The sequence below is a fragment of the Haliotis rufescens genome, unplaced genomic scaffold (genome assembly GCF_023055435.1).
Source record: "Haliotis rufescens isolate VD_foot unplaced genomic scaffold, xgHalRufe1.0.p SCAF_6, whole genome shotgun sequence".
Lineage (NCBI taxonomy): Eukaryota > Metazoa > Mollusca > Gastropoda > Lepetellida > Haliotidae > Haliotis > Haliotis rufescens.
This window is the reverse complement of record NW_025964334.1, coordinates 30,160,537-30,213,858: the sequence shown is the minus strand read 5'-3', so window position 1 is coordinate 30,213,858 and position 53,322 is coordinate 30,160,537. Positions and strand designations below refer to the sequence as shown.

At 38.3% G+C, this 53,322-nt stretch overlaps 1 protein-coding gene across 1 annotated transcript; it reads right to left on the bottom strand.

Moving 5' to 3' along the window:
* Nucleotides 1–23,440: 23,440 nt before the first annotated feature.
* LOC124141028 (kiSS-1 receptor-like) lies at nucleotides 23,441–30,446 on the bottom strand. Its single transcript, XM_046508884.2, has 3 exons — nucleotides 29,674–30,446; nucleotides 27,978–28,098; nucleotides 23,441–24,695 (listed from the first exon to the last, which is right to left on the bottom strand). The coding sequence occupies exons 1-3, from the start codon at nucleotides 30,020–30,022 to the stop codon at nucleotides 24,074–24,076; spliced, it is 1,092 nt and encodes a 363-aa protein (XP_046364840.2). The 5' UTR covers nucleotides 30,023–30,446; the 3' UTR covers nucleotides 23,441–24,073.
* Between the last annotated feature and the right edge of the window lie 22,876 nt (nucleotides 30,447–53,322).

The window sequence follows — 53,322 nt, the reverse complement described above, 5'->3', positions numbered from 1 at the left end:
GTATGATGCTGTGACCCCACAGATATGTAGATAGGATGGAGGGAGTATGATGCCATGCCCCAAGGATATGTAGATAGGATGGAGGGAGTATGATGTCATGATCCCACAGATAGGTAGATAGGATGGAGGGAGCATGATGCCATGACCCAACAGATAGGTAGATAGGAGGGAGGGAGTATGATGCCATGCCCCAAGGATATGTAGATATGATGGAGGGAGTATGATGCCATGCCCCAAGGATATGTAGATATGATGGAGGGAGTATGGTGTCATGATCCCACAGATATGTAGAAAGGATGGAGGGAGCATGATGCCATGATCCCACAGAAAGTTAGATAGGATGGGGGAAGTATGATGCCATTATCCAAGAAGATGTAGATAGGATGGGGGGAAGTATGATGCCATGATCCCACAGATAGGTAGATATGATGGAGGGAGTATGATGCCATGATCCCACATATAGGTAGTGAGGATGGGGGAAGTATGATGCCATGCCCTAAGGATATATAGATAGGATGGAAGGAGTAAAATGCCGTGATCTCACAGATAGGTGAATAGGATGGAGGGAATGTGGTTATCTGAGATATGAGGTCCATTAATAATGTATTCATCAGGTGAATGCTCATGGCGTTGCCTTATTATTGCCCCTGTCTTTTGGGTACTCATTCACTGCAGGGTTGAACAGAGCCATATATTAACGGTAAAATTGGCTTCACACATTGTATAGTCGTTGGAAATCGGGCCCGTGCCTTCGGAGTGACGAGCGAACGCTTTAACTACTAGGCCACCATGTCTTGCATGCATGACACTTCAGCCTGTGTACGACTGCTGACGACAAGGTCAGTTCTCCGTAATAATCCAGTCCCGACAATCAGATTGCTTTTCCCAAATGGACCATTTTGAACAACTGTGCACCGTTACCCACCTCGCATCCACATTCTTGCTGCGTATATTTTTAGCAGAGCCATGGGATTCACCTAAAATCATGATAGCAACCAATCCTTCAATTTACATACTTTTCGTCCATTCCGTCTCTGTTGCCAATTTTTCGAGAATGTTGGTTTGCTTGATTTACTTAAGAAGCGTCAACGTATGCGCAATAATGCAACAGCAGCCCCTTCCAGTCTACCAGCCAATCAGGAAACTGTAGTTCGTTAGTTGGCGGGACATAAACGCAATAAAACACTGCTTCGTTAGGCAATCAAATGCCATTGAACCACTTGCAATTTATTTATTCCATAATATAAGATAGCTACGCGATAAATCACAAAGAACAATGAAGAACAAAGCATGGTTTATTTCACAATGAAACATTGTTCTATCATGATGTCATTTCTGGAGTTTTGAATACGCGCTCGCAACTTGATGGCGTCATATATTGGACGACGTTATTTTTTAGGGGGAAGTGTCTAGTGAGTTGTTTCCCATAGATTTAGCTCGGGTGCGCAAATGAACGCAGTTGCCGAACGATCGCATCCAAAAGGGGGGAGAGATGTAACAATCGGTATGAGGAGAAAAGGTACTACAGATAATCGACGTGTGAAGTTTGTGAGAATATCCGGGACATACCAAACTTAACCCACCTGTTCATAAAATGATCTTGTCCGACATTGACGAGGTCGAGTTCTATTCAGGGTGTCATCATTATTGAAATTAAGGTAACTATTTTTATCGTTATTTATCGTACAATAAAACACTGGAAGGAAAATAAATCATTCGGGGCTGCGCCCCTCATGGTTTATTCTCCCTGCAAGGTTCAATGCATCCCTCATGGTTTATTTCCCCTGTAATGTTTTATTGTACGATAAACAGCTCCCACTCGACTTTTATTTCTTTAGTGATCAATATTTAAACTTTATGATGGCGGCCTATATATGATGATTATGGACAAATCAGTAATGAAGCGTGAGCAACATGGGGGTACGACGACCGAGCCTGACCGTCCTATCTATTTTAGTCGCCCATTACGACACACAATGATATGCTGTTCTAAACCGGGTCCCCGCGCGGGGTTGGAGAAGGGGCAAATGTAAAACAACTCTTCTGGGAATAAAACCCTATTCCTGGAAATAATATCTTATGGTTTAAGAAGCAACTTAATTTTCCACGTATTTTGTTGTTATTTTATTTAATATTTCAGCTATACCATGATCGAGCCTGGGTAAGGAAAACTACGACGAAAAACGGTTTCTCTGAACCAGAACAATTTGGACGTAATCATTGACTTAGGTGTGGTCTCCCGCTGACTGACCTGTCTGATGATTTCTTGTTTATAGTCGTGATGTGATTTGGGTGAAATAATCCTTTGACCACAAAGGGTTTTGACACAGCTTCTAAAGGATGTCTTAACACTTGAACAAAAATGGAAAAGATGTGAAATGAAAACTCATTTCAAACTTTCACAATGACTACTTTACTGAACATATTTTAAAACTAAGGAATCGGTTAAATTGCGTCGTCTGTGATTGGATTTAATTGGATTTCTTTCGATTGTCTTGTATTGCTTTCGATTGCCTTTTATGTCATTTAAGTGAAAAAAGTGTATGTTGTCTCCATTATTATAACCAAATTGTGAAAGATGTTAATTCTCGTTGTAAATAACTTGGACACCTCATTTGTCACATACCTTAAAATCACAAATGCCACGGTTGAGTTCTCCTACTATCCAATGCTGCCATCAATCTGGTAAAATGGATTAGTCCTGATCATATCCCATTTGTCAGACATCTCATGAGAACAAAACACTTTAGAAATTTGTACTTTATAAAATTTGTGAAGTATTCACCTTGGTGTGATCTTTGGTATTGAGTATATTATCAATCTCTATATTAGCAAACTTTAGAATAACCAGGCTGCAACATACAGCAGAACTAGTTCTGAGATTTACATTTATGCAGCCATGATATTTGATGACTTTTGATTTCTTATGTTCAAATCTTCTTGTAAATTAATATCGTGCAAACTTCGCTGTTGAGTATGCTTTATAAACGTTAATTAACACAGGTTACAATAATTTACAAATACATTCATTAACTCAATTTGTGATTAAAGCATGTGTCAATATTGACACTTTTGCTATAATCGCCCAATCTTGTTCTTTCTGTCGTAGAGGCGATGTTGAAAACGTACCTGGAACGTACCTTTCTGCGATATAACAAAGTCGACATTCTGAAAACCTGCCATGTCTGTGACAAATTCAGATATCTGTCTATATATGCACAATTCAGCAAATCACGAACATTGTGAACAGTCAATATTCTCGAAGGAAGCTGTGGTGACAACTTATACATTTAAGTTGTTTTCCTGATCAAATGATTCATTTGTTAAATCTATACAGGTAGAATGTAAAACAATAGATAATCCTATTGTACCCGAGTAGATTAATTATTTTACCCATTGACTTCAAACGTCTTTATTTATTTGATCTTATTAGGACTGGTCCATTACCACAACAGGTAAATGTCCATGGTTTCGACAAGCTTTCTCTACTCCACTGTCTAACAATTGGGGCATCTACCATTTCACTTTCATATAACGGGCACCACTTTGCTATTGCTGGGATTATTGTCTTACCTAAATGTGACCGTCTGGGAGGTTTCTACGTGTTTTGTGTTTTGTTGATGCGTTCTGACACAAAATAATGTGTTTCTCTGATATCGTACATTTCTCAACGATGAGTCTATGATGCTTTTGTGAAGATCATTTATCGAAATCTGTTTTATTATGTAGAGTTGTGTTACCTGAAGGTTTTGATTTGAGTAAGTGAGTAAGCAAACAATAATAAAGGGGGCACTCGATCCTCAAAGTAAATGACGAACACCTTGCAAGGTTTATTCCGCGACCGTCACTTGTGATCATAACGTTACACTCAGATTTGTATTTGGTTCATTGGTGTGTTTTCTTCAATATGTATTTTACACATACTTTGAATATTTTATTAACGGCATTTCGTAACGTACACGTACTGATATCATTATTGGAAACAGTCAATGGACCATGTTACTGTGATTTGAAAAATCTGATTGACCACTAATATTAATTGTTGGTAGAAATACATTATGTCTTTTAAAAAATTAGCTATTATTAATGTATTGACATGACATTCGAGAGCACGCGTTGTTTAACACACAAATGAATATGACATATAATGTATAGTTCCTGTCATTTCGAGAAATTGGTAAACCGATATGGTTTCTTTGACTGCAAATGTCAAGGAACGACCACGCAATCAATGCGCCATGGTATCCTTTTCAGATAATTTTTCAGAAGACTCACCTCTACTGTGTATGTAGGCTGTGCGATACTCATAATAGATTGGTGTTGTTTCAACTCGCTTTTTACTCATTTATTTCTCCTGGATTTAGGTAGGTGTTTCATTACCAACCTAATGGTGGAAAGCTAATTTGTCCAGATTTGTGATTGTTATATCACCTTAAATGAAAGATACAAATACACATTATTTTGTGGAGCAGTTTAAAGACATTTAAAGAGGTGAGGTGAGGTGTGGTGAGGTGAGGAGTGGCGAGGTGAGGTAATTACTTTCGAGTCAGAAAACACACGATCGAAGGGAATAACAAATTTCACTAATTCAACATATACTCTACGAAAAGAGTAGGGGTCATTAAATATATGGAGGATATTATATGAGTGTTCATGTCATTCTATGTTTACGATACGAGTGTCTGAATTCCTGGCGAGAGCGAGTGAAATACAGGAATTTAGGCACGAGTGTCGTAAACAGTATGACATTAACACGAATATAATGTTCTATTTATTACCGATGTAAGATGTCTACATACAGCGACGAATTTAAGTGTTTTCCTATAAGGACAGCAAGTCGCAACAGCAGCGAAACCACTAATTGTCTTCAACTATGACATCGTTTCTAGTGTGACGTCATTCCGACCTCACGTCCCAATAAAATTCGAATGCCGTTCGGATGACGGAAACAATACACTGTTGTTTCGTGACGTGATATGACCCTAGGGCACATATGATTTTTAAGAACCCCGATACGTTTGCCCTCGTAGGTAATAAAAATGTTTACATTAAGTATTTGAACAAAGATAAGTGTTGATGATAAACATCCCATGCAAGAACGTTTATGTCTGTAAAACGTAATACCACAACACATGCTATAGTTTGCACGTGCCGCACGTAGTAGCTAATGCAGTGGCCAATACGTTCAAGGGTTTACAGTCTGTGATTAGCAGACTATGGAACTGATACCAACAAACTCAAAATGTTGACGATCGATCCCGTTCTGGGCGTCCCAGGTCAACGACAAGAGTACAGGATTGATCCGAAACCAGGCTGCAAACTTTCAATAGGCACCCAAGTCAGACGATAAGAAATCGTCTACATGCATCTCATCTCCAAGCGCGACGTCACGCATATGTTCTGGTGCCCCTTACAAATCATCATATGGCCAACAGGCATCAATGGTGTACAGACCGTCGAAACTGGGGTAATCGTCGCTTGTCACGTTTCATGCATTCAGATGTGTTCCTATTCACTTTGTACTTTCATGACCTCATGACATATTTGGCGGTGGTTCGGTTATGGTGTGCGGTTGCATCACTATGACGGACCGAAACGCACTCCATATTGTGCAAGGAAGGGTCACCGGACAATACTATGGGGGAAACATACTGACAACCATTGTTGTCCCGTTTGCAAGCACTTGGGTCGATGTGTTGTCTTTCAGAACGACAACGTCCGTGCTCACAATGCACGTATCGTCAGTGTTCACCTCCAGCAGCATAACATTCATAGACTGCCATGACCAGCGATGAGCCCAGACCTTTTCCCCATTGAACACGTTCTGTGACAAGAGCGGGAGACGAGTGCGTCAACGTCATATGCTGAACTTGGCCATGTCAAATTTTACTTATAGATAAATGTGTATTTAATCTTGAGAAAGACATTCTTATTTGCTGTGTATATGTCAATCCACCGGGATCAAGCTTGTTTAATAAGAAACAAATCAAGTGTGGTTTGACATTATTCTTCAACTCACTTATAGAAGTTTTTGGGTCATTAAACAGAGATATACACATCCTCATAGGCGGGGATTTCAACGCCCGGACAGGGACACTGTCTGATCATATTGATGATGATATCGCCGAGGTCTTAGGTGACGAGAATATGTCAATTCTGTCCGATAGTATCAACATAGGTAGAATGTCATGTATACCATTGTAAACAATGCCGGAAAATATCTTGTAAATATGTGAGCCGCTCTAGACATGTCTATTCTAAATGGTCGCTGTGATACGGATTTAGGTATAGGTGATTATACTTACATCGGCCACTCAGGCTCCAGTGTAATTGACTACATTATTGTATCCAACAGTCTATTCTTCCACTGTAACACATTTAATATTATGTCGAGGGCAGAATCATCACACATTCACTATCTTGTTCATTTCAAGCACGTGATCAGGAGACTCCCGTTGAAACAGCACGTGCACGTGCTCCTCGTGAAAACTACTACTATGTGTGGGACATGGCGAAACTACAACAGTTCAGGGGAAATCTAGTATTGCCACATATGGTTGATTATTTTGAACAATGTACTCTGTTACTACCAGATAATATAGATGGTGCTATTAACTCATTCACGGACGCCATTTGTACAGCTGCTCAGTGCATGAAAAGGACTTGTAAGTCTCGCGACAGTCGCCCACAACCCTGGTTTGACACCGAGTGTCAGTACTACAGATGAGAGAGAGAGAGAGAGAGAGAGGTGTCTCAGAATATATAGACATCTAAAGAATGATAGCGCCTTATTTAATATTTAAAATCAAGAAATACTTATACAAGTTTATTGCTTGATAAAAAGAAAAGTTATAATGAATATATGCGTAATAAGGTTTTATCTAGTCTTCCAAATAGTAAATGTTTCTGGTCTACCATACGAAGATTATCTCAGAGTGTGGCAACTCGTGTACCTAACATATCACTAGAACAATGGATCGATCATTTTAAAGATGTGTTTGACAATCCAACAGATGAAGATATGGTCACCGATACGATTATTAATGATAGTCATGATGATATGAGTTGCTGTATTCTTGACTCCCCCATTTCACAAGAGGAGGTGCTATGTGCTATTAACTCTTTGAAATTTGATAAATCCGCAGGAAATGACAACCTCATTTCGGGTTTTTAAAAATATGCGAATAATGAAATAGAAACCATACATACATTGACATGCAAGCGATTTCTAGGTGTCAAATCGTCAACACCAAACAACATGGTTCGAGGCGAATGTGGGCGGTATCCATTCTATTTTTATGCATACAAAAGAGTTATTGGTTTTTGGATAAGTTTATTGAGTATGTCCGGTTGTCGCTTTCCAAAGAAATGTTATTATATGATGCTTCAGGCAGAAAGTAATGGTGAAATTAATTGGGTCTCAAAATGTAAATCTTTCAGTTTGGGTTTTGGCTCTGTATGGGAAAACCAGTGTATAAGCCATCCTCATTCGTTTTTGACAGAATTTATGTCGCGTCTGAAATGTAGTTATGAACAGGATTGGCATAGCCTTCTGGAAAAGGGTAGTTAATCTTTCTCTTATTCTCTATTCAAGGTATCGTTTGGTACAGAGCTGTATCTTAACTGTGTGACCATCAGTAAATTGAGAGTGGCACTTGCTTGGTTTAGATGTTTTTTTTTGCACCAGCTGTGTGTTGAAACTGGGAGATACGCTAATATCCAACGTAACGGAAGACTATGTTGTGTTTGTAATGCTGGGTATGTTGAGGACGAGTATAATCTTTTGTTAGTTTGGTCCGGTTATAACAAGCTACGAGTGGATCACTTACCACAGAAACATTGTGAATATCCGACCAAACAAAAATTTAATATCATTATGTCTACAGCTGATTGTAAATCAATTGAATGTCCAGCTATCTATATCTATCAAGCCATGTCACTTCGTTGTACATTATTGTCACAGCAATAGCTGTGTACATCACGTCCATACAAATGTAATTATGGGCCGATGGCCTACACTTACGAAATAAACCGAATTGAACTTGGCCAGGCTCTGATGAGTGGGACAGACTTTCTCTTAAATCGCCTTTGGGAGACTCAAACGCAGTGTGCCTCGTCCAGTGAATGAATGTTTGACAAATCGTGGTGATATGACACACTACTGTTCCAAAAACGTCAACTTTGAAATTTCCTATCTTACCCCTATTGTACAAGATCGCTGGCGTTCATAACATCTACTGTCATACTTCACGGCTGGTTGTAATATGTTCCCAATTCGTTCATAATTATCAAACAACTATCACAAGGAACTAACATCTTTCACAGTTTTGGAAATCTTAAGTTATATCAGAGGATCCCCTCATTTATATATTCCGACCGACCAGGTGTGGTATTTTAAACCATAATTTTGATATGCATAATTATAATGAGTTGCTGCTTTCATCTGGAAATAGAGTTCTCTTGTGAAGAAAATGGACAAAAGGTTATTGCAGCTTATCCAATAACAACGAGTACTGATACAATTGATAACACTATTCTGGGCTTAACTCAAGTTTTCATTACAAATTGTGTGAGTGGCTGGTGCTGCTGGTGGAGCAGAGCCTGCCTACCCTTTTTAGCGAACACCTGGGTCATCACCAGTTTCAGTGATCCATTCTAAAAATACCATGTTTTCCGCCTCGGAGGGAAATATATTTCTGAGAGGGAGAATATATCCCTTATACCCCGCTTTGAAGGGAAAAGCCGCATTTTTTCCCCCCGAGTCAATGAAAGTCACGTGACATAGCACACGTTAATCTCAGCTCAATCGAATAGCTGTTTTCGATCAATTTTGAATTTGTCTTAATTCTTTTACAATAGCAGATTAAAACATATCGATAAGATAAATATTATAAGTTGTCGCAGTATCGCTCGGGGTACATGATTCCTTATTATATGAACTTACCATTAAGACGCTTGTGTCAAAACGTTTCTTCCTTGAGAGTCCGTGGATAATGTCTCTAAGTCCAGTTTCTCCGTGCGTCTTGCCTTCCACCGAGAAGACATGCAAGAGTGTAACAGCCACCATCAACCAGATATGCCACGTTGCCATTGTATCCAGAAGAGAAGACAAGCTTTGGCTTCACGTCCAAATCATGCATTGTACTAGCATCATAAAGTTGCAGTCGACTTTATGAACATACCAGAATGTCGTGGGCGGTGGTGCAAATGATGACCTCGCTAAGGCTGTGCGCTACGGGAGTTCTAAGATGACACATTAGCATCACAGGTGTCCAGCGTATCACCAGCGAAACGGTTCTTTTGAACAATTAATGTCTCTTCTGAACCTCTTGAACTGCCACCTAATTAGAAGTTGACTCTTTTGAGGACGGTGGTCTCTCTTGGGACACCATCAAAGCTTGCATAGAGGTATATTGAACATGACGGGTGATTGAAGAAATGTGTATGATTAATAACAGGGCAATAAAAGTCTCTGTAGCTGGAAATGGGTAATGTTGAAGAATGACTGAATGGCACCATACCAATCGTCAGTTTACTAACATTCGTTAAGATAATGAAAGTAAAGGAGTTCATTATAGAAGTTAAAGAATTATATTACAAATAACTATTAAACTATTATGTTTAATCACTTTATGATGTTTGCATATGTGAGTTAGAAGATTATCTCAATTTCTTTGTTTCTAGGTGTTTCATACCTTTTTCTTAATTCTATTTGTTAAAATGATAATGGATAATATGAAGAATAGAATACAAGAATATCGGAATTAAGGGTTGTCTGTGCCTCATTAATGAATGTTTTCAGATTGGAGACTTTTGTTCCTTCTCTTTGGAAAGATTTTCCGTAATTCCTTGTTATCCTTTGGTGAGTTTTTATTAAATATAACTATAAAACGTTAACGTTTCGATTATCTGCCGAAACAGATTCCATAGGAGAAAATAGTAGTGAAGATTATACAAATGGACCACTGGTACATAACATCATCAGTATGTAGCCCGATACCGTTCTCATCTTGAATCGTTAGTTCAACTTATTTCGTGAGCATTTGAAACGCGGATGCCGTTGATGTCTCATACGTGGGAGAAAGTATGCTACATTTTACATGTTTTTTAGTCTCAGGTTTATAAGCGTGAGATTTGTTTTTCGCTGATTTAACAATATTCCAACAATATTTCAATCACCATATGGGCATTCCGGCTTAGAATATTTCCAGACACGATAATATACAGGCCGCCATCGTATAACTGGAAAATTGGTGGGTGCGGCATTAAAGAACAGACAATATCCCAGCCAATTCAATGCGGCGTTACACAAGAAAAGGGTTTCAGACATTGTACCCAAGTTGGGAATACAGCTGACGCTCAACAAGCTTTGCTACCTGACAGACCCTAATTTAAACAGACCTCTACTCTACGTCAAGGTATCAATACATAAATACATTAATGCCATAGAGACTTAAACAGACCTCTTCTCTACGTCAAGGTATCAATACATAAATACATTAATGCCATAGAGACATATTCCGTTACACTTTAAGCAAAAACTTATCAAGAAATGAGAGCAAAAAGGCTGTGATGAAACACTGAAGTCTCTCAGGAATCTTTCAGTGAACACATTGCATAATTCATGTTGAAGCGCCTGTGCAATCGTCGTGTGATGCCAGCGTTGTCTTGCTCGTCGTGCGGAAACATCTTCATGAAACTCAAACTTGTAACACTATAGTATTATAGATGAGTCAAGATCAGATGGGGCTCAGACACGTGGGGCAGTATTCTGAATGGAGATCTCCCGTGGCGATGTGAGGCGTGTCTGTTTTAGTCTGACCCTGGTCAGACAGATCGATGCAACGTTGTCAGCCTACGGGTGCATTTCAGGTTCTCGTCGACGATCACGCTCCACACTCGTACGGCATCTGATTTGTTCACAAATGATACCGTAGAGCAAACATTCTTACTCATTTCGAGAACACCTGGTGTCATATCTGATTTTCAGTGAGCCATGCATTTAATTTTGTACAACTCTGTTGCTGTTTACGCCCAGAGGAATCTGTTTCGGCAGATAATCGATCCGTATATTCCTCTGTCGTTCTGTATCCAGCTCTTTATGATTGGTAGATCAAAAGCTTAAAAGTTCGAAAACGCACACCAAACAATGTAAAACTTTAAGTATTTAAGTTGGATCAGATCAAATTATTTTGTCGTGATATTTTGATGGAACGCGATGACAAGGTGAGTGTGTAGGGTGCATCGCCGCTTTCAGCAGTATTTCACTTATAGTGAGTGAGTGAGTGAGTGAGTGAGTGAGTGAGTGAGTTTGGTTTTAACTTTAACAATATTCCAGTTATATCGCGGCGTGTCATCTTAATGTGGGAGGAAAGCCCGAAGTGATGCAGGTCTCAGACGTTTACCACTTCGGTGAAACCCACGAGCACGGGTATGGTGCTGACAAACCTAGAAACATAATCGGGGCGAACCGGGATTCGAACCCACAATCATAGGTTTCTGGCATACCCAAGGTACGCAACTCTGCACAGCGAATCGCGGCGCCTTAGACGACTGGGCCACCCGTGCCCCCCTATTTCACTTATATAAGGTATGTCAGCTGAATGTGCATGGGAAGCCCGTGTTGCAAGGTTTACACATGTTAACCGCTTTAGAGAAATACAAGCAACATAAACCTTTCAATAATGATAAAATATAACTGCTAAAAGCAGAGTCCGTTGTATGATTCGTACTACGTCACAGGCAGATGTTTATATATCACTATCAAATAGTGATGATACCAGGTGTTAGCGAAAAGGTGAGCGAATCCTTCCCTACCGGTGGCACCCGATATACGATAACCTTTTGATAGTGATTCATAAACCAATGCTCATGATACAACCAATAGAAACAAGCTAAAACGACAGATATTCGATGGCTCATCAATTAATCAGTTTTAGTGAATTTTCCGTCGAAATTTCGTATATGACCATATAAGTAAGATACAACTAATCGCAGTGGCAACTTGTGACCATTAAGGAATTCATCATGTTTTCCATGGTGAAAAAAGAAATTTACAAAGCACATATTGCTGTTCATTTAATACAGGCAGCCATCCTACAGATGCAATCCAAATAAACAAAGGTAGATGGTGTATCACCGTGAATTAATATGAATACTTGGGATTTAAATTCATTTTCCAACCATTAAAAATATTTGTCAATCGTTTCGTTTTTTACAAATATGTCCATGAATAAATTGCCATTGACATGAAACAGTTTAAATTTAATTTCATGAAAATTCTGTTGGACATTAATGCAAATGTTTGTTTCTGTTTGAACTATTTCATAAGCTTTGGCATTAAGGGTAATAAAAGTGTATTTTCAACCTGCTTTCTGTATGTTTGGGGCGTATAGATGCCATCTATTTCCTGAACGAGTATTGTGGAGACCGATACTCTAATCAGGGAGGGTCTTGGATTCAAACTTGCGATCATAAGATTATGGCACGCATAAATCTACAAACGAAAGCGAAATGCAACAGGGTGACCATAGACCCCTCCACAGCAAGGCCGCGTAACGACCCACGATACCATACGTGAAAATTAGGCTCTTGCCCTGATGAGGAGTTGAACTCTATCCCAGATGGGAAAGATTAGTGACCCAGTAAGATATTCAGTAAACGTGTGCCAATTCAAATGATAATGTCATGAGAACCCTTCTGCTTAAATGTTTATTTGTTTTACCGAATTACTCGATACATGCCCTCACGATACGAAACATTTATCACACGATATCGCAATTCACGGAAATCTTCGATGAATTGCTAAAACTTTCATAAAATACTATCTTCTGAAAAGGGCAAATTTCAATTGCATCATAAAATATATTAAATAAAATATAATTCCACATGGTGTCATGCATAGAGTTATCCCGCGTTGACAAAGACGTTGACAAGACGGTTAGCCTTGACCTGGCCTAATGTATATAGCCCTAAATGTGTACGCAAGACCATAAACTGCTGAAAAATACACCGCAAAAAGCCTCGTAAAACCTCATGGCGTTTCTAATCAGGAGTGAAATAATTTCCTCTTGTTTACCGGTAACATTTATCACACATTTATCACACGATATCGCAATTCACGGAAATCTTCGATGAATTGCTAAAACTTTCATAAAATACTATCTTCTGAAAAGGGCAAATTTCAATTGCATCATAAAATATATTAAATAAAATATAATTCCACATGGTGTCATGCATAGAGTTATCCCGCGTTGACAAAGACGTTGACAAGACGGTTAGCCTTGACCTGGCCTAATGTATATAGCCCTAAATGTGTACGCAAGACCATAAACTGCTGAAAAATACACCGCAAAAAGCCTCGTAAAACCTCATGGCGTTTCTAATCAGGAGTGAAATAATTTCCTCTTGTTTACCGGTAACCTCGGAATCGTACGCCATCAATCAACCTAATTGTAAAATGGAAGGGAACCTTCGGTTGTCCTGATAAAATCGTTTTTTCATTTTCTTATCAGCCTATTGATAGCCAGCTCTGTGCGTTGTGAGTTCGAAGGTACAACATACGAAAACCTGCGATACCTACAGCGTCGGTCATGCCTAGTGCAAATACTGTCTGGAAAGAGGCAAATTGTCCATTATCTTGCAATCGTCCTGCGTTAAACATGAAGGCAGTTTGAACATAAAGGTGTTTGACTCGAAAAGAATACCGATTCGATACCGCAAACAGATAAATCGATTTGCATTAGAATTGGAATGATTACTTGGGCGGAACATGCGAACATGTGATGTCATTACTGATTTTCAGTGATCCATCCATATAATTTCCTCCGCCATTTAGCCTTTTAAGCCAAATGGATTCTGTTTCAATATTCGAGAATAATTATTCACTGTCGTTGACGTTACGTATATTGAATAGAACACAAGCACAATGTATTGTTTGTCCTGCATCATGACTGGAATATCTCAGAATGCATTTAGAGTAACTGATACAAATAGGCATGTCCAGCAAGATATATTCCACAGTCATGCCATTAGGAAGTCAGCATTAGAAAACAAATTATAGTAGAGAAATGCATTTTGTAATAAAAGATTTCATGGACTATACGTCAGTTCTTTTTCGTTTGATAAATAAGAACTAAATGAGTTAAGCATGTCAAATTATCATGTAGCTCTCTTCAACTCTCAGTGGTGTGTGATATATAAGTACACACAAAGCACATTTCTTGGCAAAATTCTGAAGCATGGGGATGTTATCCTAATACGGAGCCCAAATGACCTTGAAATAGGTTGAATGTACACCGGATTCTTAGAGGAATCATATTTCTTAAAATGGTGACATTTGACATTCCAGTCCCGATCCTCAGTGTCAAAAACGTCAGGAAACACAAGCTATAAACAGATTTAAGTAAGATAAAAACTGTTAAATGTCTAGAAGAATGTAAAATATTTTAGGCAAAGGATATTAAACTATTACCGGAACGAAAACCCCTATGAGTAAGACTGTACGAATCTCGAGCATTCAGTCACCCTCTGGACGATATACACACCAGTAAATAACTACCTATTGCTTAATATATGTAATGCGATGAACATACTATAGTTCACGGTGTATTCAGCAGTAGAAGAGCGGGTATGATTTATTAGCTCAAGAGAACGCTTAAGCGTCTTTTAACCTGGGGACTATCTCAAAATGATACTCTCTTGTTTCTTGATATAACTCACGATGACACGACATTTAGAAGTTGAGCTGGTGGAACGTATCGGCTAATTGAGCAAGAAGAACGGCATTTATGATAAGAACGATTATTAAATGAAACCTTACCATGTCAGGTAGATTAAATGGTGAATGTCTTGACATATTTTTTGAATGTTTGCTTATTGCATAGTGACTTAGCGGCTGTCTCTCTTCCCCATTGAATTCGTAAACTAATTAAACGGCTATAGTCGACAGCCGACAATGGTGTCGTATATCCACAGGGATGCATCTGACATTTCATTGTTCTCGAGTGTTAGGTTTTGCACATAGTATTACATCTCAGCGTCACTAGAACCTCGCTTTATAACGGATAACATCTACACAGTGACGTTGTGTCTCGCAAAGCTCATTTAGCAAATATTCAAGATACTTATTAAAGTATCACTTTCATGCTTTTGAAGCAGTTTCTATTTTAGTGTTCTCAAAGCGAACACGTGAAACACATTCGTTAAGAATTATTAAACTATTTTACTATTTTAAAGACAAGACAGGGAATAAGAATAGATACATGTTTTATGGTGGCTAAGAATGACACAAACAGGAAATGGTTAATCGACGGCGATGTATTTCATATGGGTATCATAGTTTTCGTCGACTGTAAAGATAATTTGTTTTATACATTTTGAGTAAAGAAAAAATGAGTTGAAAATAACACGAACAAACCTTCACACAATGTCCCCATGTGGGGAATCGAGTACCCCACCGCCACAATATGCAGAGGAGAGACTAGCTTAATGGACTCAGTGTACACTTCATCACGTAGGCAAACGTAAGTTAGGTCCATATTTTCCATATCATGGATGTTGTTTCAATTTATGGTAGTGTGGTAATCTACTTGATAAAAAAGGGGCTTGTGTGATTTAGAATAGTGCGAACAATAAATTTGTGGTATTGTGTTAATGTAATTTCTAAAACCGAACGTCGTAATTTATAGTAGTGTGAAAGTATCATTGCACGTCGTAATGTTATTTATGGTGTTGTGCTGACATAATTTATTCGTGTGGTTATTAAGTTAATGGTCGTGTGGTTATGTTATTTCTAGATTACGATAATTGGATTACTGATCTGTGAAATGATAACAGGCAACCGAATGGTAATAAACTGCGTACATGTCATTTCTTTAAACTCACATTATCTGCTGAAAACAATGTTAGTGTTATTCTTGATAGATAGCATCGTAGTAGGTTTAGTAAGTTTCGATGCAGCACTTTGTGTATATTCATGTTCGTAAGTGATTCATGCGAAAGGTAAAGATGTGTGACGAAATCTTCAAAGCACATGTTAGGTGTATACAAATATGTCAGTGTCTGATAAGGGCATTATGTAAAACCTGGGATGTGGTGTGGTGTGGTGGAGTGGAGTTGGTTGTGGTGAGGTCTGGGTGTCTTTTGTTGGGGTCCTGGGCTGGGATCACTTGTACCATCAGTTGAACATTGTTAACAAAATGGAGACTTGGGGGATCTTTCACAAGTGATAAGATCAGGCCAACTGAAGGAGAGTCCGGGGTTCAAGACCCATTATGGCAACAATCACAGATGCTAGATTTTTTTCAGCAGAGGACCTTTTCATTTATAAGGTAACCACTGAGAAAGACTAAAATGTCTTTATCTTTTCACAGACATTCAATAAAATGATTCAAGCATAGTAGCGCATGGCAAAAATGATGACATAGGTTGTATGAAGTGTAATTTATCTTAAGGAAATAAAAGATACTTTACATATAATGACAATACATTTGATATGAGTGATACATTTTGATAAAGTTATAATAATATTAAGCTAGAAAATATTTTAGTTGCAGTCTTCATCAAAGTGTTAATTTATGACAATAGAATAATGTGGCATTTAATTAAACCAGATATATATATATATCAAACCATTACATTTCACGTAGAAGCCTCGGTGTCTGAGAGCGTCAGATCGCTGACTTTGTGTGCTGGCGATTAGGTGCCTCACTCTGGCAGTGTGGGTTCGAATCCCGGATGGGACTCAACCCAAACAAGTACTAGCATATAAACCATATTGTTTATTAACTATAGAGTAAGTAGTAGAATGGCATGCACAGTAGCATAAACCCTATTGTTTATAAACTATAGAGTAAGAAGTAGAATGGCATGCACAGCAGCATAAACCATATTGTTTATAAACTATAGTGAGTGAGTAGTAGAATGGCATGCACAGCAGCATCTGTCATTTAAGAAGCACATTTTAACATATTTCCTTTATCATTTTTTATTTTAAACGAAGTTCAGTGATTTGTTTAAGTGATACTAACTTCTTGACATCATAAACATATTTTTGCCAGATACAGTTTGCCTATGTGTAAAGTGTCTTTCCTGTTTGGGGATTTCTATAACAAGCAAATTACATCGTAATTGTCACTTTAAAAAGTTACTTGATAGGACAATTTGAAGGAAAAGAAGAACTACGCCAATTAAGTATAACATCCAATAACATCACACAGCTGAAACATCAGCCTAAACTAAAGAAGGCATGTCTCTGTGACATAATACATGAACACTATTATAAGCCAAACAACAATACGTCAATTGATAAGATGATAAATATTTATGAAATGCAGAAAACAACAGATGCAATATTTAAGTGAAAGAACATTACGATTCATACATACACATGTACAGATACATATGAAAAGTGAAATTTAAGATCCACCATCACAGTAATCTAAACGACAGATCAATATCAACTCATGTAAAATAATTACAGTTATAGTTAAATATAATTAGAATAAACGTTGAAGGTCGATGCCGGTCGAAGTGGGTTGGTATATATACTGTTTTGAGTGTATGTGACAAGAAGGCGTGTTCCAGATAACATCTTCATATAAGGCAGTGAAGGGAGCCAGTGTGAATGCCGGTGGCTTCCAGTCCCTCTTATTTTGTTTGGTCTCCCCCGATACCTCTTATATTACTGTATTGGTAACCACTGATTACCTCATAACATTATGATTTTATAGTATAACATGTCGATAGATATACTTTCACATTTCATTCATTAGTGTACTACAATAAAATTGTATAGCAAATAATATAATCTGCTATGTTATCATTTGGCTCAGTGCTTGTCTCAGCATTCCTTGAAACATTGTGAAAACAAGCTGTTACACTTGCAGGTCTCTAAGGAAATGATGTTTATTTTAAATCACAATTCCTAGTTTATGTAAATATAAAAACACGTTGTCCCAGTAACGATACTCGCATCCGTAATGATTATTACTTATTACTACTGATTATAAGGATATAATAACCACTCATCCATGGACTAATACATCCTTGGAGCAAGGCTAAGAGGCAGAGAAGTTGGTAGAAAACACATTTTTCCAAGACAGGCAAGAGTTTTAAGTAAACGAAATTAACATCACTCATGTTACTGTAATCTAGCTACAACTGCCAAGTTGGTATAAACAAATGTCCCAATTTGCTATGGTCCAAAATGAACTTAATCCAAACAATAATCCAAACGTCATTAATACATCAGTAAAAATATTAACTAAAAGAACTTAATGATAAAACAAATGTCATAGCTTTTCAAGGGGATTCCACATTAAGGTTTGCTTAATGATTCCAACATACAAATAAGATTAAAGTGCACAGTTGAATTCAATTTTGTCATGCAATTATGTCTTGTTGTGTTTTTCCAAATGCATACATGGCAGGTAAAACCTGCTTGTATGTTGGTGTATATATCGGGTTCCGAGAACCATGCAAAGGTATGTCGAATACAATAGTTATTACATTTCAACAAATTATCTTCTGGTACATGTGCAGTTTATCAATATGCATTGTCTTGTTTGTTCCTCAATGTTTGTGGAATCATACTCACTTAGATCGAGTCATGAATTGAAAACAAAATTCTGTCATTTCATTTTTTCAGAATTTGATGGCAAAAAATAAAATTTATTTATCAAAACAACATAATCCAGTAAAGGTACATTACAGCTATATTAAATCCTAAAGGCATAAATTAGTTACGGACTTTTAAGAAGCTGTCATTGCTTTTGCATTCATTACACTATTTCAGTTAGCCAAATAGTCAAAGCCTATTATAACCCTTGACTTTTATGGTGACAGCTCTAATAGCCAGTGACAAATATCTCGCTATATCCTACACAGCGATATGTACGTGTGCGCGTAAATCACCTCTTCATTCTCAGCATCAGACAGAAAACATATGCTGTGAACCCAAACAAGTCCAAGACCCGAGCCCATAACCCCAGCCCAGAACCCCAACTCAAGGCCCCAGGTCCCAGGTTTGACAGTATGCCTCTGATAAGATATGACGATGTGTGAAGTGTGTAATTGGGACAGGTGTCTGTGTCTGATAAGATAATGCTATGAATACATGACACTTTTTGTGGATAGCAACTTTCTTTTAAATCTTTGTCTCGACGTTTCAGAGATACTTTTTCTACAGGTGGAATGAAGGAGAAAGAAGTAGCTCTGAAACGTCGTGACAAAGAATAAAAGAAGTTGCTGTTTATAGATAGTGTCATGTATTCGTGTTCTTCCAACTTCTTACTTATTATCAAAGACATGAAGATAATGATAGTTTGTGACTAATATCTGTGTGCACTTGTGGAGTCTGCGCATGTGTGTATGTGTCTGATAGGATGATGTGTGGCAGAGTTTAGGGAATACTTGTGATATGTGTGTCAGTGTCTGATACGATGTGATGGTGTGTGGCGGAATTTAGGGAATACTTGTGGGATGTGTGTCAGTGTCTGGTACGATGTGATGCTGTGTGGCGGAGTTAAGGGAAAACTTGTGAGATGTGTGTCAGTGTCTGATACGATGTGATGATGTGTGGTGGAATTCAGGGAATACTTGTGAGATGTGTGTCAGTGTCTGGTACGATGTGATGGTGTGTGGCGGAGTTTAGAGAATACTTGTGAAATGTGTGTCAGTGTCTGGTACGATGTGATGGTGTGTGGCGGAGTTTAGGGAATACTGGTGATATGTGTGTCAGTGTCTGATACGATGTGATGGTGTGTGGCGGAGTTTAGAGAATACTTGTGAAATGTGTGTCAGTGTCTGACACGATGTGATGGTGTGTGGCGGAGTTTAGGGAATACTGGTGTAATGTGTGTCAGTGTCTGGTACGATGCGATGGTGTGTAGCGGAGTTTAGGGAATACTTGTGAGATGTGTGTCAGTGTCTGATACGATGTGATGGTGTGTGGCGGAGTTAAGGGAATACTTATGATGATGTGTGACAGTGTCTGACACGATGTGATGGTGTGTGGCGGAGTGTAGGGAATACTTGTGAGATGTGTGTCAGTGTCTGATACGATGTGATGGTGTGTGGCGGAGTGTAGGGAATACTTGTGATATGTGTGTCAGTGTCTGATAGGATGATGTGTGGCAGAGTTTAGGGAATACTTGTGATATGTGTGTCAGTGTCTGATACGATGTGATGGTGTGTGTCGGAATTTAGGGAATACTTGTGGGATGTGTGTCAGTGTCTGGTACGATGTGATGATGTGTGGCGGAATTTAGGGAATACTTGTGGGATGTGTGTCAGTGTCTGGTACGATGTGATGGTGTGTGGCGGAGTTTAGGGAATACTTATGAGATGTGTGTCAGTGTCTGATACGATGTGATGATGTGTGGCGGAATTTAGGGAATACTTGTGAGATGTGTGTCAGTGTCTGGTACGATGTGATGGTGTGTGGCGGAGTTTAGATAATACTTGTGAAATGTGTGTCAGTGTCTGGTACGATGTGATGGTGTGTGGCGGAGTTTAGGGAATACTGGTGATATGTGTGTCAGTGTCCGATACGATGTGATGGTGTGTGGCGGAGTTTAGAGAATACTTGTGAAATGTGTGTCAGTGTCTGATACGATGTGATGGTGTGTGGCGGAGTTTAGGGAATACTGGTGATATGTGTGTCAGTGTCTGATACAATGTGATGGTGTGTGGCGGAGTTTAGAGAATACTTGTGAAATGTGTGTCAGTGTCTGATACGATGTGATGGTTTGTGGCGGAGTGTAGGGAATACTTGTGATATGTGTGTCAGTGTCTGATACGATGTGATGATGTGTGGCGGAGTTAAGGGAATACTTGTGATGATGTGTGTCAGAGTCTGACACGATGTGATGGTGTGTGGCGGAGTGTAGGGAATACTTGTGAGATGTGTGTCAGTGTCTGATACGATGTGATGGTTTGTGGCGGAGTGTAGGGAATACTTGTGATATGTGTGTCAGTGTCTGATACGATGTGATGGTGTGTGGCGGAGTTTAGGGAATACTTTCGAGATGTGTGTCAGTATTTGGTACGATGGTGTGTGTGTTGGGGTTTAGGGAGTTCTGGGAGATGTGATAGACAGTGTCTGTACCAGGCGCTTTTTCTTAACTACACATACGGCGTTGGATGCCGTTTCGTAAGTCAAATTGATGACGATACAGAGCTCTTCTCTGAATCTCTAAAGCACTTCAGTCGTTTGGGTGTACCTATGATAACAAATACACAAACACTTATAACACCAAATATATACATTCATGCATGTGTACCTTCACGTCCTTAATAACCAAGCGAATGCGTAGTCAAGTAGATGCTCAGAGAAAGTAATATAGCGCGAGGATCCCTCAAACTAGATCAAAGATACTAATGTATGGTCCTTATGTTATCACGAATCTTTATAAGCTTCTAACGATGTGATTCATATCTGAATCCAATCAGGCATATTTAGTTTGATATTCTATCAGACGTTTTGATTACTTTTGTTTCATATTTCGTTCTATAGTCCGCGCGATTATTAGACGTGTGGTATTACTTTCGTTTTGAAAATAGCTACTTCATATAAAGAATCCATTTTGACATTAAGACATATAACAGATGTCTGACTCCACAGTTTGGTATGATCTCGGATTCGTTGTAGACACATAGATCATCACCCTTCAATTGAAAAAGTTAACAGTTTAGTAGACAGAAATATGTCTTTGAGACAATTAAGTATGCTCTTCAGGCAGCGTTTGAGTGGCAAAGAGACGCAACTTTGAACAGTATTCCAGTTATATCACCGCGTGTCAGCTTAATGTGGGAAAAAAGACTGAAGTGATGCAGGTCTCAGACGTTTACCACTTTGGCGAAACCCACAAGGACGGTTATGATGCTGACAAATTAATGATCACAATCAGAGCTAACCTACGATTCGAACTATTGATCATTGATTCATTACACGCTTAATTGAAATAACTTTGCATAACAAATTGCGGATCCTTAGACAACCGAGCGTTAGAAGAAATATGAAAACGTACAACAACTTTATGGGTAACAACTTCTGGTTTAATTGCAGCTTAAGAACGGTGTACGAATCTACATGGAGTCGCTATTGCAGTATACCAGAGATGTTGTACGTTTTCTTATTTACTCAACAACTTATAGATTGCCAATCAAACACTCAGAGAAAATGTTGGTACTTAAATTAAAGGCAGGCATGTGGCTTATATAACCCCTCTAAACAAGATATAGTAAAGTAATACCCTAAAGCATTTATCATTGCCTTTGTCAAAGGATCAGCGTGTGTGTAATTGCATTCTCGGCTCCCTGGGGAGTCTATAACCAAAGCTGCCTGTTTTGCACGGGAAAAGGTTTGTTTTCACATCACCATCTCACCCAACCGGGATACAAAGGAACGTTTCCAATGAAACAATCGAAATAAACTTTAGAAACTTGCATTCTTTACCGTTTATTTTACAACTCAAATACATACATCTATATAACAACATTATCATAACATTACCCATCGGTATTCTTAACAGAGTACATAGCATACGAATGTACACGCTTGTCAACTTTTTTTAACGACTACAACGTAATAAAGATGTGCAAGAACTGAAATCTTCAAACAAGGAGGAACTATCAAAGTTCAACAAGAAGATTCTTCTGAAAGTTCGCGTGATCTTGCAGATTTATTTACATCGGTGTTGTTATATTTTCTAATACCCTTGGCAACTGTTGAGTAGCATGCAACACACATTTAACAGGAAGCAATAGTCTGTATTTTCTTCACACATTATAAGGTTTCAATGTTTCAATGTCCACCTACTGCTCGACCTCAAGGGCTAATTGCTTTCTTCTGCCGGAGATACATAGTCACACTGGAACAATAATTCAAAACATGAAAGCACAACATCTGTAACAAATATGTTTCATTATGCTTAATGTCCGTCTGGAAGTATAGAGAATCACAATAAAAAATTTCCGTCCACATTATAAAGGCAAAGCTGTTTGCCCTCCAAAACATTTTTTAAACAAAAGCTGCACCACGAACACTACTTCAGACAAAGATCTGTCTGATGGTCATCACATTTTAATATATGTGCTTATCGAAATGCCATTTTTAAAATGGCACTTCAACGGAAGACAAAAACACAATCGAAAACAATACGACCTTAACAATAGAGACACAAAATGCATTAAACTCTCATGGAGACAAGTATATCATGTTCTAGAGATCATTCCCCAGCTGATTTGGTCTTTAATTTGCAGATATTCGTTATTACGTGAAGTTATATCAAAAATAAATTTTACTTATTACAATATAAGTAAAAAAACTTCAAAGTCCACTTAATTGTTCTCACAACATGTTACCAAATGGTATTCTACATTTCAGTTGTCAAAAGATTCCTTATTTTTAAGTTAAAAATAACATAATTTTCTATTCTTTTGTAATCGACTTCAGTGCCGTCGTCATTCGCCAAATAAATTCACACATAAATTACATCCAAGCAACAACATGTACAAATTATGCAATATTTATTATATGGGTGATGCAACTGCACAAGTTGAAACTGTGGAGCTATATACAGACATGGGATTACTATCAACAAAGGGATACATTGTCATATTATCAAGAAACACATATTCCTGCATTATACCCGACAGCTGAGGGCAATGTTTATATAATATTTACACTATAAAACGAAAATAAGCCCCGAAGTACTTCTTTTATAATAAATATTGCCTGTGCATGAACTGTTGGCATATATTATCTGTAGGAGACATTCGGTTTATCAGCAAGAAGTATTTACGGTGTAATTGGGGGTATATTTAGCTAGTGATTATCATTCTTGGCTGGCGAAATGATATCTGTTCCTAATGGCGTGTGTGAGGCTTTTTAGTCTTATCTCAAAGCACTGGCGAAGAAGTGTAGTTGTGCGAGAAAACTCTATACGCTTATCATTGAAGTTTTGTGTCCAACTCCAACGCAGGGGACATAAATCATAGCCTTAACTAGTCAGTAATCGTATTCACGTCGCGCACGCATGTCTGCCGGCATTTCAACGGCAATAAAGTTTCATAACAGAGTGGTTTTCTGTTCTGGGGATTCACTGCAAACAGACATTAAAGCGTCCTCCGTCTTAAGGTCAGTTTTAGAGCAGCACGACTCTCCAACAACGAGTATGTCGTCTTCTTCCGAGACAGCATGGTTTTGGCCATGTCTTTGAACATACAAATACAATAGGGGGGTGATTAACATGCAGACATAAGAGCAACCGTAAGCCAATACATCTCTATGCTGAAAGGCAATTCTGCCATCTGCAAAGTCTTCGCAGAAATTTATGATGTGCGTAGGAAGCCAACCAATCAACATGGCAGATGAAATCCCAGCCAACACTTTGGCAACATTTAGACGTTGAACGACGTTTTGTCCACGTAACGCCTGCTTTCGAAGGTCTCTCAACACACGAATGTAACAGACAAACTGGACCATTAGCGGCACACAGAAGAGGGCGAGGAACATGACAGTAGTGTCCACGCGGCGGTAGATCAAGGGTTCAAGCTTTCGGGAACAGAACCGACGCTCGTCCACGATGTGCCACAGACTAATCACGTTGTAGAGAAATACACGAGGAACCATGGCAACACATGCCAACATCCACAATGAAACTGTTATCCCCTTAGTGATGCGGTCGTTCCTGCAAATGAAATAAAAGGTTTCTTTAATTATAAATAGTTATTATTGTAGATATAAGACCAATCGAAAATGCGTTGGTGATGACAGCAGATGTTCGTAATATTGTGATATGTGTCTGTTGAAAAATACTCCAGCACCACTTTTTTCATACCTTCACGTATTTGAACATATCTACATATAGCATTGGCCTCACTTTGGTAAACCTACAGGATTCCTCTGATACCTGATGAAAGCTGGTTTATATCACTGTTCATCCAGCTGGTCGGGAAGGACTGTTGCGGAGAAGCAGAGGAAGCAGATAAACGATTGGTCAAATAACTCTTGTCATGGAATAATTACAAAATATGTAAGCCATGACATGATCGATTTCGAATTGTGTATTTCAATATAAATATGTCACTTTGTAAACAAAAAGAAATGTGCTTCGTCAGAAAATAAATACATAATTTACAAAACTGCTACTGTATATATAGCTGGCGTTGCTTAATTATATGCGTGCGTATAACTCACTCTCTCTCACTATATAATATATATAGGCAAAACATTTGTGTTCAGGTTTATCTTACTGTGAATGTTTGGTGGCACACAACTAAAAGTTCCATTTTTAAAAGTATTTTGAGGATTGGAAGAATATTTAGACTTAACTAGCTAAAGATGGACTTGAAGGCTTTATACTATTTTTTTTTTTTTTTGGGGGGGGGGGGGGGGGGGGGTCACAAAATTTCAATGTCATATTCAAATTCTCTCTGGCATGTTTGTTGTTCTTTGTACTGGTTATGTTCAAATTTCTGGCTATTTTCATCTCCCACTTGAGACGCTAGTTTGTTAACTGAGTACATGTATTTTTACACAGTTAGGAAATTGATAAGTCAGGTGACAAGCTTGTAGATAGCGTCAAAATGGAATCTGTTGAAATATGAGCATAAATGTCTGCAGGTGTTCGCAATACTGCAATAGTTTCTGTTGATGTATACATAGAGTTGGAGTGGAGTAACTGAAAGTGCTATGTTATATAGTCAGGTGAAGTCATTTATATTCATATATGAATACTTGTGTAAACTCTTAAAATAAAATAGGAGATATTCGGAAATAACTTAATATTTCCAAAACTGTAGGGGATATTAGTTGTGTGGTGATAATGAACGAATACTGGTACTGAAGTATGACAGTAGATGTTATGACCGCCGACAACAAGGGTAAGATGGGAAACTTCAAAGTTGACGTTTTGGATCAGTATTGCGTAATACCGCCACGATTTTTAAAACAATCATTCACTGCGTATGAGTCGTTCAATGGCTATTTGAGGGAGTCTGTCCCATTCCCCTTGTAACGTGTTCGGCGGCCTATGACGTTGACGCACATGTCTCCCTTTCATGTCCTAGATGTGATCAATTGCGGAAAGGCCGGGGCTCATTACTGGACATGGCCTTCTATGTATGTTGTGCTGCTGGGGATGAGCATTGACGATTCGTGCATGGTGAACACGGGCGGTGTCGTCCTGAAAAGAAAACGTCGACAGAAACGTCTGGCAAACGGGACAACAAAGGGTGCCAGTATGTTTTCCGGATGGTACTAGTCCAGTGACGCTTCCTTGCACAATCTGGAGTGCTCAGTCATTTTGATGCCACCCCACACCACAGCCGATTCACCAAATTTGTCATGAGGTCTCACGTTTCGATTGGTTTGAAGACCACCTCCGTCGTCTAGTGGTAGAGAGCACAAGGTCCGGGGTTCGCGTTATACCAAAAGACGTCGGCTTTAAGGGGTTAAACGAGGTCTGTTTGGCTGGGAGTCGGTATACTGTGTATGAAGGGGCTATTCATGTTAAACTGCGGCATGGTATCACAGTGGGCTATATAAGTGCAATAATCTTGATTCACCTCACACCACATTGGTTTGACGTTCATTTCAACGCCAAAAGGGAATCGGGACTCAACTGAAAACATGACACGTGACCAGTGACGAATACCCTTTTCGACGTTGATACATCATTGACGTCTGCTGTCTGTATGACGATTTGTTAGGTGCGCCGCAACACGTGGCCGTCGAGCATGGAGATGAGCTGCATGTATACACGAATCGTCTGCCGCGTAATTCGTACGCGAGTAGCTCGATGAAAGTTTGCAGCTATTTGATAAGCCGTTTAAGCTCAATTTCCTAGAGCCTGGTTTCGGATCAATCAATCCCGTACTCTTGTCGATGACCTGGAACGCCCTGAACGGAGTCGATCGTCAACATTTTGGGTGTGTTGGTACATGTTCCATGGTCTGCTTATCACAGACTTAGACACATTGAACATATTTGCTCCTGCATGATAGTTTCTGTCAGTTTCCGGCATGCCAGTAGCCATTCGACGCTCCGTTAGTTCATACACAAACAATGCATTTTATCAAGTAAATCACAACTGTACAAAACGCTGAATTGATAAGATTGTCAGAAATAATGGTCCACGGAGATTAATCAACCTTCCTTAAAAGTGTCAAACCAGGAAAGACACCCTACGCACATTCGTGGCGCCACTATGCGAGTCACATGGAAAAGATAGGTTGTGTTTTTGGTGTAATGTTTTACAAACATAAGCGCTCATGCGTGGGATGTTTCGTATCTTCGTTCTAATGCTTAATAGTAACACTAATATTACATATATATGCACACGCACACACACGCACACGCACGCACACACACACACACACACACACACACACACACACACACACACACACACACACACACACACACACACACACGTTCATTTGCATTTAAAATAACTATGGTTTCTAAAGTTGGGAATCTACATTCTGAATGAATGTGATGTTAAATGTATCACAAATGAACACGTTTAATTGTCGTCATGTCGTTTAATCAACCTTAAGGAAAAATACACAATAGCAAGCGTAGAATAAAAATTTGAAACATCATAACTGATATTGTACGTTTGTAATTACAACCATTATCAAGGAAATTTATACTACAATCACCCAAAGTTATAAAATTAGTTGCTGGGAAGTATCACACGTACGTCATCATTTGTTTTGTAGCGTGATAACTAATAATTTAGTCAAGAAATTATATTCATCATTTACGTTGTTTTTTTCTCCATGCAAATATGTTCTACGTAAAATAGGAAATAATTAGGTGAATATCGTGTCTGATATGTGTCGTGTGAAATATGTGTCTAATATATTATTTTATGTAAAATGACCTGTCAAAATTTACTGTTTTCTACATAGAGAAGAAATGACCTTTCACAATGTGTCATAACTCTGTGTGTGACAACGCATACCTCTTTAGTGTTTTATCACCGTGAGCAGTACTGGAGTCCAAGGTGTGATGCAGACAAGCCACTGTGACAGACAAGGTGGCCGCTGCCACGCATACTGTCATGCCATAGTTGATAGATTTACCTGTAAGACAGAAAGCATTGAATAATAACAACGCATTTACAACAAAAGTTATTTTCCCTTCTAATATGCATATATCAACGGAAATAAATATACATGTCGGAAAACAAAGACAGGGCAGAATTAACAACTTTCTATGAAACGACTGATTTATCTTGAGTTTGAGAAGCCGTGTTCGTGAAATTATGTTTTCTGTTTTTCCCGCACGAAGATATATGATAAAGAAAATAATAAGGACCCAGCAATATTTTTCTATGAATCAGTCTACATTATTAACGCTCAAATGCACTAAAGAAGCCACACCAACTCAGATAAAACTCTTGAAAGAGATTTTTCTCGATTGTTAAAACATATATCAAATATAAATACATGTTAAATATGTTTTAGTTTCCGTGTGCGATTTGCAAAAGGTGAAACATGTCCCAGATTTATGATCATAGTTGCAGTCATATTTCGGCGCAGTTTAAAAACTCACTTTAAAGTATGTTAAATGAGATTGCAATTTCAACGAAATTTCAATTGGACTTTGAAATACGAACACTGGTTTTGGATTTCTGAGGTTTGCACATGGCATGAAAACAGAGAGACACTTCTAAAAGCTTATGTTAAAACTTTGATGATTAAAAAATATAAAGATGCCAGATAATGATGCAATTATGTGTAATTATGTTTTAACACGAAAGAAATATTAAACCATGAAAAGTATTTAACCCCCCCAGAATGTACAGATAATTAGTTTTCGCTTGGTTTTATTGAATATTTCTTAGACCATAGACGGTTTGAAAGGTAATCTTCATAAATCAAGATTTTTCAGGTTCTTGCAGATATATCATGGCGTTATAAACATAGCAGTCTCGCAACATAAACTCATTATTACATACAACTACAATACATTATTTATTACTCATGTCTTAAACAGTTTAATGCATCAAATGTGTATTTCAAAGTATGCGGAATCTCGCTGCGATACAAATAAAAGCGACAAAATCCTTTCCATTTTCATAAATAAGAGTCGATTGTACGATTTCGACTATTTCGTGAGCATGTGTTAATGAATCACTGTCAAATAATGATGATTATAACATTAGCATCATAAACATGTGACACCGTTGCATCATCTTCGTGCGGCATGGCCTGAAAGGGCCATCTTCTGTACCGTCATTTTAAAAGAACACTTTTATCCTTATTGTGATACACATTTTTCGTCTTGGTATTTAGATGACATCGTTTGAATGAATTAAGCACTATTTTCTACTGATCTGAAATTAACTGCCGTTGTTGGAGACTGATTTTAATAAAAGTATAGATTGCCTGTAATGCTATCATAATTGATATCAGCTCAGCGGCACTTATGTAATCACTTTCCATAACCGATAATCATTGTTAAGTAAATTCATTATTTTGTTAAAGGGAAAATAATATGTATACACTAAGAAAATTAAAATTAGTTTTATTTCTCCAGATGCGAGTGTGAAAAGAAATATGAGTGAGAACAAAAGTTAAAGTGCTTACAGTTTTTTTCACTACATTCTTGAAATGATATATACATGCATTTGATAATAGTGTTAGGACACTTACATGCAAAGCCTCCGAATACCCAATCCGTTATTCCATATGCAATAGCAATGAATGGGACAAAAACAGATAAAAATACGATGTTTCCTATGAAGTGGCTAGCCAAATATGTGTCACTTGCACTTGAAAGATTCCTTCTTCTATAGATAGAAGTCAAAGCAGCGGAATTTGTAATGACTCCTCCAGTGACTATAAGAAAGTACAGTACGGGAACAATGATGGTTTCAGGTGAAAGGTCAACAGGAGGCACATCACCATCGTCATCAAAATAATAACCATCCACATCTGTCAAATTTTCAATGGAAATATTTGGAAGAAGAAAGATCCCACTGTAATCAAGGAAGGTCTCCATGCTCCCAGTGTACCACTTTGTCAAAAATTGCACACTATTTCAGCATTGTAAAAGTTCAACCAAATATCCAGAAAAACGTCCACATGATCTTCAAGTGTCTTTCACTACTGTGAACATGTTGTCAGTCCACATCACCTTGCCCTTGGATACGTATGATGTAAGGAACAATAAGGAATGCCTGTCCGGATTTTTTGGCTGTTCTCTTAGCAGCGATTGGTCCGTCACATGAATGAGAAGGATTATATACCCCCTCATTAACTTGAATACCTACAACATCCAATGAATTCAGGTCTCAGTGTTTATTTACAACCGAAAGGAATGTGCTTCCGACATAAGATCCAGTAAACACACACACAGATGTGACTCCCCCTTGCCTTCTGTCGGAGATTCACCTATGAACCGTGGTGCCAATGAGCTAAGGTCACTGCCCGATTCGGGTGACCCGAAATTCCTCTGCGTGCCATGTAAACCTGTTCTCGCCTGGGCTATGTAACATTTCTCCTATAACTGCTGTCTCTGACATACGTCGCGTATTGTGCAATTTAAAGTTGTACTTAATAAGACAAACTTTAAACATTAATATGCAATGTCGTCAGAAGATGAATTTATAGGGACATGAAGCCTAGATAAGATCTTCTCATCTTCCATGGAGAAACTTAAATGCGTGTTATTTATTACATACGTTTATCCACTCTTCATCTAGATTAGATAAATATAGTAGCAAGCAACTGATGATAAAAATACGTAAAAGTGTCTCACTTCTAAACCTAAGTCATTAATCTTCCAGGTTTTTCTTTTACTAAAGGTAAATGATAAACACCTGCAATGCAACTAAGATATAACTTAACAATAATTGCATCTTACACAAAACAAACGGTGTTAAAAGGCAAAAACAAATTTTAAGACACATATGATAAGTGGAAACAATGTTTAAACCTTTTAAAATAAATGTACAGTAAGTGTATAAATCGACGCAATTTGTCTATTAACCTCATGTATAGATTTATCTGTTCCTAAATGTGCTTAATGGAACAATAGTTTTGATCAATTTACAATATTAACATCAAGAGGTCAGATTTACTACTAAAGCCTGGTGCATGAAATAGGACTGGCGATGTCCATGATGTATTCTACGCCCGCGGTCGTTTTTAACGCAGTGATCCGCAAAAACATTACCAGTCCAGCGAGATTACTAGGAACACAGATTGTATTAAAGAGTGCGATACACGGTTGAAAACGTAACTCGGAATGTTAAGTGTCTATACAAGTAGGAATGTAACACGCATTAAATGCTCAAGTGAAGTATGTTCTCAATATAACTAAGTAGATGTGACACCCTTGCAAGCTCCGATGACACTTTAGGAGAGCAATAACGATTATCTTAGCTGTGCTTCGTAGAGAAGACCGGCAGAGGGGGTTTATACCTATTTAGAAGGCTAAACATACATCTATAAGGAATGCTTGCAACTACAGGAATGCTTAACAACAAACTGTTTGACAATACCAACTCGTATCAGATGACAAGAAAGTGTAAATATCGTTTATCTGGTATTTGTTTTTGCTGTGATGATACAGTAGAATGTTAATGTTTGAGATGAAAAAGCATTCTTCTTAAATTTGTGTTCGCGTTTCCGAACAAAAACAGTGATAAATCGCAAAGAACAATGGGGAACGAAGCGTGGTTTATTTCACTATAACATATTGTTTTATCATGAAGTCCTTTCTGGAGATTCGAACATGCGCTGGCAACTTTATGAAGTCGTAAATTTGGACGACGTTATTTTTGAGAGGATAGTGTCTAATGAGTAGTAGCTAATAGATGTAGCTGGGCAGCGCAGATGAACGCAATGGCCGAACGATCGCACCCATATGTGGGAGAGATGTGACAATCGGTATGAGGAGAAAAGGTACAGATAATCGACGTGTAGCTTGTGAGAATATGCGGGAAAGACTATATTTAACACATGCACACACCTCTGTTCATAAATTGGACTTTTCCGACATTGCCGCGGTCAGATTCTATTGAAGGTGTCATCATTATTTATATACGGGTAAATATTGTTTAAGCGTGTACTTTTTACAACATACTTAAAGAGGCCGTACGTTATGTTGATATCTCATATAAGAAATAAACGACTCGCGCCCCTCATGGTTTATTCTCCCTGCAGTGTTTTATTGTAAGATAAACAACTCCAACTCGTCGTTCATGTCTTAAATGGAAGTATGATATGACTGTTTGATAACTGATTCGTTATTACCACATGTATGTATGCTGCTGATGTTTGATACATGATACGTTATCTGCATATGTAAGTACGATACGGACGTTTGATTTTTTATACCTCATCTGCATATGTAAGAATGGCGTACGTAGATCTTTGATGCTTGATACGTTATCTGCACATGTAAGTATGATGTGGAAATTTGATGCTTGATGCATTATCTGCATATGAAAGTGTGATACAGACGTTGGATGTTTTATACCTCATCTACATGTGTAAGTATAGCGTACATGGATCTTTGATGCTTGATACGTTACCTGCATATGTAAGTATGAAGTGGACGTTTGATGCTTGATACCTCATCTGCATATTTAAGGATGACGTACATATACCTTTGATGATTGATACGTTATCTGCATATGGCAGTATGATGTGGAAGTTTGATGTTTGATGCATTATCTGCATATGTATGATGTTTTATATCTTTATATGTAAATGTGACAGAATAAGTTTTCTGCATTTGTAAGTATGATATTGATGTTTGCTTTCAACTACATTATAACCATGTGTCTTTGAATCATGACTAAAACATGTAACCGCAACAGGTTCATTGACAACTTCCGAAATCTCTCCCGTCACGTTTATCGTGTCGCCCATTGTGACATCTTGTACTTGATGTAAATGTATTACGACGCGCTGTCATTGTGAGTAACTTACTGAGGTAGTTATTTAAAGACCTTTCTCATCAAATGGTGATATTATAGGAATACATGCGTTGTGTCAGATGTTTCTGAAGAACAGGTTGTGCGTAGATACGCTCATGTCGCCTCGCTTTTTGAGGAACTATTTTATTCCGCGATACAGCTGGTTGGTGTATGGTTGTCAGTGTAAACATAAAGTCACACGTACAAAATAAAATTGTGTATAGGTTTAGGCCTACATTCTTTGAGGTGCGAAATTGTGACAAATATTTTTGAGAATTGACTTTCACTTTGTGTGAGCTCATTAGTGTATGAACGCCCTAACCCTATGAAGGTTCATAGTCCAATGAACTCACACAAAGTGAAAGTCTATTCCTAAATAAAACACTGCAAAGAGTATATACCACGCTGCCTATAGGTCATGTGACCAACACTTTGACCAGTTCTGTAGCACATGTACATCAAACCCTGTTTTACCTCCACAAAGGGGAACTGATCCGTGGATGAAAAGTGTGGCAAAAATATTGATTTCATACCTAACAAAGTTTGTGAAAGCAGGGGTTAATAAGGGCACGGAATTAGACACTGGACGTTTGAAAAAAAGAGATTTTATAATAGTAAACATTTATATTTACCATGTTTGGCTAATAAACTGTTGGGAATAACAAGATATAAAATCATTATTTTCACTTCATATGTAAGCTGAGAATGAATGTTATACTCGACAATGTGAGTGAGAGAGCTGTCGGCTTTTCAGCTCAATTTTTGAAGAAAGCCCGAAGTGATGTAGGTCATGACGCCAAACCTATGAGCACGGAGATGTCGCTGACAAACCTAAATAATTAATCAGGGCGAATCTGATATTCGAACCTGGGATCATAGGTTTCTGGTGCGCCTAAGGGACGCAATTCTGCACCGCGAATTTCGACGCAGTAGACAAGTGTGCCACCCGTCCCCTTCGTGACTATGTACTCTGAAGACTGAAGACAGATTCATAAAAAATGTATATATGATACCTTGTCTGTTTATGAACGTATTGTATAGTTATATGGTGGTTATACCACAATATTCGTCAAGTAATGTCATCTGGGTTGCATGGCAAAACAATCTTCATTAAACGCCTCTCCTAAATGGCGCTTTGAACAGTTTTTCATTTTCAGAAAATCCTATTTGCATACGGCAAATCTGGGATTCGAATAGGCTGTTCCCAGCATCCAGGGGAAGCAACACTGCATTTTGACTAGTGGTGCCTCAGGCTAGACTGTGACCTGCGTCCTAAGATTGATAATTTTAAATGTAAGTGTATGATTACGTTGATATTTTGAATTGTTAAGAAATAAATCCTTATAGTGTAGGCTGTGGCGTAGCCTAGTGGTTATTGTTCGTCAACCGGGTTCGATTACCCACATAGGGAAAATGTTTATAAAACATACCAACTGTTTGTTGTACTTAACAACACTATCGTCATGCCATATTTGCTAGAATATGAGAATTAATACGCGTGTATACTCTGTCCACAACATAGTTACAGTAAAACAGTTTGAATAGAGGAGGCTGGAAGCACAATTAGGTGTTGCTATGACGTCCTTTAATGTTTTTGACTTGGGTTTTAACACTGAAAAAGATTGTGTGATCTTCAGATCCCGAATCTACTGAGCGTTCGCAAAGAGTGTTCACGATTTCTCTTGACATTTGTAGTATCTCGCGTAGGGCTGAGTGCACACATGTCTCACATGTCTGGTAATTAACACAACGAAGTTGTTTCTGACCTGTCTCGCCGATGAAGATACATATCTGTTCTTTAATGCTTGTCGTGTCGTTACATTTCCACGAAGAAACATTCAGATACTAGATACCTACTTAATACTCAAATAAAAATAAAATCAATTTTTTCATTGTACATGGATTTGTAATCTCTGATAAACGAAATTATTTATAGAGGAGGTATGTGAGTCATATGACTTGAATACACCCAAGTGTCATACATTTAGTCCCTTACTCACAATCAATCCTTGTAACAAAGATCATTCAGAACAAGTATCTCTTTTATGTGAAACCTTAGGCAAAATTACGTTTTCCAGTTTTTTCTGAAACAAAAATGCAACCCTTTTTATATGTCAGGTTGGTGAGACCCTTACTTTACTCTTCACTATAGAATTCACGTTAACGCCGTGAAATGGACAGAGTTGCGATCGATTTTTGATATACTTAGCCAATGTATTTTCGACATACGTTTCTCACGTGTTGGATAAAAGCTTTGAAGTTTTTTGAAGGACCAAGGAAGTTCCCCGTGTACTAAAACCCATACTTTGACCTTGAAATCCCTCGACATAAGTGCATTTAGATTCACATTGACTTAACTGATTAGCATATCGTGATCAGCCCAAACCATCCTGTCTGGGAAAGTTGCATAATCTGACGTCATTTGAAAATTACAATGTTTTGGGTCGATTGGGATGGGTACTTTGTTCCTTGTGTGCATGATAAATGTCATTACTTTTTCTAAATGGCACATCTGTCATACATATAAAATGTGAATTTAAATTGGATTTCATTTTATTATATGGAAAAGTTGATGAAGAAAACGTGCACAAATGGGCGTCAAATGACCTTAAATGCGTTACTTTAAGCCGGATCTTCATTGTCATTTTAACTGCATCAGGATATTTACCTAAAAACACATGTGCGAATCATAGAATAATATGAGGGTAAATACGTCAAAACATCCTTCCCTTTCTTCTCAAAGTCATTGAGTAAGTATGGCGTTTATAGCAATGATCCAGCAATATCATGGCAGGAGACACCAGAAATAAGCTTCACACATTGTACACATGCGGGGAATCGAACCCGGGCCTTTGGACCGACGTGCGAACGCTTTAACCACCTGACTACTCCCCCTTCCCCCTCAAGAAGTTTAGCTCAAGTAATCTGTGTGTATTTCACGCAAATATCCCTTTCAGAGTCGCACAATGACGTGCCTCTTTAAAATCCCTCTTAAAAACTCGTCTGTGAGCGTGGAATTATTTTTATTTCCCAAAGGATATCATTCTCTGACATTTTAAGAAAACATTAATGTTAATAAGGTATCGGAGAGGCTTGTCTTGCGATAAAAGGATCCAGTGATATTAAGCTACTTTTCCCCCCAAAGTTTTCGAAGTGTCAGTCACTGTGGCAACCAGTGATCGGTAGATGTCATATCCATGGAATATGAAGCTGATAAAACTGACAATTGAAAACTCAACGCTTAACACTGCTATTAATAGAAGTTGAACATAAACCGTCAACGTCAGATAATAATCAGTCTCGATTGTCCGCAGAAACAGGTTCCATTGGGCTAAAAAAGCAAAATAGAGTGAAAACTATATAAATGGATGACTGAATATCTTGATAAAACAAATGTTTCGTATAAATGAGTTTTATATGTCATATTGTAAACTTAAATTGACGAAATAAATCGATTCAATACTAAATGTTCCCATAAGTTGACATTAAGGCCATGAACATTCTGGGTTGTTGTGAAGCAACTACGAATGAATACTTTAAAACTTTAGAAAAAAACCATGTCATACGTGCCTGTAATTCGTGACTTTATTACAGTTTTGCTGCTGTTGAAGATTCATCCACATCGTCAGTTGGGTTGTGGTTAAATGTTGGTTGAATGTTAGTCGAATGTTAGATAATGTTAGATGAATTGCATATTGTCATATCTGAGCTTAACTATGATGCATTGCATTGAAGGATGTTTTTGCTAATTCTTGTCCCACTTTAATACCCCCTATCTCTCTCCTCTCTCTCTCTCTCTCTCTCTCTCTCTCTCTCTCTCTCTCTCTCTCTCTCTCGCTCTCTCTCTCTCTCACAAACACACACACGTACCCACACCAACCAACCAACCAACCAACCAACCAACGATCCTGTAATGCTTGGATCCCTTTGGTGTTGAAGGTTCTTTCTCATAGTGTAAAAAGTCCCCCACAACAGAAATGACGCGATCACTATTTGCATAATGCTTGTCAGAAGGTTTTTTATCTTTAGGTTTGGGAAGAGGTCGAAATCTGACGGTGCCAAATCTGGTGAATACGGAGGAGGTTTAATGGGTTCAAAGCCGCAGCCATTCATTCCAGCAATAGTTTAACACGACGTTTAGTCTTGACATTCTCACGCAGTGCCTAACTCATCCATGGTAACAAATCGCTCAACAAAATCACCTGGGTATCCTTCAAAACGACGTCGATTCTCACGAGAGATGATGAACCTGGAGCATGTCTGATCAGGAGTTAGAAACCTTGGAAGACAGCGTGCTGAAACCTTTGCCATGCCCAGTTTATTCTTCAGAATGATCTCAACTCTCTCATGAGAGATGCCTGCGGTATTGACTATGTGACGTGTGGTGAGACGTCGATTATCCACATATTAGCATGTATTTTATCAACATTTAACTTTGCAGTTGAAGGGCATCTTGTTCTTGGATCATCCCCGAGGCTCCCTTCCCCTCTTGAACTCCGCTGCACACCTCGTTCCCTAAAGTTTGCACCATGTCCGCCTGTCTGTCTGTTTGAGTTATTTTCAGTTAGAGATACATGATAACCGTTACTATCCCGTAATGAAATTTAGTCGTCTCTTAACACGGACATTGTTTACTGGGAAACCTATGCATATGTGAAAGGTGTACAAAATAGGCACTCGTCTTCAATTTCATTACGATCGCGCCGTTTTTAAACTTGTTCCTGTCCCTGGGTGATTCAACGTTCCCAAACAAAAACAAATGTGTAAGCTTTGCATGTGTTTCTAACGTGGGCCATCGGAAGGGCAGAATATGTCAACCTTTTAGCGAACGCCTGGCAGCACCATGATATAGTCGGAATCGTACAATTCTTTATGATTATGGAAAGGGTTTTGTTGCTCTTATTTTATACTCAGTGTTGAATGAAATATATTTATGTAGTGTAAAATATAATGATTTTATGATTCGTTATTTTTATTAACCGAGTGTTATACACATGTTACAAAGAGTTTGGAAATTAGTTTCCGGGATCCCATCACATGTGCACATTAGAAAAAAATACAGAAATATTCATGCATGAGTAATGTACTCAGCCACCTTTCCAAATTCAGGACACCTACTAACGGTAATTAAGATTGTCATAAATGACATGATCACTTGTAAGTTGACATTGCCGAAACACGAATGTCCTACACACACCTGACGTTTCCTTGTTGTGTGACAAATGTAGTACTTTGAGGGCATGCAGGAATCAAGAGTTCAAGAAGTGCCACAACTTCTCAAATTGAGACACTAATTTCATTTTGCCATGCTCTTGACCTATCTATTCGAAGGGTTTGAGATTCATTTTGACTAGATCCACAAATATCTCTTAATTCAATCATTGTACCTAATACGTATTGTACCATGCGTAAAACATGATTTTGTTCTCTATCCATCTTCTTTTTCTCTTTAACATCATCATCATCATCTCTATCTGCCTCTTTCTCTCTCTATGTGTCACTGTATCTGTCTGTCTGTCTGTCTCTCTCTCTCTCTCTCTCTCTCTCTCTCTCTCTCTCTCTCTCTCTCTCTCTCTCTCAGGATATGTTACAACCTGCTTAGTCCGGACCCTGCTAGTCCGGAAACCACCAGGAATCCCTACGATTGGATTTACACTACGAAGCTGGGATCAATAGAATCCGGATTGACAGAGGGTGACTGTAACAGTATGCGCTGAAAAATTGTTTTATTACATTCCGAACTGCTTGAATCCTGAATGGTTACCTACAGCGTGTAAATTGCATGGCGACCTCGTGCTTCTCTCTCGAACAGCTTCTTATCACACCGGGGCGGGGCGGTATCGTTGGGTGTAATGTGGCTAAACTAGAAATAAAAGAGGCAACTAGTTAAACCGTCTCATTAATTTTCCTTCTATGTAGGGCAATATTCCAACAGCCCCAGTCTTTGGTGTCTACACTTCACAACGTTTGAGGTACAATCTTCCCAATATGATTTCAAAGGGCTTAATAACGACTCTTGCTCAAAAGTTGTTTGATCAAGTTTACTTCATTCAAGGTCTTAGTTAATCATTCATTTTTTTCTTATGGTAGATATGTGGAGGACATTTCCAAATATGAAACATCAGTGACAAAATCGATGTCCTATGCAATTCCCTATTTTGACTTGTTCCCATGTTTCCTCAGGTGAACACATTTCTTGCCCTTTTCATTGTGTTTGTGACTGGTGTGACGCTCATCTGTTCGCCAGGGACCATCACTATGTTATAGTTATTAAAATCACATGTTGAGATTTCATATGATTATTGAACGGTTCAACGCATGTTTTTGCCGCGATACCGTGGCGTGGAAACCCCTGACTAATCGTGATTATTAAGATGGAAATTACATATGCGTGACTCTAGAGAAAGAATGTGAAGACAGTAGTCGCCGCTTATCATTTGAGAATAGACATACCCGTATATATCAATAAATATAATAACCCATGTTTTAAGTGTATCCTGTCTTGTTAGCAAAAGGGTAATATACTCAGAATAGTGTTACATAACGTCATATGACATTCTGTTGCAGACTCACTCATGCCTATGCTTAGATAACGTCCGTGCACCTTTAGCTGATGATAGTTATGAACTCTGCATACAATTCATATTTCCACATTCTCGAAGATGATTTTGTGTGTCATTCTTTGCGCATTTACAGATATTAAGATAGAAAAGCTGCAAGTGCTTCAAGTGAAACTTCCACGTATTGGATTATGGATTATCCAGTTTGACATTCATTGAGGTTCATTTTGGTGGTCTATCATTTGGCTATACAGAAAACAAAAGCACTGTTTCGAAATTCATCATGGCGTCAGAGCACTTAGCATTCGGACACTTTTACATCTGGTCTTATAATAGGTACCGGATTCAGATAACACACGCTTATTTGTTAGAAAGTCTAATGGTTTTTAGCTTTTTAAAGAAAGTTATCTGAAGTTCCAATGTGGATCATATCACTACAGGTTTCTGAACCGCAAAAGAAACGTCACCCCAAGTAACATTGCATGAAAAGTTGTCAGTTAAATATCTGGTTTATTTTTGTCAATGTTTCTAAAATTTAACATTATCTTGTCCGGAAAAATTAAATTTGATGATTAAAAAACAAAGCAGATGACAATAAAACCGATCGCCCAAGCGCATCACGGCAACGGCCATGGTAACCCGATGCACGTAAGTTCCGTGCAAATTGAAATGCACATGCGTTCCCCCATTTCTTGCCCTATAAAAATCCACCCAGATCGGATAACATTCATTCGTTATTGAATTGCTACCACATGCCAAGATTGACAAGAAATCAGCGACACCAAGCCCTTGGACGATTGCAAGCTGTACAGCCGCCCGACAAGTAGCCAATGCATTTCAAGTCCACGTAAAGACCATATACAGGCTCCAGCAACGGTACCAGACAACCAACACTACAGATGACCGACCACACAGTGGAAGAACAAGGGTCATCACATGACGTCAGGATCGTCAGATTGTGCGACAGTATCTTCAAGATCTCTTTGTTACTGCTGCAGAAACTGCTCGACAGACCATGGAGACACACCAGCGACACATTAGTGCGGACACCGTGCGTCGACGATTGACGAGCAGACACCTCCACTGTCACATACCACACCGAGGACCCATTCTGACACCACTTCATCGCCGGGACCGTCTTCAGTGGGCAACACAGCACCACCAGTAGTGGAGAAGGGTCCTCTTCTCAGACGAGAGCCGTTACTGTATCTCAACAGCAGATGGCAGAGAGATAGAGGGAGAGAGAGAGAGAGAGAGAGAGAGAGAGAGAGAGAGAGAGAGAGAGAGAGAGAGAGAGAGAGAGTCTGGCGACACCTTGGGGAACGTCATTCGGATGCTTGTGTTGTTGAAAGAGACTCGTGGGGTGGTCCGAGCATCATGGTGTGGGGTGGAATTGGTCTTGCACAGAGAGTTGGCCCTGTAGTCTTCCAGAACATCGGTCCAGGGAGAGGCAATGGTGTCACAGCAGCTCGGTACATGGATCAAGTCTTGAGACCACACGCCATACCTCATTTGCCACGTCGCCGCAACCACGAGTTTCAGCATGATAACGCCCGTGCCCACACAGCGAGAGCAACAAGAGACTACCTACAGCAGAATGGCATCAGAACCATGATGTGGCCTTCCCTCAGTTCCGATTTAAATCCCACGAGATTCAAAGACGGCTGAATGGCGTCCGACCAAGGCCGACAACTGCAGCTGAACTACGTCAGGCGTTCCTCAGAGTGTGGGCTCAAGTGCCTATGACCTTCATCAACCGCCTCATCCATTCCATGTATCGACGTTGCACGGCAGTCATCAATGCACATGGCGGACACACGAGATACTGACTTGTGATGCCATTTTCTCAGAGACTAGTGTTGTGTTGCACTTTAAGAACATTTGACACTTTAATTGCCACCTTGATGATCTTTTTAATATGTCTGAAAGTATGTTTTCAGTGTTATGACAAATAAGGTTTCTCATATATCTATCCATGTTGACGTTTCTTTTGCGGTTCAGTGTAGTATTTGAATCAAAATTCCGTGATTCTGGCTCAGTTTCATAATTTGCGATTCTTTTAGAGCTTTGCCACTAAATCCTTTAAGCTATTTGCTTAGCAAAGAGGAAGGTTATCTTTCTGGACCCCTTTAGCATATATCCCCAACACCCCTTACTCACCTCCTTTACATAGATGATCTTGAACTTCTTGAATCCACACCAACGTACTAACGGAAATGACAGAAAAAAGCTTTTTGCCCGTTTAAACAAAAAAAGGATGTTTCCCAAGCTGGTGCTATTGAAATACATAAACTACCCATCTACCTATCTGTGGCAGGAAGCGCTCGGTTCCAAATTAAAATAAGAGGTATCTACTCTCTGGGACAGTGGGACTACATCAAATTTCAAAACACAGTAGGTTTATCTCATAAATGAATAATTATGAAACCATGGGGAAGAATCACTCCACTGACTACATGTGGCTACCGACAGATGAACGAAAAGCACCTATTGTACCATCAGGTACAGGTATTCGTGTCATTGTTTTTGGTGAATGTGAGCTACGTTTCGAGGCGAAAAAGAAAATTGGTGAATATCATTATGAAATGATTGTGTGGAATCACACAAAATGTAACACATGTTGTGTGGAATCACATTCTATGTAACAAGGGTTGTGTGGAATCCCATAAAATGTAACAAGGGTTGAGTGAAATCACATAAAATGTAACAAGGGTAGTGTTGAATCACATAAAATGTAACAAGGGTTGTATGGAGTCACATAAAATGTAACAAGGGTTATGTGGAATCACATAAAATGTAACAAATGTTGTGTGGATTCACATATATTGTAACAAGGGTTATGTGGAATCACATAAAATGTAACAAGGGTTGTATGGAATTACATAAAATGTAACAGGGTTGTATGGAATCACATGTAATGTAACAAGGGTTATGTGGAATCACATGAAATGTAACAAGGGTTTGTGGAATCACATGAAATGTAACAAGGATTGTGTGGAATCACATAAAATGTAACAAGGGTTGTATGAAATCATATGAAATGTAACAAGGATTGTGTGGAATCACATGTAATGTAACAAGGATTATGTGGAATCACATGTAATGTAACAAGGGTTGTATGGAGTCACATTAAATGTAACAAGGATTGTGTGGAATCACATGAAGTGTAACAAGGGTTGTATGAAATCATATGAAATGTAACAAGGATTGTGTGGAATCACATGTAATGTAACAAGGATTATGTGGAATCACATAAAATGTAACAAGGGTTGTATGGAGTCACATTAAATGTAACAAGGATTGTGTGGAATCACATGAAGTGTAACAAGGGTTATTTGGAATCACATAAAATGTTACAAGGGCTGTATGGAATCACATAAAATGTAACAAGGGTTGTATGGAATCACATAAAATGTAAGAAGGGTAGTATGGAATCACATAAAATGTAACAAGGGTTATGTGAAATCACATGAACTTAACAAGGGCTGTATGGAATCACATGAAATGAAACAAGGGTTATGTGGAATCACATGAAATGTAACACATGTTGTGTTGAATCACATGAAATGTAACAAGGATTGTGTGGAATCACATGAAATGTAAGAAGGGTTATTTGGAATCACATAAAATGTTACAAGGGCTGTATGGAATCACATGAAATGAAACAAGGGTTATGTGGAATCACATGAAATGTAACACATGTTGTGTGGAATCACATAAAATGTAACAAGGGTTATGTGGAATCTCATGAAATGTAACACATGTTGTGTGGAATCACATAAAATGTAACAAGGGTTATGTGGAATCACATGAAATGAAACAAGGGTAATGTGGAATCACATGAAATGTAACACATGTTGTGTGGAATCACATATATTGTAACAAGGGTTATGTGGAATCACATAAAATGTAACAAGGGTTGTATGGAATTACATAAAATGTAACAGGGTTGTATGGAATCACATGTAATGTAACAAGGGTTATGTGGAATCACATGAAATGTAACAAGGGTTTGTGGAATCACATAAAATGTAACAAGGGTTGTATGGATTCACATATAATGTAGCAAGGGATGTGTGGAATCACATAAAATGTAACAAGGGTAGTGTGGAATCACATAAAATGTAACAAGGGTTGTATGGAATTACATAAAATGTAACAGGGTTGTATGGAATCACATGTAATGTAACAAGGGTTATGTGGAATCACATGAAATGTAACAAGGGTTTGTGGAATCACATGAAATGTAACAAGGATTGTGTGGAATCACATAAAATGTAACAAGGGTTGTATGAAATCACATGAAATGTAACAAGGATTGTGTGGAATCACATGAAATGTAACAAGGGTTATTTGGAATCACATAAAATGTTACAAGGGCTGTATGGAATCACATGAAATGTAAGAAGGGTAGTATGGAATCACATAAAATGTAACAAGGGTTATGTGAAATCACATGAACTTAACAAGGGCTGTATGGAATCACATGAAATGTAACACATGTTGTGTTGAATCACATGAAATGTAACAAGGATTGTGTGGAATCACATGAAATGTAAGAAGGGTTATTTGGAATCACATAAAATGTTACAAGGGCTGTATGGAATTACATGAAATGAAACAAGGGTTATGTGGAATCACATGAAATGTAACACATGTTGTTCGGAATCACATAAAATGTAACAAGGGTTATGTGGAATCTCATGAAATGTAACAAGGTTTTTTTGGAATCACATAAAATGTAACAAGGGTTATGTGGAATCACATGAAATTAAACAAGGGTTATGTGGAATCACATGAAATGTAACACATGTTGTGTGGAATCACATAAAATGTAACAAGGGTTGTGTGGAATCCCATAAAATGTAACAAGGGTTTTGTCGAACCCCATAAAATGTAACAAGGGTTGTGTGGAATCACATAAAATGTAACAAGGGTTGTGTGGAATCCCATAAAATGTAACAAGGATTGAGTGAAATCACATGAAATGTAACAAGGGTTGTGTGGAATCCCATAAAATGTAACAATGGTTATGTGGAATCACATGAAATGTAACACATGTTGTGTGGAATCACATAAAATGTAACAAGGGTTATGTGGAATCACATGAAATGTAACAAGGGTTATTTGGAATCACATAAAATGTAACAAGGGTTGTGTGAAATCACATAAAATGTAACAAGGATTGAGTGAAATCCCATAAAATGTTACAAGGGCTGTATGGAATCACATTAAATGTTACAAGGTTTGAATGGAATCACATAAATGTGGCAATGTGTGTTTTTCTCATGAAATGTGCTCATCTGTGTTGTTCATTCATCAGGCTACCGAGTGCACACATCAGGTTATGCAGTGCTTCAGGTCATCGTCTAGTGATATGAAATGACAAACGGGCTCCTGTTCTGATAACTCTCTTTGATCTTGAATCATTGAGATAACCCTAGCGTCATTGCTAGTAGGACCAGACAGGCCGAACTAAGAAGCACGCGTTAATTGTGATACAACCTGCAATCAGGATATTAAACCGTGCAAAAGGTTTATACCGCTAACTACATCCACCCATTTAAAACAGCCGCATTTTAGACTGCATCCTCCATTAATGTTCTGATGAAACAGATTTGTTTTTGTTTGTAAAGTGACATACATATATTGACATACAGAAACCGAAATCGATCATGTATGTAGTGTTGCTATTCCAAGGGTATAGTTATTTGACTACACTATCAAATTCATATGATACGAGTCAGTACTTTCGACAATATGGTAAATAGACACAGGTGGTATTTCAGACATTTATCAAAATGAAATCGATATTATATGCACCTATTTTCAAAAAAAGGTGCACGGACGTTCGAGATATATGAAAAGCAAGAAAGGATGTTGTTCATCAAACATTTCTGGAATTAATATCTTGGTTCATTAAATAGTGTTAATATTGAAACTTGTTTCTAGTCTAGATATCAATAACATACATTTCATAAACCATGTACTACCATACAACACATAGTTATTTACAGGTTACTGATCTAGAATCTACCCACTTGTAAAGATGGATTAACAGTTATAAAGTTTTGACAATATATTTCACTGTTAGTTATTAAATAAAATTGACATAAAATTTTCATTCCTATTTAAAATAAATACACGATTATGCGAACATGACCTACTTAATCTTTGACATAATTATCTACATCATATCTATTTCTTGTTAAAACAGGGATAACAGAGAACATTTAAGGTACATTTCATACGTCAAATAGGTAAGAGAACAGAATCACGACCCAATTGCAACATTAGGCTGCACTAAGGGGCACATATTCCTTAATCCTTTTACTACCAAGAATACTAACAAACACACCTGGACACACAATACAATGTGAGTTGTCAAGCATGGATAACACGGATAAGTGTAGTAAATAGCTTTTTATTGGCAATAAAAACGACGAGGATTTAAAGTGACGATCAGTTGCCCGAGAAACATTTCCTAAGACACTGGAGACGAATTACACTGTACAGTCCGTACTGGCTCATGTTGAGGACAATTGGCACCCCTCCTAGCAAGTCTGAGGTTAGTAATTGATATTATAATATGAAAGGATCACTAAAAATCAGTTATGACAAAAGGGTAAACATGTAAAGTGCGATGTGTATGCTAATTCAAGTTTTCATTTTATCAAACTACATTAGATAGAAGTTAAAAATTTGTCTAATTCCAAAGACCAGTTCTCTCAAGAACGCAACCCAATCTATACATCTCTTTACATATTCTTCAGCCTTATTCTTAAGCAATACATGTAGCTTCGTATCATACCGAACCATTTCCTTCATATAACGATTGCAATTCCGCGATACTGCAAAAATCTTGATGAGAATCAGGCATCGAAGTGGCTCGCATTTCTTTGTCCTGTTCGTAATAGAATATGCTTGGACACTCCTACAATATATTCACAAATAGATGCAGTATATAAATTATGCAGACTAGTAGGACCGAATATATATATATTATGTCCATGCCAGCTGTTATCAGCGACAGAAAGTCAGATCTGCCAGCATGATTTCTACATATGCCAAAGGTCTCTCCTTTCTGATGATGATAATGACAAGCTTTGCCTTTCAATCCCCAGAGATGAACATACTGTCTCCCAACACGGACAATGAAGCAATGCGTCAACCCAAACGATTTGATACAAATGTCCTTATGGTATGTATATTTTCCTCATCGGGGTTGAATATTTATGTTTTTAATTCTGTTTTCCGAATTTAAACGCTTCGATCATCTTGTTTGTCATTTTGGAGTGTGAGTTTATGTATTTGTTGTTCAACGCCTCACTCAGCAATATTCCAGTTATATTACGGCGGCCTGTAAATAATCCAGTCTGGGCCAGACAATCCAGTTATTGATATTGTGAACAACGATTCACGCCGACGGTGTACGACGACACGCATTCAGCCATGTCACCAAGCTTGACCACCCGATCCATTTGATCACCTGCTTCGACTAGCGTACATGTAGGTTGTTGGGAACCAATTCTAAGCATTAGACGAATAATTGTAATTCGTCTGAAGATATGACTCGACAGGTGTATCAAGGGGTCGGAGAGAAAGTTCCGAAAACAGCAAAGAAAGGAATTTATAATTGTATTTTTACGAATGTGATATCGTATCATTGAGAAGGGTCGGTTGTGCTACACGTTTACTACAAATAGAATAATGCCTTTGAATGAAAAAAAACCCAGTCTGCATACAGTTTTAGTCGATGGCTTTACATTAAGATGCGTCATCGTTTCCCAATTGTGAGAATCGATGCTCATGATATCAATCACTGGATTGTCTGGTCAAGACTTAATTATTTACAGACCGCCGTCATATAGCTGGAATATTGCTGAGTGTGGCGTTAAACAACAAATGAACAAACCAAAATTAAGATGCCCCACATAACATCACATAATATTATATATGTGGTAAACTTGTGGTACGACAGTAATATGCTCTGTGATAAAGTGTAATACAGGTTCTTGTAATTGATTTCACGATGTAGGCAGAAATGAAATATAGGGTATGTTTACACAGTAAATATCACATGTTATGTGTATTTTGCTGAAAGTGGATACAATTTGTCTGTGAAACATCACACAACCTCTATGAAATAGATTAATGGATATTGTAAGGGACCGACCATTTTATATTTGGTTGGAGCCGAATATCAATATTATAATCATTATAGTCATTAAGATCTCCTAGAGGAGGCTATTAGAAAATAGCTTGTTTGTTTGGTGACGTTGCAAAAATCCAACTATATGACAGCTGTAAGCATAGAAAACAAAAAGAATCACATTCATTCGAAAAAGTAACATGGTATTCGTCCGAATATCCTCTTTACATAGATTTAATAGTCTCGCCACCAGATACGATATGTTACAACAAACGAGACTCGTCTAGTAAGGTGCCATTTTTACGAACGAGTTAATTAAGTCTGTATTCTGTCGTGGTGCTTTAAGATCAAGCAGTTGGCGTTAGAGAGTATAGTTTACACAACAGTAAGCAATATTCCGTTCATATCAAGGCAGAAGACACCAATACTGGGCTTCACACACTGTGTATAGGATAGGATGTTGAACAGACTAGACATTAGACAACCCTGCATTCCCGCTGTCAGTTTATGATATGTCGATGCTCCAATATCACCGATAAACAGATACTGAGCCTCCATGTACAAGTAAGGATGGACTACATGCTTTAGCGTAAATCTTGTATATGAAGATATGTATATTTATTTTAAAAAAGAGTGGGGTGTGTTTGTTGTGTTAATCCTAACCAACCTGTAATGAAGTTATTTCCAAACGAAAGCAGACTTCATTTTGCTTATATATGACCACAGACCGTTTCAGACGACTCAAATCCAAGGCATTTGGAAGCAATGCATGGCAATACAATTCTTTCAGAAGCAATCATTATTTGGACATGTTGGGACCTTAAAGGTTTTGATTCAGCCGTCACCACTCTAACTGGATGACGCAAAAGTAAGATTGTATCCGCCCAGTCGTTTATTATCCCCCGCCACGAAGAGTCCGTCCGTCCGTCCGCTTCTCAATGGGGCTAAATTTTCTCAAACCATATTTAGGTTAGAAACATAACATTTTACACACTGATATTACTGGTCACGATCTCGAATTGAGTTCGAAAATTGGTGTCTTAAATTTATATTTTACACAGTTACGATCCTTGATCCGTGCGTTTGAACTTGTAGCATACTGCGTGAAAAGTTTTCTCAGAAACTAATGAAGTTACATAAATGAAAGTTTCCATGCGTATCAAGACTGAGTTAGAAAATTGGTGTCACAATTTATGTTTTCCTAGAGTTACTTCAGTTGTTATATTTTTTAGATTTTGTGCATACACCCTTGATCCCTGTTATTTTTCAATCTTATGCATAGTGTTTGCAATGGGCAAAGTGTTCTAAGAAACTAATGAATTTACATGAATAAAGCTTTGCAAGCTTATCGAAGAGATACTTATCGAAACTGAGTTCGAAAAGCCACCCAGTGCCTATTTCTTCTTAAGGATAGATATGACTCTGTTTTATAGTTAACATTAAACTTCATGTTATTCACTACTATATGAATAAACAACATTCTAATGTGATCAATAGCGGGGGGCAGTGGTAACTTTGTTTTCTTGTTATAATAATATCAGTCAGATCAACACAACTTGATATCATGATTGATGAAGATTCCTATATAGGCATCGCAACATCGCAACAATGTAAATAATGGATGATGCTTACACATTGCTTGTTATTACTTCTAAATTATTCCCAAAGAATTATATCCGAATCTGCAAAACCTCCCCACATGGGTACATGTGATGTAGTCGTGATGTGCGTTGGATAGTGCTGAGAGGAGTGTACAGCCATACTTACTTAATGCAAGGTAAATCGATATCTAGACCTTCCTGACATGAATGACTTATACGACTTAACGCATCGTATTATTCAACATAGCGCATTTATGTCAATTTATGTTTGGTAGTCATTTCTTTGAATGTCTTTAAATTGCTCCACAAAGTGTCACAGAAAACGTACTAGAAAGTGCTTGCCAGGTCTAACTAAATGAGAGTTAGTGAGGGAATGGATGAGTTGTGTTTTCCCGCTCTGAACAATATTTCCGTTCCCTCACGGAGTGTAAGAGTCATTTTGGAGGTAGGCCCAAAGAGACGAACAGCACCTTGGAAAACACGATCAGCAGATCCTGCTACGACTCAAGGACATAGAGCGACACGACATACTGAGCGCCTTAAACAAGTTTTATGACAGTCACGTGGAGGACATTTCCAAATCAGTGACCGAAATGATGTCCAATGCAATTCCCTATTTTGACGTGTACCATATATTTCCGTGTTTGTTCAGGTGAACACGTGACTGGCCTTTGCGCGTGTTTATGACGGGTGCCACCGGAGGTGCAGGATATGCTCACCTTTTCGCAAACAACTGGTATCATCACTGATTGATGATGATTCTAAAGCAGATGTTCCTGATACAGTCGGGACTTCCCCGTTGATAACATCCATGTAAGATTTTGGAGTAAGACATTTAGGCAAGTAATAGGCACCCCCAAGTGCACCAATTGTGCTCCCCTTCTTTCTGATATGTTTCTTTATACATATGAATCGGGATTTCTGGCAAAGTCAAAACAAGAGAATTTGGCCAAGAAGTTTAACTGTAAGCCCCCGTCACACTTATTCGGAATCAGCAGGAATCAAGCAGAACCAGCAGGAATGAAGAATATTCAAAATTCGTGCCACATTCGGGAGGGAATTTCAAATTAACCAAGCTTTGTAAGAATGCCGTTCGAATGCTTAGAATGCGCTTCGAACCCGCCTCGAATGATTCTTGCACATTCCGGGTGCATAAGCTCTCGAATGCAGCTCGAATGTTATTTGGAACGCAGTAGGAAGATTTAGAATGCTCTCAGAATGCAGTCAGAATATTAAGAATGCGCTTCGAATGCCATACGAGTGCAGTTCGATTGCTGCCCGAATACCGTCGAAGTTTGGTTGTAAGGTAGTCAGTACGCTCCCCGAATGGCCGCCGAATATGGTTCTAACGTCCAAGAATTCAAACAGAATGCAGTTCGAAAACTTAGAATGTACTTAGAATGTAAAACGAATAGCTTCAGGCAGCAATCGAGATGCATTCAAGTTGCATTCCGGTTCATTCGAGGGATATTCTGGCAGTATTTGAAGTGGCTTTGCGTTTCGATTCTCCCTCGAATGCGATCAGAATGTTTCGAATGTTGTTGAAATTCTGTAAGAATATTTAGAATGCAGTCAGAGTGCAGTTAGAATACACTTCGAATGTCGTTCGATATTTCTCCACTTCGAATGCACCTCGAAAGTTTTGAACATGGGCAAAACATTCAGGTCGGCCACAAGAATGGGCCCGAATATTTTGAATGCACTGAGAATCCAGTCAGAAGTTTTAGAATGCACTTCGATTATCCAGGAATATACAAAGAATTTTCATTCCGACGGCATTCCAGCTCATTCCGCCTCTAGCGTGACCAGAGTTTTAGCTTCAGGTATAACGATATATCTGATATCGCTTAATAACCACCAAATAGCACATTCATTTCCACTGATTTACCCATCTTAACTAGAAATAAAGATGGCCAGAGAGACCTTCTCATCTGTTTCATATTTAGATCTATGCATAAAGATTCAGTGACAAAACTCTCTCCACAAAGTCAAGTCAATCCACCGAACACTGTCACACAGCCAACTACTCTCGGCGTTGCTTAACTTCACATGATTTATGAACGGCGCGATGTACACGGGACCACGTAGCACCATAATGAGGACCAAGAGGCTACATGCCGGGTTCTGGTTGATTGCGTTTCAGGAACCCCGGCTGTGTAGATCGTCGCTCATGCATTCAACCACTCGTCGTTATTTACAAGCCGCCATAATAGAGGTATCATTTTCGGGTACCTCCATCGATCCTCCTTGCAAATAATGGAAACAACGTCAATGCGGTACAGTTAATCACTGTACGAAATACGTGAATTTATAATCTTAACGAGATTGAAGAAGCCACTTTTCAAACAGAAAATATATATTTACATTGTCATTTATAACGACGATATTCTATAAATCACAGATCAAATTTATATAAAACACGTTACGTATGACATGACGTGCAATGCGACCTTTTATCAAATGTAATCTTTTGTCCAATAATAACCCGTCCTCGTTGATACGAAATCAATTCGATCAATTATAGCATCCCATTCATACTGTTAGGTGGCGCCGTTCTTCCCCCTCCCACTCGCAATATCAGGTGGACGTGTGTCTTAAGCCAATGCCTGTACGGACTCAATAACTGGTCAATACTCGGCCATTACAAAATTGGCGAGCACCGAAGATGGTCGCCTGCACATTTATGCTCGTGTTAGGTATGGGTAGCATGCTTGTCCCATACACCGAACAGTTCTCAGTATCAAGTTCAGCTGGACAGTGGCAAGAAAGGACGCCTTTTAAAAGATACGACACTAGCCTTTTAATGGTAAGCTATATATATATATATGTATTAATTTTTATTCCTGCAATACTTTTTAACTTTTGAAAATAATATGCACTTTAATCACATAATACTGTAACGCTTCAATTAACTGAAAACACATTAATACGGCAAACTTTATCGAACGAGCATAAAATGTTCCAAAAACATATGGTGTGTCAGCTTTTTAGGTTGGATAACTGAAAGAGTGTTTATAATTTAAAAACAATGGTAGTATTTGAACATAAAGTCATTTTAAGCGACAAGATCCTTTTCATAATCACAAGAAATGAGTCCTTTGTACGATTCCGACTTTATCATAAGCATGTGTTTATGAATCGTTTTCAAAATGTTCGTGATGAGCGTATCCTTCCACATCATCCGTTATATAGACACATGCAAAGGTAAGTCAAGTGTTCACCTGAACAAACGCTGGAACATTATTTTGGTACAAGTCAACAGAGGGAATTACATCGTTCATTGGTCACTGATTTGGAAATGTCCTCCACATGTCTGACTTAAAAGTTGTTGAAAGCTTTACTGAAGTCTTGATTACTGTAGCCTTGATCAAACATCTTTTGAGCAAGAGTCAAATGCCTCTCCTTGAAATCTTGGAAGAAAGAGTATGCTCGATTGTACCTACAAAGATGTGTCAAAGGCTGTAGCTGCTGGAATATTGCTTGTCATAAAGGGAAGGTTGACTTTTGGAAAGCTGAAGTTATCCATCTTGCCACACAATCTTGTTCATAGTATTTTGTCACTTTAAAAGTTTTATGTGTAGACATATGAGGGGCGTTCAATACGTTTTGCAACTTCAATATAAGACAAAGTCGCAGGATACCTTTCACACTTTTATTTTTCAATATAATCTCCATTCACCTCACTACACTTATTCCATTTGTCCTTCAAGCTTTTAATACCACTTTTATAGAAATCCGCAGATTGGACCTCTAACCACGCCTCTGTGGCGGCCTTTATGTCCTTGTCATCCTGGAAGCGTCTTCCACGTAGGCCAGATTTTATTTGCCGGAACAAGAAATAGTCATTGGGGGCTAAGTCTGGGCTGTAGCGTTGGGGATTTAACTAGTGGGTGATAATACTTGTTTTATTACTTGCTTGTACCTTTCACTTTTACGAGATTCACGCTAAACTAAGCAAAATTATTTCAGGCTTCTTTCACCTTAAGATGTCTCATTGGAAACATTTCCCCTCAACTCCTGACGCAGTCAAACAGCGTGTGTGTTACCTAATAATATAGAAA

What these genes read in the sequence shown, in the direction of transcription:
- LOC124141028 (XM_046508884.2), bottom strand. Translation starts at nt 30,022, where the DNA reads ATGGAGACCTTCCTTGATTACAGTGGGATCTTTCTTCTTCCAAATATT. An exon ending in GGTATTCGGAGGCTTTGCAT is followed by an intron (nt 28,099 to 29,673) that starts GTAAGTGTCCTA and finishes TCTGTCTTACAG; the next exon opens with GTAAATCTATCAACTATGGC. An exon ending in GGTGATAAAACACTAAAGAG is followed by an intron (nt 24,696 to 27,977) that starts GTATGCGTTGTC and finishes TTTCATTTGCAG; the next exon opens with GAACGACCGCATCACTAAGG.